General features: G+C 35.7%; 1 protein-coding gene across 1 annotated transcript; it reads right to left on the reverse strand.

The window, feature by feature from the left end:
• Nucleotides 1-8,157: 8,157 nt before the first annotated feature.
• On the reverse strand, nucleotides 8,158-60,609 carry LOC150100410 (uncharacterized). Its single transcript, XM_090402976.1, has 6 exons — nucleotides 60,163-60,609; nucleotides 49,167-49,357; nucleotides 42,194-42,336; nucleotides 28,697-29,103; nucleotides 19,194-19,263; nucleotides 8,158-8,832 (listed from the first exon to the last, which is right to left on the reverse strand). The coding sequence occupies exons 1-5, from the start codon at nucleotides 60,271-60,273 to the stop codon at nucleotides 19,210-19,212; spliced, it is 906 nt and encodes a 301-aa protein (XP_090259102.1). The 5' UTR covers nucleotides 60,274-60,609; the 3' UTR covers nucleotides 8,158-8,832; nucleotides 19,194-19,209.
• Between the last annotated feature and the right edge of the window lie 9,231 nt (nucleotides 60,610-69,840).

Genomic DNA, 69,840 nt, shown 5'->3' on the forward strand with positions numbered 1-69,840 from the left:
TGGTTTGAACACTGTCTTGTATATAGCTAATTTAGTGTTTTGACTAATTTCTTTCTTATTCCATATAAATTTATTCAGCTGACTTCTAACCATATCAGCTTTACTAATTCTATTGTCTATTTCCATATTTAATTTACCATCTTCACCAAATATTGTGCCTAAATATAGCTGAAAAGTTTTTACTCATTCTATAGGTTCACCATTCAAGAGTAATGTTTTCAATGTTTGTGCCTATTTTCATAGTATTTGTCCTTTTATTGCTGATATTCATACCAAATTTATTATAAGTTATTCAATTTAGTCAGGAAATCTTGCAGACTTATACTGGATTTATTCAGAAGTATGACATCATCTGAACAAAGTAAAGGACTAAGATTAACATCACCATTTGATATCAGATTTAATATCTTTCCTCATAATGTAGTTTGATATTTTATGGTGCAAAGACATCAAGGATCACACTGTGCCAGGAAACATGATAATTGGTTAGTAGGACAATTATAAACATCCATGCCCTTGGTGGGATTCAAACCTGCAGCCTCTTGGATGGAGAGCAGATAGGCTAATCACTCAGCCAACCAGGCCGGCCCTTCATAATGTGATCCATATAGATAATAACAGTGGAGATAATATGCTCTCTTCTCACACACCTGATTTTACCTCAGACCATCTTCCTGTTATCCCTTCAATTCTAACTGCTGACTTACAGATTAAATAGAGTCTGTATTGCTCAATAGCACCTTTTTATACAATATAACTGTAGTGTTTTGAAGAGCTTTCTCTTGGCACCTTGTCATATGCGTTTTCCAGATCAACAAAACTTAAATACAAATCCTTGTTGTATCCCCAAGATTTCTCAACCATTTGTTGTAAAGTGAAAATCTGATCCTGACAACCTCTATTTGGCCTGAATCCAGCTTGTTCTTCACCAAGCTTCCACAATTTTTCTTAGCTATTTCTCAAGTATACTTGCATAAATCTTACCAGGAACACTCAGTAGGGAAGGGAAATACCTCTGCAATTTTTATTTCTCTTTTTATAGTGAGTACTATGAGAGCTCTCTTCCAATCATCCGGTCAATCCTCAGACCAGGCCTTTTGAATTATGTCATACAGCCACTTTAAAACTTTTGTACCTCCATACTTGAGTATTTCTGGCCAAATTTCATCCACTCCAACTGCTTTTTCACATTTCAGGGTTATCATCACTTTCTCTACTTCAAGTATGGATATGTATTCCTGACTGCATTCTTGTTGGGAGTTTTCTACCATCATGCTAACACTGTTTGTTTCATTTAGCAGTCTTTCAAAGTAATTACTCCAGACTCCACAATATCATTTTCTTCAGTTTTCATGTCACCTTCTTCATCTCTGATTCCTTTTACAATACTTTTTCTTCCATTTCTAAGCTTTTTCAATAATCTCCATAATATTTTGCCACTTTCTGATATTTATTTTCTATGTTCAGCTAATTTTACACAGCGCTTCACTTTCTGACATTTTCTCTGCATTCTCTAAGAGCACAAGCTGACTTACTTGCCAGGAACTTTTGATATGCTTTCTTCTTTTCCTTCACTGCCTCTTTAACTTTCCGAGTCCACCATGGAGTTCTGATTTTTCTATCCTTATAGGCATCCTCACCACATGTCTCTCTGGATGAATCAATCAGTATTTTCTTCAGAATTTGCCATTGAATCTCCAAGGTTTGGTTCTTGTTTTCAAATTCTTTCAATGATGTTTGTGTATTTGAGTCTATAGTTCACCTCTGAAAGCTGCTCAACCTTGATTTGTTTTAAAACTTTCTATAAGATGCAGTAATAATGAAATCATTACTGTATAATTAATAATTCATTACTTTCCCCATCACTCTTTAATACTGCTCTCTCAAATCCTCTACTACAATTCACACACTTTTTTTCTTGAGTCGTTCCTCAACCAGATCTCATCAACATTCTGAGAGCTATTAGTTTTTTCCATACAAATCCTCTAAATCACAGAATCTCTACGCATAACACTCCTTGATCTCTTAATATTCTAAACTGTTATGTCTGTTTAGATTAAGAGAATAACACGAGAAGAACATGGAGAATAAATGTATGAACCAGTCATTCATTCTCCTGCTGTCCCACTTTGTTCTTAACATCTTTCCCTTTCTCTTCCATGCTCTCATCTTTCTTGCACTTCAGCTCCTCCCTTGTGCACAATAGTTATATTAAAATCAGTCAACATTCTCTATAACCATCTAGTCTCACTTTTTATCTTCCTTGACTCATTCCACAAGTGTTCTATTTCCTTTATCATCTCTTCAATTTGATTCTTCAAGCATCCTACTCTCATCTTAGACTTATCCACACAGTCCTATTCATTTATTCTGACTCTTACCTCTGCTGCATTCTCACTCTTGAACTCACTGTAAAATGCATAAATTTGAAATACATTTCATGTTCCATTTGTGGCAGATTTCCTGGTTATGAAAAATGCAACAAGTAAAACTTGATAACATCTATGTCTGTCTTAAATGTTGGAATGGGACGCACTATGAGATGTGAGTCAAACAGAAGTGGAGGAAATGAAAATTTATAAAAATATAAAAGGATATAAAATAAAAATATTATTATATGAAATTTTTCATTACATTTTCAGAAATGTAATCCACAATGGCAGTGTCCTAGTGAAAGAAGACTTTTAATAGACTACACCAATTGTACTCAAATGTTCTCCAGAGCTAATATTTGTCCTTTATCATGTCTACATCCTTCTTTATTCAGCTGGCACTTATCCCAACACACAAAAGCAAGCATGTATCCAACCTGTACCAAAAAAGGAAGATAAAGGCCTACCATCTAATTGCATCACTGAATCTTCTGAAATAATGGAGAAATCATCAACGGTCAACTTCCCTGCTATCTAGAGGCCCACCAGTATGTTCTAGACTTCAACAATCTAGAACACAGCTGACCTCATAGCCTACAACACCCATTACTAACAAAGCTTGACCACCTGGCATGGTTTAGAAAAACATATGATGTTGCTGTTGACATTTTCAGAGCTTTTAATTCAGAGCCTGCTAACTTCCTTAATTAGGTAGCTAGCTTTCTCTCTTATTGTTGACTGGAGTCATGAAAGATGGAAACCCTCTTCAAACTTCGTTACCAATGTAAGAGTGCCTCATGGATCTCTGTTCTACCAACTATCCTCTGTTTCCTATAGACCTACCCTTAATCACCACTATCTTATCCACATCTTTGCTGATGATATTACACTCCACTCATTCTATTCATTCAACAAACCATGCAGTGTTCAGACATCCTTGGTGACCTGATCACCATCAATGCCACCAAAACACAGTCTTGCCTTTTCACTTGCAAAATGGATCTCAGCTCATCATCTCATATCCTCAGTAATGCATAAATCACTAGATAGGATCAGATCTCTCTCTCTTCTTGGACTGATATTTACTTTTATCCACCCCTGCTGTTTAGCAGGATGTATTTACATCACATTAATAGTTTCCTCAGCCTCTAAAATACTAGGATTCTTTTCTACTCAAGACTGAAATTTGAAAGGTGAGAAATATGCAGTGAGAGAGGATATGAAGAAGTTATTGGAAGAAGCAAAAAATGAAGAGTAAAGATTGTGACTCTACTGCCTATGATAGGACAAAATTGAGAAGACAATCTGAGATGATACAATCTTCTCACTGGCCACAACTGTAAACTAGAGATTTGGGGGGGGGGGGGGGAAGCACTGGGACAAATGCCTGTGAACGAGAAATTATTGTGAAGACGTAGTACAGTTTTCTAGGTTTCAAATGGATGGCAAGTTACCTGAATAGACAGGTAACGACATTACATAGGGGTAACCATGGGTCCAAGGGGATGTTGAAATGCATGTACACAAATGCCGAAAGTATCAGAAATAAAGGAGAGGAATTTCTGGCATTGGTCAGCTTGACTTCACCAAAAAATATTGGCATCAGCAACACCTCGTTGTCAGAGGTTACAGTTACGAGGATAAAATGAAACAGATATTGTATTTTTGAGAAGACAGAGAAAATAAGATAGAAGGAGGGGTATTATTAATGATGCTGAAGAACTTCAACCAACAAAAATTAAAGTTACAAAAGATTGTAGTTCTAAGGGAAATGGTTCACTTGAGGCTGTCTGGTGTGATATAAAGGCCAATAAAACAAAATATATTGTTGGTTGCTGCTGTAGACCAGGGGATCCAGAAGAAGATGTGGACAACATTGTGCTAATCTACTGATTAGCATAACATTGCACAAATTAGCACAAAATCTTATCCTGGGAGCACAATCAGTAGAGCACAACGAGTGCAGGTCGAACAATTATCATGGGAGATTTCAACTACAGTGATATAGATTAGAAGGAGGAAAGGGCACATGGCAAAATGGAATTTGTACAGTTACTAAGAAATAATTACCTGAGACAGAAATTGCTGTTCTGATGCTATTACTAGATATATAACTAGACTAGTAGCCCTACCTCTGATCGGTGAAAGTGACCATGCAGTCTTGTACTGAAGTTGCTCAATGTATGCAATTTTCAGTAAAGAAAGTGGTTATGTGGAACTAGAAAGCTGGCAATTATGACCAACTTACAAGGCAACTTGGAACAGTGCCATGGCATAAGAAGATACATGGAATGAATGTCATTACTGCATGAGAAGCAGTCAGGAATTGTTTGAGAGAGGCGGCAGTATCAGACTGCATACCCAAGGTCAAGAGAATAATGGAAGGATAACTTTATTCAGTGTTGATGATAGGAAAGTGACAGAAGCAGAAGAAATAGTTCCATTACTAAGTGATCACTTCGCAAGGGTATATCATTCAGATGGTGACTTTGCAGTTACTGAAGTGAGAATCGAAGTAGATGAATGGGAAGTCTCAACATATTGAAAAATAATGTGAAGACTGCACTTGGACTGGATGGTATGTCAGCCTGTTTGTCACGAAAGTGTGCAAGAGAACTGGCAGTTCCTCTGATGAAGTTGTTTAATCAAAGTTTCAGCTCTGGCAAAGTTTCAAGGAAGTGGAAAGAGAGTAAGATAATTCCATTACATAAAGGTGTCTCCAAGACAGAAGTAGCAAGGGTGGTCCTTCCTCAGTAATTTAATCACATTTTATAATAAGGTTGATAATGGAATTGGATAAAGGAAATGGCTATGATACTACTGGATTTTGCAAAGGCATTTGACAGAATACTGCATGCAAAATTGTTACATAATTGGGAGCAAATGGGAGTGGATATGAGGTTATATAAGAAGACTACTAGCATGAATAAGAGGTGGCTGATAGATAAAACATCAGAGGGTAGTGTATGGTGGAGATGAATCAAGGTGAACAAGAGTGAATAGTGAAGTCCCTTGGGGCTCTATACTAGGACCACTACTCTTTAATTTGTACATTAATGATATAGCAGAAGACTTGAGTGGGGGGGGGGGAGGTTTCTTGGTTGCTGATGATGCAAAACCAGCGAGGGCAATCATCGATAAAGCCATACAGATATCTTGCAGGATGATATGAATAAAATGGCAGTGTGGACAAAGGTTATCAATTTAATGTTGTTATATAATGAGAATGCACTTTGAGATGAAAGGATCACATATTTCATATTGATGAGAACTGGGGATGATGGTGGATAGTGATTTGAAATTTAGAGGACATGTTGCAAGAGTTGGCAAAATAGCTCAGAGGATTACTTAGATGTTGAAGAACACATTGACAAGTAAAGACAGGGAGGTTATTATCCCTCTTTATAAGGCTATGATTCAACTACATGTTGACGACTGTGAAGAGATTTGGTCACCTGCATTTCTAGGAGACCGGAAGGTGGTGGAGAGGATTCAGATGAGTGACCAAGCTCATGACAGGTCTGTGGAATGTTCCCTATGAGAACAGATTGAACGTGTGGGTTGCAGAGTTTAACTGACAGGCAGAAGAGAGGGCATATGATAGAAACTTATAAGTTACTAAAGGGATTCTATAAGATTGACACAAAAGCAATTTTTCAATATATGGCATCAGTGTTTCATCCCAAAATCACTTTGGGATGAAAGGATTACATACTTGATATCATACTGATGAGGCCAGAGATCTGAGGATGATGAATAAGTTTAAGGAGATATTATGATAGGTAGTGTGTCCATGGACAGTGTGGGTCTCCCACAACGAGTCTTTTGATTCCATTGAGATGCTATTTTTCACCTACCCAACTACTAACTATACAGATCCCATCCATTCATCCTTAGAATATGCTTTGCATATGTTTTGGAGCACTTAAATCTTCCCTAAAAATTCTCTATGCTGTCCAGAGGAGAGCAGTTCAACTCATATGAGGGTGGTCTGAAAAGTTCTTGGCCTAATAATGAAAAAACGAATTTATAATTTCAAAATTATTTTTATTTTTCAACATAATCTCCCTTAACCCTAATACATTTATTCCAGCACCATTATCCCATCCCTGTAGTTTCTCAGTAAGATATGCAAAATACCCCTCTGCAGCTGCAATCGCCTCATGATTCGAAGAAAAATGCTGACCAGTGAGGAAGATTTTTAGTTTTGTGGAAGAGATAGAAGTTAGAGGGAGTCAAATCTTGGGAATAGGGTGGATGTTCCAACAATTCATAGTGCAGATCCCTTAATTTTCCCATTGCCCAAACACCTTTGTGGGCAGGTGCATTGTCCTGATGAAAGATGATTTTTTCTTCTGCAAACTGGGTCTTTTCTCACGAATTTTTTCGTCTAGTCTGGTTAAAAGATCGGAATAATATTCCCCGGTTATTGTTTTACCTTTTTCAAGATAATTAATAAACAAAATGCCTTTAGCATCCAAAAACACCGATGCCATGATCTTTCCTGCTGATTGAACAGACTTTGTCTTCTTTGGCACTGAACAACCGGCTTCTGTCCACTGTTTTGACTGCTGTTTGGATTCTGGTGTGTAATGGTGAATCCAAGTCTCATCCATAGTAATAAATTAACACACAAAATCAGTTTTATTCTTGTTAAAATGTTCCAAGCACAGTTTAGAGATTTTCATGCGAGTGCATTTTCGATCTGCTGTGAGCAAGTACGGCACCCATCTTGTGCAAAGCTTTTTCATTTGCAATTCTTCATGCAAAATATATCCCACACGTTCTTTTGAAATGCCTATAGTCTCAGCAATTTCACGCACTTTGACTGGTCATCCAATAACATATCGTGCACTTGATCAATGATTTCTGTTGTTACATTTTTTGGATGTCCTTCACATGGATCATCTTCAAGACTGGTACTGCAACATTTAAACTCGGCAGCCCATTTCTGAATTGTCAAAAACAAAGGAGAAGAGTGCCCATAGTGGTCCTTTCATGAACTTTGAATGAATTTCTTTTGCCGTTAAACCTTCTTTTACAAACAATTTTATAACTGCATGATATACTGAATTTTATCCATTACAAGGGATACAGACAAAACTTTTGACAGCTGTATAAAACAAACTACTTGATAGAATGACTTGCCAAATTTTACATGGATGCTTATGACAGATGTACCAGCTTTGGAAAAAAAAAAAAAAAAAATCGTGCCAACAGTGTTGCCATCTATGGTCGAGAACATTTCAGACCACCCTCGTAGATCCCCAATAAGGACCAACTTTTCCGTTTTCATTGTGGCAGTTGCTTTCTCTGAAGCCTCAAAAATTTCTCCAACTTTTACTTAGTAGAACCTTCTGTGGGACCATAGGCAGAAATGAGTCTCATTGTCCAGTTCCCCATTCTGATATTTGCCCACATCACTCTACTTGATATTGCTTGCAATATCAAGCAGAGTGATGTGGGCCTCGTATTTTGTGTTCAATACTATAGCTACTCCTTCTTTTCCCTGATTCTCATTGGCTAAAAATATAACGTTTTGTATTTATTGCTCAGAAAAATCTTGCCAGATTTTGTCTTTTTTGTTTCAGTCACCCCTATTATTTCAATCTGGTACGTATCCAATTCCTCAGCTAGCTCCGTTTCTTTACGATTCGGCCTTCTTCTGTTGACAGTATTGATCTTGGACTCTGGTGATGTTGAGTTGGGGTATGTTTCAGAATTTCATAACATCATAATTTAATAATAATTTATATTTAATAATAATAATTTCATAATATCATACTCTAAGGCAATAATCAATTTTATTGATTTTTACAACTGCCTGTTGCAAATTCATTAACTATAACCAAATAGGTAGGGTGGCATATGCTTCTTTCTTGGATGAATTTTCAATTTACCAAACATAACAAATCTAGGGACAGAAATCTGTTAAAAAAAAGTTCTATCTGTAGACAAAATGGGAAAATGCAAGATATCTTACATTTGATAACTAAGTTGTGCAAATTTATAAAAATTTGTGTCAGTAATGCAAAAATCAGAATTCTCTGTGAGATTGATTTTATATAGTTCATTTTTCTTTTATACACTAAGAAATGGTATTTAATAAATAAAAATAAGTAACACTGTACATCTGTCATTCTTATGCACACCTTCTATAGCAATATTCAAAGAATTTAACATGAAGGAATGCCAAGTGAACAGCATTTAAGATATGAAATGCTTGTGAATTACACAATATAACCACTCTCTTATTATGTGTCCTCAGTGTTAGTGTTCAGTTCAGTTCAGGCAGGCAGTTATTTCTATCTTCTCAGAGTCTAGTGAGACAGCTTGAACTCACCACCACTTGTTGAATGATAACCTGAGATGAACCATCCACACACCATGATACAGCTGTTCAAATGCTTACCATAATTTTATTCTTTATCTTCATTTTTGCACAAGAAACAGTAGAATCCTGTAAGAAAATAGACAATTTTTAAGTGTGGGGTCTCTCTTTCTCATACATACACAGACAGATATATATATATATATATATATATATATATATATATATATATTCATTTTTCTAAATTAACTGACTTAAAACCCGAGAATTATAACACACAATGACATTTATTTGAAAAAACGCAACATGTTTCGTCAAGAATGACTTCATCAGGCGATAAGAACATAGAAAGATATTAAAAGACACTTAAATTAACATTGACACACTCTAAAGCTATACAATTGTAAAGCCATAATATTCGACTGTAAATTACGGTTATTATGAGCTTGAACTACAGTCCGAGTAGTTCAAGCTCATAATAACATAATGGCAGGCAATCTCAAGTAGAGCAATGTGGGCAAATATGAGAATGGAGAACTGGAAAATGAGACTTATTTGTGCCTATGGGAGCACAGAAGGTTCTACTAAGGTAGAAGTGGAGGAATTTTTTGAGGCTTTCAAGAAAGAAACTGACACAATGAAAAAGGAAAAGGTAGTCCTTGTTGAGGATCTAAATAGCTGAGTGGGAAATGATTGTCAGACATACAAAAATATTTTGGGAAAATTTGGAGAAAAGAGCAAAGCTAATAATGATGGCAAATACTTGTTGGATTTCTGCTCAGGACATGGACTGGTTATTACTACATCCTTATATATATAAATAAATAAATAAATATAAATATATATATATATATATATATATAAATAAATAAATAAATAAATAAATATAAATATATATATATATATATATAAATAAATATATAAATATAAATATATAAATAAATAAATAAATATAAATATATATATATATATATATAAATAAATATATAAATATAAATATATAAATAAATAAATAAATATAAATATATATATATATATATATAAATAAATATATAAATATATATATATATATATAAATATATATATATATATATATATATATAAATATATAAATATATATATATATTTATATAAATATATATATATATATATATAAATATATATATATATATAAATATATATATTTATATAAATATATATATTTATATAAATATATATATTTATATATATATATATATAAATATAAATATATAAATATATATATTTATATATATATATATATATATATAAATAAATATATAAATATATATAAATAAATATATAAATATATATATATATATTTATATAAATATATATATATATATAAATATATATATATATATAAATATATATATATATATAAATATATATATTTATATATATATATATATATATAAATATATATATATATATAAATATATATATTTATATATATATATATATATATAAATATAAATATATAAATATATATATTTATATATATATATATATATATATATATATAAATATAAATATATAAGGATGGAGGAATCAATTTTAAACAACTACTGGAAAAGTCAGCTACTGGAACAAATCCTAAAATCCACCACAACTCAACATCGGCAGAGTTCGAGATCGGTACTATCAACATAAGAAGCCTAAATGGCAAAGAAATGGAGCTAGCTGAGGAATTGGATAAGTACCAAATCGACATAATAGGGGTGACTCAAACAAAAAAGGCAAAAACTGGTGAGATCTTTCTGAGCAATAAATACAAAATGTTATATTCAGGCACTGACACACAAGGAAAAGAAGCAGTAGCCATTGTATTCAACACTAAATACAAGGCTAATCTTCTTGAATGGCAGGCAATCTCAAGTAGAGCAATGTGGGCAAATATGAGAATGGAGAGCTGGACAATGAGACTTATTTGTGCCTATGGGTGCACAGAAGGTTCTACTAAGGTAGAAGTGGAGGAATTTTTTGAGGCTTTCAAGAAAGAAACTGACACAATGAAAAGGGAAAAGGTAGTCCTTGTTGAGGATCTAAATAGCTGAGTAGGAAATGATTGTCAGACATACAAAAATATTTTGGGAAAATTTGGAGAAAAGAGCAAAGCTAATAATGATGCAAATACTTCTTGGATTTCTGGTCAGGACATGGACTGGTTATTACTAACACAATGTTCCAACATAAAAATGTGCACAAATTCACATGGAGAGAAGAGGCAAGGAATAAGAAAGGGCTCATTGACTATGTTATTGTTGATAGTGATGTTTTCTCCCTGTTGTAGGATACCAGAGTGTACAGAGGATTTGAAATTGGAAGTGATCACTATTTAGTCTTGAGCAGGATAAAATTGAATTTCACATTGAAAAGAATAACATTGTAAGAAAGTTTTAAAGCGAATAAAAGTTGAGCAGCTCTCAGATGTGAACTGTAGACTAAAATACACAAACATATTTGAAGAAAAAAATGAAAGAGTTTGAGAACAGGAACCAAACCTTGGAGATTCAGTGGCAAGCCCTGAAGAAAACATTGATAGATTCAGACAGAGAGGCATGTGGTAAGGTTGTCTGCAAGAATAGAAAAATCAGAACTCCATGGTGGACACAGGAAGTTAAAGAGGCAATGAAGGAAAAGAAGAAAGCATATCAAAAGTTCCTGGCAAATAAGTCAGCGTGTACTCTTAGAGAATATAGAGACAAATGTTAGAAAGCAAAACATTGTGTAAAACTAGTTAAACAAAAGTCATGTGGAGACATTGGTAAGAACATGGAAAATAAATATCAAGAAGGTGGAAAGATATTCTGGAGGTTGTTGAAGAAGCTCAGAAATGGAGATAAGAGTGCTGTAAAAGGAATTAGAGATAAAGGTGACATGAAAATTGGAGAAAAAGATATCCTTGAAGTATAGAGTAATTACTTTGAAAAATTGCCAAATGAAACAAGTAGTGATACCACAGTGGTAAAAAACACTCAACAGGCATACAGTCAGGAATGTATATCCATACTTGAAGTAGAAAAAAGCATCAAAGGCTTGAAATGTGGAAAGGTAACAGGAGTAGATGATATTCGACCAGAAATTTGAAGTATGGTGGTATAAAAGTCTTCCAGTGGCTGCACTGCATAGTTCAGAAGGCCTAGACAGAAGGACGAATTCCCGATGATTGGAGTAGTGCTCTCATAGTACCCATATTTTAAAAGGGAAATAAAACTGAATGTGAGAATTACAGAGATATTTCCCTACTGAGTGTTCCTGATAAGATTTATGCAAGTATACTTAAGAAACGGTTGAGAAGAATTGTGGAAGAAAAGCTTGGTGAAGAAAAAGCTGGATTCAGGCCAAATAGAGGCTGTCAGGATCAGATCTTCACTTTACGACAAATAGTTGAGAAATCATGGGAATATAACAAAGATCTATATTTAAGTTTTGTCGATCTGGAAAAAGCATATGACAAGGTGCCAAGAGAGAAGCTATTCAATACGCTACATTTATATGGTGTCAATAGGGCATTATATCAAGCAATACTTAGTCTTTATTTGAGTTGTAAGTCAGCAGTTAGAATTGAAGGAAGTACAGGAAGATGGTTTAATGTTAAATCTGGTGTGAGACCCTCTGTTATTCATTATCTATATGGATCACATTATGAAGGAAAGTGGTATTAAACATGATATCAAAATTGGAGATGTTAATGTCAGCTCTTTGCTTTATGTAGACGATGTGATACGTCTAAATAAATCTGCTACAAGTCTGCAAGATTACCTGACTAAATTGAATAACTGTTGTAATAGATATGGTATGAAGGTCAGCAGTAAAAAGACAAAGCAATGAAAATAGGCAGAATCGTTGAAAATGTCAATTGCATTGTGAACGGAAAACCAGTGGAACAAGTAAAACATTTCAGCTACTTTCGCACGATTTTTAGTGAAGATGGTAAATTAAATATGGAAATAGACAACAGAATCAACAAAGCTGGTATGGTAGGAAGTCAACTGAATACATTTATATGGAATAAGAGAGAAATTAGTTGGAACACTAAATTAGCTATATACAAGACAATGTTCAAACCAGTTTAACTTATGGATCTGAGAGCTGGGTCAGAAGTAAAACACTTGACCAAAGACTAGAGACTGCAGAAAGATTAGAGGCATGAACAGATGGCATCAATGGCAGTGTCATATTAAAAACGAGGATATTATTCTACAATACAGCAGCAGAAGCAGGGATGAAGGAGGAGGAAAAGAAACTTGTTCTTTGGTTTTGGAGTTGCACTGTGACATGATGTTTGGTGCCATTTGCACATGTTTCGACAGATTTAGCAGAGAGTAGAGGAATTATTGATGCCATTTCATATGAACATTTACCATGGAAATATTTATAGACGATACATACACTGCAAAAACCCAATGCCTGTATTAAAGTGGGTGGAGTGAGTTGGTGAGAGATGGGTTATTAATCAATCTGATTGCCGTCTTCTGTATTGAAGAAAGTATTTTTTGTCAATACAGTGGCTCTTAGGGGCTCCACTCCAAATGTAAAAGAAGTATTCAATAACCAGGCAGATTTGTATAAGGTTAACAACTGTTTGGAGGTGAAGTAATGCCTTGAGCAAAAGAGAAATCCTAATTTTCTGGAAGCTGAAGAGGCATTGGTTGTGATGTGTTTATGCCAGTAGAGGTTTGATGTCAGTGATTCCAAGAAGAGAAATCTCATATCTTGGTTAGAGATTTGAGTGTTATCGAGTTAATACCGAAAGAAAATGTTTTTTGTTTTATTTTTTGGAGGGGGGGAGGATGAGGCAGAACTGTGTTTTGTTATTGCTGAAATTGACTAGGTTATCTGAAGTCCACTGGAAGATGTTTTGGAGATCAGAAATGAGAGCAATGGATGTAGATGTTCTGTAAGTTGAGGGGATTTGTGTAATGTAAAGTTTTTCTAAATGAAAGGGAAGGCAATGTGCTGTCATCTGCAATATTGTGCCCTGGGTTAGTAGTCAACTAAAGTAAGTCAATGATATAATAGAACCTTGTGGAACCCCAGTGTTAGATGAATAGTGAGAGGATAAGGAACCATCACACATAGTGTGCATCCAGTCAGAAAGCTGGCCCAATTGCAAAAGTCATGGACCAAAAGATGGGAGCTTGCTTAACAGGCTTTTTGCCATACCTGATCAAAAGTTTTGGAGAAAATCAAGTGCAACCACTTGAGATTCATCAAACTTCTAAATATTTGTCCAGAGATGAATGACATATATGAGTACATCTACTGTTTATCAGCAGCAGGTGGAATCCATACTTGCAGTCATTTATTAGCTAGGTCTTAAAGGTAGTGGAGGGGGGATCAGATATTGATGGTTTTCTCCATTACTTTAGAGAGGACTGAAGTGAGAGAAACTGGGCAATAGTTTGATGGTAGTGGAATAGGTTGAAATAGGTCAAGTTGGCATAACTCAATTTCCAGGAAATTTAGTTAGAAATATATACATGTTTACACAAGAATAATGTTTAATTTGCCAAATATTTCGGTCTGAATATTACAGACCATCTTCAGTGGCTACATAGGAATAGTTTTAAAAAACAAGGTGGAATACAAACAATTGATCATTCACAAATAGAATGAGCCGCGTGATGTCATATCACTAAGTATTAGAAGAGTAAACATTTTTAAAGTCATAATTAAAGATATTAATTCAGAAATTCATATAATAATCTTAAATAACATTAGACTAATATAGGGAATTTACAAAAATAAAAAATAATAATAATAATAAATAAAAAAATTAATGTGTTATCCTGATTAAACTTTCCCAAAATTTTGATATAGATGTACAGTCATTACAATTCAAGTTAGGACGTTGAAGTAAGGCCTCCACACTTTCTTTAAATAAACATTCAAATTTGTAGTGACATCTGTGTAGGAGGAGTGTCTTGGACCAAAGGATGTTGTGGCTTGTTTCTAATCCATGCTGAGCTAATCCAGATTTCTCGGGTTTGTTGTGTTGAATTGATGCTCTTGAATTCTTTTTTCTATAGAATGTCCAGTTTGTCCAAAGTAGGAAAGATTGCAATTACAAGGAACTTGATACACACCAGGTAGAGACAAGGTTGAGTGTTTATCTTTAGATGAAGGAAAATGGGTGGATAATTTGTTAATAGGTGTATAAGTGGCTGTTAAATCATATTTTTTTAGAATTCTTGAAATTGGTTCTGAAATCCCAGAAATGTAAGGAATTGAAACTCGATGTATTGAATCTTTGCTGTTCTGTGTTGGATTGTAAGAATCGAAAAGATGTTGTGTACTCTTTTCGGAGAAGCCATTTAGTTTCATGTGATGTTTAATAGTCGAAAGTTCTGGACAAAAGTCATGAAAAGCTTTCTTCTCCTTCTGAAAAGAAAGCTATACATTCCTTAAGAAACAACAGTCACCTCATCATTACTATAGCTGATAAAGGGAAAGCAAAAGTAATTATAGACTCTTCAAACTATAGAAGAAAACTTTCCCTTTTACTTTGAGATCGCTCAACATACCAAGAACTCAATTATGATCCAACCAACAGACAACTAAAGAAATTAAATTCCCTGCTAGATGAGGTCATAAGTTTGGATGTAGACACTATTGAAAGACAAAAAACTCATTTTGCAAGGCCTCCTAGGTTTTATGGTCTACCTAAAATACACAACACAGATATTCCTCTTTGCCCTATAGTGGATTGTATTGATTCTCCTACTTATCGCATAGCCAAATATCTATCTAAATTATTGAAATCACACATTCGCAACTCACGCTCTTTTTTGAAAAACTCTTCTGATTTCTTAAAGAAATTGAAAAAAATCACTTTACAACCTACAGATCTTATGGTTATCTTTGATATAGAATCTTTATATACGAATGTACCTCTCAAAGAGACTTTATAATTACTTGCTGACATCTTCCCACAAGATATTATAAAGTTATTTGATTACGTAATGCACTCTGGATATTTCTTATGTCAAAAGAAATTTTACAACCAAGTGGAAGGAACAGCCATGGGAAGTCCACTCTCTCCTGCTCTTGCCAACTTTTATTTAGAACATCTAGAAGTCCTGTTCTCATCTATATTCCCTCAACCATCCTTTTGGGTTAGATATACATAGACGACATCTTTGCTGTATGGCCTCACAACAGAGACTCCTTACCTTCCTTTTTAAGCAGTATCAATTCCTTACATCCTCGTATAAAGTTTACCATGGAGATTGAAAAAGACAACAAGTTATAATTTTTCGACGTCCTTCTCATCCATTCACCTTCAGATATTCTTACAACAACAGTTTACAGAAAACCAACTTTCACAGGTCGTTATATTCTCAACGAATCTGCTCATCATCCTTGTCAAAAAACAGGAATCATGAAATGTTTTATCCGACGAGCCAAAACTAACTGTTCCACTTCTCATTTATTACAGAAAGAACTTTTGACTATCAAACATCACATGAAACTAAATGGCTTCTCCGAAAAGAGTACACAACATCTTTTCAATTCTTACAATCCAACACAGAACAGCAAAGATTCAATACGTCGAGTTTCAATTCCTTACATTTCCGGGATTTCAGAACCAATTTCAAGAATTCTAAAAAAAAAATATGATTTAACAGCCACTTATACACCTATTAACAAATTATCCACCCATTTTCCTTCATCTAAAGATAAACGCTCAACCTTGTCTCTACCTGGTGTGTATCAAGTTCTTTGTAATTGTAATCTTTCCTACTTTGGACAAACTGGACGTTCTATAGAAAAAAGAATTCAAGAGCATTAATCATCAATTCAACACAACAAACCAGAGAAATCTGGATTAGCTCAGCATGGATTAGAAAAAAGCCACAACATCCTTTGATCCAAGACTCTCCTTCTAGACAGATGTCACTACAAATTTGAACATTTATTTAAAGAAAGTGTGGAGGCCTTACTTCAATGTCTTAACTTGAATCATAATGACTGTATATCTATATATCAAAATTGTGGGAAAGTTTAATCAGGATAACATATTAATTTTTTTTTTGTTGTTGTAAATTTCCTGTATTAATGTTATTTAAGATTATTATATGAATTTCTGAATTAATATCTTTAATTATGACTTTAAAAATGTTTACTCTTCTAATACTTAGCGATATGACATCACGTGGCTCATTCAATTTGTGAATGATCAATTGTTCGTATTCCACCTTGTTTTTTAAAACTATTCCTATGTAGCCACTGAAGATGGTCTGTAATATTCAGACCGAAATATTTGGCAAATGAAACATTCTTGTGTAAACATGCATATATTTCTAATCATTATGTCACAAGTATTGTTAGGAAATTTAGTTACGTTCAACCTATTCATGTTCAGGATAAGAGAGCATAAACAAGTGACATAGGAAAGGAGTTCAGTTCTAGTGCAGAAGACTTTATGGTGTCTAATATGGATAATATTTGTCTGATCTCTTTCTGTCAAAAGAATAGAGGAAGCATTGAGTATTATGTATCTGGTATGGTTTGGGAGCATTTACCATAATCAGTTACTCGTGCATAGGAGGTAAAGTGTGAAGCCAGGAGACTGGCTTTTTCTGTGGGTAACAGGAGTGGGAGTAGTGTTGGACAAAAATTACAACAAATTGTTTTGGCAAGAGATCAAAAGGCTTAATTGCCATTTGGACAAGATGCAAGTTTCCTGTTTTTTTGCTCTGTCAAACTCTGTTTTGGAAGCACTGATAATTTCCTTGCAGCTGTTTTAGACTTGAGCATAAGTGTTACAGGAAGGTGGAGTTCTGGATGAAAGCCAGTTGTGGTATGCTTGGTTTTTTGCTTGTACATCATTGGCATGCTTTTCTGGAAACCCAAGGCTTAGTTAGGGGATGGCAATTTAAAGTAGCGTTGGGAATGTGTGTTTTCATACAAGGATTACTTTCAGTGGCATGTTCAGTGCATATGTTTGGATTGGAAAGATGAAAAGAATAGTTCAACCATGGGAATAGATCACAGGGGTCATCCCCCTTAGCACTGTTATAATGCTAGACTACTCTTGTGTGAAAGTGGCTGCGTGAGCATTGTTCCATGGGAGAGGATATGAGCACCAGAGTGTTTATGAGTGGTTAGGGTTATCTGGTGAACAATTTGTGTAAGGTCATTAGTGATGGCAAATGTCTCAGCATCTCTACCCGCTTGGTCTACGCAACTGGAGGAGGAGGAGAAATCAGTTGGCATTAAGAACATTAAAATCTCCTAAAAGGATGATTTCGTTGTTAGGGAGGGAGGACTGGAGAAGATCACTGTTTAAGGAGAGGAAGGTAAAGCGCTTAGAGTGGTTGGTGGCATTAAAAGATTGATAGAGAAGCAAATGGATTTGACTGAACAGAGCATGATTTTTAACCAAAAAAAAAAAAAAAAAAGTCAAAGAAAGCAATTCTAGGTTGGATGCTCTGGCATGGTATGTCAGAGCAGATATATATGCACAGACATCACCTTTGGAAGGAGTCAAAAAGTGTGTAGTTAGGAAAGCTTAGATGAGTAGCACTTGGGGGGGGGGGGGATTGGGGTTTCTGCCACGAAGAGTAGATGGAGTTGGTAGAATGGAGATGTAGTGTAGATGGAGTTGAGGGTGCATATGTTGGTAAAATAAATACAAAAGGCTCTGTGGAGCATATATTTGACCACATAGGTAATGTACATTTCTCATTTCCCATGCAATGCCTGCATACTGGTTTCCACAGCATTACATTTAAACAGCATTACTTGATTTCTGCACCAAATTTTTTTGTTTGTAGTTGATGATCCAACTGTCATCACCATTTTGGCATTTTTCTTCTAGTTGATGTCATTGTTCTCTCCAAGCAAGCATTATGCTGGGCCGAGCTCGTATGCACAATTGGGAGGAGGATAATTCCATTGCATAAAGAAAAAAATCCAAGACAGAAAATTATACAGAAAAGTAGCTCTGAAATGGTGGTTAAGGTATTGGAAAATTTAGTCAAGGCTCAAATTCAACAATGGTGAATAAGATACAAGGAAGATCACAGCTTTGTGAAAGGTAGGTCTTGCCTTCGTTTCTCAGTCTCACTTTCTATAATAAATGACAGGCATGTCAGATAACAGAAATGGCTACACTACTTTACTGCACAGAAGACTATTACATAAACTGAAACAAGTAGTGATTGATAAGAAGTTGGATGATAGATATCAGAGAGAGCAGTATTTGGTGGAGAAGATTCTAAGAGGATTCCCAGCATACAAAGTATGGTTTGCCACAGGGCTCCATACTTTGTATGCTGGGAATGATTTGAAGTGGGATTATCCAAATTGTTGATAACATGGAAAAGGATAATGGTTGCCAGATCAACCTTTCAATGTTCACTTTGGAGTGAAGCTCATAGCATGAAACTAATCAAATCAATTTCTTTCTGCTCCTTTTTAATTAAGAAATTTATTCAAGATAGCAAAATTTCTCAAATTACCTTGGTTTAGTTCATTTCATATTCTTTTCTTTCTTCGTTTCAAGCGCACCTTAACACTGGGGACCGTTATCTAATTATAAATTTAAACAGTTTATAGTTATAAAAATTTTAGAGAGTTATATTTTTCCATCAAGTAAACATATTTTAAGAGTTTAAACATATCATATTGACATGATAATTTCAACAACAAAAAAAAGCTTACCAAAAAAATGCAGAATATTTTGCATTATAATTATACAATATATGGAAAAATAATTACAAATGTCAAGTATGCTAGAGAAGCAACACAAATCAATTTGTGCATTTAATATATCAGTTAATATCAAATTACATTATATGCTACATTTATGCTAATGTTGTTATTATTCATTAAACTTACTTATCAAATGAAGTGTAATTTTTCTCAAATAAGCAGCATACTGTTTAAAAGTGATATTCATTATATAATCAATTTACTTGTTAACTAAGAATAACATAATGAGACTGTCGTAGATACTTTTTCTTTACCATGAGATACAAATTTGGGGTGGGAAGGGAAGAGATATTTCAAAATCATTTGAAATATATGCACACATTCTAAATAGATTCAAAATTGTGAGTTTCTAGGAAATATGCAAAAATTCAACTTCTGTAAAAAGTATCAATGTATCCCAATTAATCCCAAGCATTGCATTACAGTCAGTGCACCTTTGTTGTCAACACCTAGGTGTAAATCTAATCCATAAGACAGCATGAAAATTCATAAAGACCTTTTTAACTAAAAGTGCATTAGGTGGTATCAGTTTTTGGCAGAAAAACTATGGAGATATATTTCTAAAGAAACTATGGTTACAATACATACCAGCTGCATTCCAGAATGTCCATATTGAAATTTTTATAATCATTTTAATATTTTAATAGAAAATTTAGAAAAAGTTCAGGTTTCATGTACTCATCAATATGTAGATTTTCTAGATAATAAAGCAACTTTTTTACAATCAAAAAATTTTAAATGCAACTTTAATAGCAGAAACCAACTGAGCTATGGGTATATCATTTTATGAATCAAAATTAAAAGTTTATTTTCCACTTGGTTAGAGTATAATAAATTTAGTTTAATCCTTTATCCAAGTGTGAGCAAACAAAGCAATTCCTATAGGTAGAGATGACCTGCTAATGCTTCTGCCTGATATCTCCACTTGGGCCTGGCTCCCACTGAAGAGACCTCAATAAAGGTCGAAACTAGTCTGGGTAGTGGCCCTTCCCTTAATGCATAACATTAGACATATCCGCAAGGAGATGTGTTTTGCATTATAGGAGATACTGAGATAGGAGTGTTGGTAGCTTGCTCCACCTTTGCAACGAGTTGCCCTGGTGTGTACCACCTTAACCCAGTCCTGAAGATACTTTCAGGCGCAAACTTTGTTTGCTCACACTTGGATAAAGGATTAAACTAAATTTATTATAATCAAAATTAAGTTTACAAGAAGCTACTTGGCTATAACAAGTCATTGGACCTAATATTAAAACAGAGGATGTTATAGATCCATCCATATTAAATCCCTTTGGCTTTACATTTCAGGAGAGAATATTAATATTGTGAGTAATAACATTGAGTAATCACTGCAGAGTATGTGTCCAACCTGGAGGTTGGAAGTAGTCCAGTTTAGTCTGTGAGAATGGTACTCAAAAACATCAAACCATCAAAGACATTAGCAAAGATGCACAGATTCAAAAATCCATAGCCATGAATTCTAATTAACACCCACACCTTAGTGTTAAACTAGCGACTAGAGAATATTCACATCTTATATGGGATACAAACTGGGGTCTTTTTCACATTGTTACTGAAAGTCAAATGTCACATTGTCTGACACTACTACAGGGAAACAATCCAGATAATTCAAAAGATTATACTCACTGTAGCTATAAAATTTAGGAATTTGCCTATCAGTGCCTATGGTAAGATTTGCACAAGCAGTTTTAAAAGAGGTTAAGCAAGATGAAGAAAAAGATGACATAATACAAATAACATTTGGCTCTCACTATAGCAATAATATTGCTATAGTGAGAGCCAATTTATCAAACAATTCAAGAGTGAAGCTTCACAGATACAGTGTATGTACAAGACAGTGAACAACAATAACTAACTATGGAAAAGATCTGGCCTTGTTCTCATAGAATCAATGCTATTATAGCTTACTATTCCAAACAATAAAAACCAAAACCAGAATAGCAAACTGAATTTCCTCACAAATGAAGATGCCATCACACCATAAAATAAAACTGACTGCAGTAATCCTGTGGGAAGTACTGCATAAAAATTGCGTTTTGTGTTAAAATTAGAAAATAAAATAAAGGAGAAAATATTGGGAAACAGAGCAAAGGAAAAGAATAAATCTTAATTGACAGATTCAAAGGATTGGCAGGAACATACATAAAGTACACAAAATGACAATCTGAAAAAGTAAAAATGAAAACAGTAATGGGTGACATAAAAAAGAAAAGAAAAAAAAATAGAAGAGTATTATATTATAAAAATGAAAATCTAGGAATTAACATTTAAATTTAAAATGTCACATTAGTTTAAATTAATTTATTTACCTGAAGTCTTCATAAGGAAGTAAATATGTATGGTCTGTACTATTAATATCAAAAATGACTTAAAAATTTTGTATAAATTCTGTGCAATTACAAAGTCTGTCAACTTGATAAGTGGTTACCTCCACTTACAAAGAGGGAAGGGAAATGACACAAATTATAAACAGCTGGCCTTCAGCCATGGGAGAGGGGGGGGGGGTATGATCCAATTATTCCACTCTTCTTGCATGTGATCTTTAAATGGTTTGTTCAAGCAATGTCCAGTAGTTGCAATACAGAAGTTAAACCACCTGGTATAACAGCAATTTTTGTGCTATTTTTTCCTAGAAAACTTTTAGTATTCTCAGTTAAATGACTATGAAACATATCCCATACTAATAAACTGCATTTCTTCATTATACCGCCTGGTCGCATGTTCCATACATTATTTAGCCATAATTTCACACCATTTTCATCCACCCATTCCTTTTTGTGAAAATGTACAAAAACACCTAAAGAAAGAACATTTTTTCTTTGGCAATTTTTTAAAATATCTTCTTTCTTTCTTTCTTGGTTATGTTAAACTTTCTTGCAGCAGCACAGTTATTAGTTTGCTTTGCCATTTCAATTACCCTTATTTTAAATCGAGCTTCATACTTTCTCCGTTTTGTTGCTGGTTCCATGATTTTAAATGATAACAATTTTAATAATCCTAAAAAATTTTTAAAAAATGCAAAATTAATAATTAATTCAAACTGGAGCTAATCACTTTTAATTAGGGTAATTCAAAAAAAATAACAGATATGTATAGATATAAAAAGAATGGATATAACAACAATACCTAACGTTGCATTAATACAAGAAAGAAGAAACTGGGTCTTATACAACCGACATAAGCTTAAAACCTAAAAATAGCCTAAAATTACCTCATGGTCACTTTCGCCAAATGGTGGATGATTTGACACCTCATTGATAATTACATCCTCCGATGAGATGACCAAATCCAAGACCCTTAATCCTCGTGTGCCCTCTGTTACATACTCTCTGAGGTAGTTATCCCTCAAAAACTCAAGAAACTCATTTTCTTTACTTCCAGTTGCTATCTCTTCATTCCAGTCTATATTGCCATAATTAAAATCACCCATAATGATCACCCTTTTCTTATTTGCTTGGCTTATTTGACTATACATTTCACTATCACCACCATCCACATTACCAGGTCTATAACAACATCCCACCAAGTATTTGATTCTATTCACCTCTATCTCACACCATACTGCCTCAAAACCACTGGCCCTATTTCCCTCTTGCATCTCTACTTTGTATAGACATAACTCTTTCTCTATCATCAATAGCACTCCCCCTCCCTTTTTACACCTCCTATCCTCACGAAACACATCATACCTTTCCATCTCTATTCCTGTCAGGATGTCGTCCTCATCTAACCATGTCTCACTTATTCCGACAATCTCTGGGTACACAGACGCAATTAGTGCAACCATTTCATCCGCCCTGTTTCTTATACTTCTGGCATTAGTATGCACACACACAACAACTCATTTCTGGATCTACAGCTAGTTCCACTGATACCACTCACTTGATGTGATCTCTCCATGCTGGACTGGGGCCATTTCCCTTTCTGCTTCTTCATTTTAGAACCCTTTGCAATTCCATCTGTTTCCTCTTGATCCCTGGTCATCCCATTACTTTCCTGCCTACACATGCTCTCACCTCCTCTTGGAGCATCCACCTTTCTCACACTGTGTACCCCTGTCCACCCTGAGTCTCTCCGTTTCTCTGCTCCTCTTGCACACCCATTCTCTCATTTTCTATACTCATACCACTCACTTCCCCATTCATTTCTACTTCTTCAATCTCTCCTGCTCTATACTATACATTTCACTATCACCATCATCCACATTACCAGGTCTATAACAACATCCCACCAAGTATTTGATTCTATTCACCTCTATCTCACACCATACTGCCTCAAAACCACTGGCCCTATTTCCCTCTTGCATCTCTACTTTGTATAGACATAACTCTTTCTCTATCATCAATAGCACTCCCCCTCCCTTTTTACACCTCCTATCCTCACGAAACACATCATACCTTTCCATCTCTATTCCTGTCAGGATGTCGTCCTCATCTAACCATGTCTCACTTATTCCGACAATCTCTGGGTACACAGACGACGCAATTAGTGCAACCATTTCATCCGCCTTGTTTCTTATACTTCTAGCATTAGTATGCACACACACAACAACTCATTTCTGGATCTACAGCTAGTTCCACTGATACCACTCACTTGATGTGATCTCTCCATGCTGGACTGGGGCCATTTCCCTTTCTGCTTCTTCATTTTAGAACCCTTTGCAATTCCATCTGTTTCCTCTTGATCCCTGGTCATCCCATTACTTTCCTGCCTACACATGCTCTCACCTCCTCTTGGAGCATCCACCTTTCTCACACTGTGTACCCCTGTCCACCCTGAGTCTCTCCGTTTCCCTGCTCCTCTTGCACACCCATTCTCTCATTTTCTATACTCATACCACTCACTTCCCCATTCATTTCTACTTCTTCAATCTCTCCTGCTCTTCCACATCACTCCCCTCTCGATCTGATTCATTCTCTCTATTCACTTCTTTACTTTCCAGCAGCAGTCTCTCCAAGCGACTCACACCATAACCACTCAAATGCAGTTCCGCTCCCATACAGCTCACTTCGTCCCTCAAACTCATTCCACACATTAACAAATTGTACTCCCATCTCCTCACACATTTCAGCCAGAATATCATTCATAATCCTTGCTCTCTGCCTCATTTCACCACAATCATACCTAGGCAACACACTGACTACCCTTCCTGTCACACTATTCTCTTTTATCTTTCCAAGCAGTCTCCTGACATTCATTTTGACATTATTTGTACCATCATTTGTACCAATTAATACAATTAACTCTTTTGCTCGCTCCCACCTCATATTCAATGCCTCAATCACTCTACTCATTTTACCGCCTGGAAAACATACCTTGTGCATTTTATCCTCTAGCATACCTTTAATAATGGAGTCGCCATACAATGCCACTCGCTCATCATTCGTTAACTCTTTCATGCCATTTATTTTAATAGTTTTGACCTGAATTCTCTTAATTTCATTCCGCATCCATTTCATTTCTTGCTTCATCCAATCCAATTCACCTTCCGAACCTCGCGACACATTCTCTCTATCATTAAATCTTTCTAACTTTCTAACTCTCGACCCCCTCTTCTCACTTTCCCTCCCATTCATCCTTCTTTGTTTCCGTACTTTCGGTCCAACATACGTCCAACTTTCACTATCATTCTTCTCACTTTCACTCTCATTTATCTTTCTTTGTTTCCGTACTTTCGGACTAACATGCGTCCAACTTTCGCCATCATTCATTCTTTTTTGGCTATCATTTATTCTTTCGATTTTTTTTACTTGCGATTTCTGCATCACGCCATTTCTACTTTCATTCGTTCTCTCAATTTCGTTTCTTTCCGCCTCACTTTTGTCCCTTTTAACATCCGTTACGGTTGTCAAATCGCTCTTTTTCTTTTTTCCTGATTTTTTAACATTTTTTCGCCTCTCTTTCTCACCATCCTTCTCTTTCAAACGTGCACTCGCAACACAATCGGTACTAGCACTTTCTGTCATCAATTTCATATTGGCATTCATCAGTTTCTCGTTCAGGTCACATTTCGCACACACCCTTCTTCCATCCGCACTAAACATCCACAAATCATTTATGTAATCGAAGGAATACATATAACAGACCTCACACTTAACGAAACAACTGAAATCTAAATTAAAATCATGGAATGACAATGCCACCGCCATTTTTTTTTCTCTGCAGGTTACTAGGGCTAATAATAATGATTTCGTAATTTAGTTTAGGCAAGAAAGTTGTGAGTGATTGGAATACCTTGCCTGAGAGTGTGGTGTCTGCAAGGAGTTTGAATGTGTTTAAGACATGGTATGATGAGATGTGTGGGAGATAAAAGGACCTCCTAGATGAGTCTTTGACTCCATGAGGTCTTGTTTAATAATACTACTACTAATAATAATAATAATTAGGCCTCATCTTAAATGCCGGTCGTCCTATACGCAAACATATACAGTAGTTATTAGGTTGACTGAGTTCTGTATGTTATTTTTGATTTTTAATGATACAGACTGCATATTTTGTTAATTATGAAGATTTCAGGTAAGTGTAATTAAATTTAGGCTAATGTAAAATTTCAAAATTTAAATATTAATTCTGGATTTTCATTTTTATAATTTCATACTCTTCTAGTTGTTGTTTTTTTCTTATATGTCTCTCATTATTATTTGCATTTAAATTTTGTCATGTTGTGATTTTAAGAGCTTTATGATATGGTTCTGCTAAATTACAATTTCCTGTTACTCCTTTGCTCAATTAACATTGTTTTTGTGTTCTTTCTCTTCATTTTCTTTGTTTTCTGGGAGTGGAGTGGGGAGGTCTCCCCTCCCCACACCACCACCACCTAAATTCATTATAGCAAACCTTGCTATAATTGCTATAAGGGTGTAGTATACTACACTTTTTTTTACAGTGGATAGCTTGGTATAGCAAGCTATCCACTGTAACAAACTATTCCTGTAATCCCAGGATTTGTCTCTCAACTACTAGGAAAATCCCAAAAATATATTTCTGTTATACTTATCTTGAAGATGCACATGATAAAATGCTGGAGGAGAGGGGACTCTTCAGAACATAAAATTATATTGTATGATGGAACATAGAGAAAAATATATAACTTAAGTATCAGCTATATATTTTTCTCTATATATATATTACAGAGAAAAATATATAGCTGATACTTAAGTCATCAAAACCAACAACAACAGTTGTTCTAACTACATGTAAAAGATATAAGCAAAAGTGTAATTAAGCTGAATATATGACAAAGTTCTACACCATCTCTACTATCATGTGCTTATAAAGAGATGGATCACTTTTTTTTTAAATGAAGATGTTATACTCTCCTACAAGTTGTAGGAATTTAATCACTATAATAAACTGCATATGAAAATCAGTTATAAAGAAAACAAATTCAGCTTACACTATAGCTCAAAAAAAAAAAAATCAGCAAATGTACAGCAGACTGCTTGAGAGCCAAAAGCACCAAGCCTGACTCCTACTCAAATAGCAGTCAAGCCTTCTGGTCCATTACCAAGGCTGCTGGTCAAACCTTCCCCTTATCTTCAGGAGACAATATTACCATTGTTCCACCAGGATGAGAGGTAGATACTTAGTAAGTAAAATATCATCCAATAAAGATAAGAGTAGGGTTTGAAAAGGTGCTTAAATGAGACAGTATCTAAATGTGTCCCCTAGCGTTCAAAGAAAAAACAGAGTGGTAGCGAAATGGATGTGGAATCTTATTAAGCAAGAGATTCATAGTGATGATGATGTGGAAGGAGTATCGTGAGAATGAGAGTAAGAGGAGTTATGAAATATATAAAAAGCACAGGCCTGACAAGTTATGAGTATTTTGCAGAAAGATAAATCAGAGAATGAAAAAAAAAAAAAAAAAACTGGCTGTGCAGGCTAAAGGCAACTCAAAAGAATTTTATCATTTTTTATTATATGGAAGGTGGGGACATGCACCTATGTACCACTGTGGAAGTGGCACTTGCATCCATAGTGCTAGGTTGCCAGAAGAAAGCTGTTTTCAGTTCAAATCTAGCTGCTGCTAGAGAAACTTTTTCTAACCCTTTCTTAGACTAGTTTTCAAATTAGTCAATCTCAGGCACAGTCAAGCAAATTTTTTTCTCCCAGAAACTTAAGGAAATTGATTTCAGAATCTACATTATTTCAGCCAAATAATGTGTGTTAGGATTAGGGATAATGAGATGGCAGCACCTGTCCATATATTTTAATCTGACACTATTTATAATTAGTGATAGTCTTGGTCTCTAATTGGATACTGGTGGAGAATAAACCAAACTGCTCCCCCAGTTTTCAAAAGTTAGACCGGGCTAAATCACAGCATTAGCAGATTTTATTTTAACAGGTGGGGAGAGAAGACAAGGGTCATATTGCAGAAGTTAAGCTTGCATGCAGTTAGGAAAGGAGAGGGTGCTAGAGTTTTCTCTCACAGAGCAGTGAGTGGAAACAGTTTGCCTGTCCTGTTGAGTGCATCCAGTGTGAATGAGTTTTGGAAAAAAAGTATGATAACTGGTTTGTGTGGGTGACCTATGGCCTCCTTTGATGAGTCCTTGACTCCATGGAGATCTCAGATAATAATAATAATTAGCTATTTTCCATTGCACAGATCAACAGTTATTGAAAAAAAAAACTTAACCAGCCTGTTGAGAAGACTACCAGCAGGATGTTCTGCAGATGCAGAACAAATATGCACCTGTTTTGCAGGAATAACTAAAAAAAACGCAGGTTTTCAGTGGGGGTCCTGTTCTCTATTAATGTTTTCAGGAATAACCAACTCTGCATGAAAAAGGATTAATAAAGTTCCTTTATAGGATTTGAATCTAGATTTTTTCACAGAATGTCTGGCAAAACTACTCTGTCATAGAGATGTCTACCTAATACAAATTACAATTAATTCTCACTATAGCAGACAGTTTGCCTGCTATAATGAGAATTAAAGTCACTTAACATGATTTAAACAAAGGTAAATAAAAAATTAGCAATCTCAGTTCTATGCAAGAGATACATTATTATATGTATCTCTTGCATACCTAGTTAAGAAAATAGAACTTTTTAAGTTCTTTTTAAATCTATTACAAAACAGTTAATATTACATGTATATTAGGGAGGAAAAAATTAAGATGAACAAAAGGTCTAGGAGAAAGTATGATAGGAAATTTATAAAATTTTGACATACGAACTTGTTTAAAGCAAATCACAACGCTTAACATCAAATGCAACTTACGCCTTTCAATTTTTTCTTGATAGTATCTTCAGAATGACTATATGATAATGCAGGAGATACAAGATCAACAGAAGAGCCAGATGCATTCAAATACTGTTGATCACTTTCCTCCAGTGCAGATGAACCATACTTGCTATCAACATGGGTCCTCTTCTTACCCACATCCTGCAACTGTCTAGGTACAAATGGCACCTCAGATGGGTACACAGTCCTACTTTCTTCAACTTCTTTGTTGCATAGGTTCAAGCTAGATGTAGTACTTGCATCAATGGTATACTCTTTCCCAGCCCATATGTAAGTCATAGGCTGAGACGAAGTTCTTGAAATGGAATGTGAAGGATTTATTGGACGTGCTGTATTTCTTTGAAGACTTGGTTTGGTGAAGGAATTACTATTAATATTTGTACCTAAAGAGATTAAGAAATGCTAAAGGTTTGGTCATGCAATTAAAGAAAGCAAGATTATCACTTAACATGATTTAAACAAAGGTAAATAAAAAATTAGCAATCTCAGTTCAACTACTAAAAGCAAATTCAATTTTTAATAGTTTATTGATTTTTTTTTAATATATCAATCCCACACACACAAAAGGCAGCAAAACCTATCTATCATTATGAACAACTATAGTGCTTTAGAGGAACATGAGGTGAGGAAGCCTGAATCATAAAAGGTAATGATTATGCAGATCCTTCAGGATGAACTGACAGTATGTGTAAGGGATAAATGGATGCCAGTTTAATGTAGCATAGCGTAAGTTTATGCAGTATAGACTGAAAAGATTATAAGCCATGTATTCAACTGATAGTACTGGACCTCAGAAAATTGACGAGATAAGGATTTAGGCATGATGTTGGACAGAAAGATGAAACTCAGAGTGACATATGCTATATACAAGTGGCAAAAATAGCTCAAAGAATCACTTATAAGTTGAACACAGATAAAGTTATTATTCCTCTTTATAACTCTGATACAGTGTGCACAGATCTGGTCATCTGGGTTTTATGTTGATAAGGAAGTGGTAAAAAGAATCCGAAAGCAAGTGACCAAAGTAACAGGGCTTCTCTATAAAGTATGCTCTCTATGAAGACAGTCTGAAGATCTGTGGTTTACAAAAATTGTATGACAGACAGAACAGAGGAGATATGCTGGCCTGGCCTAAAAATCAAGCATATCTGGTTTGCAACCAATAGGTTGTAGATTTAAATTCCACTGCAGATATGGATATATATTAATGTGTTTGGATGGAAGATGAATTTCAGTGACCACTGTGAGATTGCTGCCCTGCTTATAATGAAACCTGAAGTGGCAGGAAAATCTTCATGTTTGGTTTCTAGAGCAAGGTTTCCAGATTATTTAACCCTCACTCAACATACAATGTATTTACAACCTTTTATGGAAGGATTCACAAAATAAACTACAACAGCAACATTTAAATTATTAAAAGGGTTTTACATGACTGATACAAAAAAATATTTCAACACATAACGAGAAGTGAGAGAACAAGTGCCCTTGAAAATTGTCTAAGAAATGGTTAGAGAGTGTGGCCTTTTTTTTTTGCACTTGGAGAGTGGCAAATGACTACAATGTACTATCAGAGGTACTGTGTGCATAATTGTTACCGTGAGCCTCTCACAAGGAGTCAAACACTATGGTGCCTGTAATAATAAAAAAATATTATCATCAGTGAACCTGTGCATGCTGGACTGATGTACTTATATAAGCTGGATGTGAAAACAATAAGCAGAATTTAGCAATTGTATTTTTGAAGCAATCCCTAAGTTTAATTACATGCAATTCTTAATGAGATATCATCATCATCATCAAATTCCTGACATGTATTCTCAAAGGAGTGTACAGGTGTACTGTATCAATCCATCTATATCTTGGTCTTCCTCTGGGTTTTTTTCCTGCCAACCTGACAGACAACACTTGTTTTGCTAATTTTTCCTCTCCCATTCTGTTTAAGTGACCATACCACCTGAGATTAACTCTGCTAACGCATTCCTGGATGCTGACAATATCAAGTTCTTTCCTAATATCCTCATTTTTAATATGATATTGACATTGATGCCATCTGTTCATACCCCTAATCTTTCTCAGGACTATCATATCTGCAGTCTCTAGTCTTTGGTCAAGTGTTATTTCTAAACCAGCTTTTAGATCCATAAGTTAAAATTGGTTTGAATACTGTCTTGTATACAGCTAATTTAGTGTTTTGATTAATTTCTCTCTTATTCCACATAAATTTATTCAATTGACTTCCTGCCATACCAGATTTGTTGATTCTGTTGTCTACTTCCAAATTTAATTTAACATCTTCATTAAAAATCGTGCCTAATGAAATTTTACTTGTTCTATAGGGGTTCTCAATTCACAATGCAATTGATATTTTCAATGCTTCTGCTTATTTTCATTGTCTTGTCATTGCTGACCTTCATACTATATCTATTACAACAGTTATTCAATTTAGTCAGGGAATCTTGCAGACTTGTAGCAGATTTCTTTAGATACATTTAGAACAGCTCTCTGTTCTATGAAGAGCTCAGATTAACATCTCCAATTTTAATACCACTTTCCTTCATAATGTGATGCATATAGATAATGAATAACAGAGGAGATTATGTACATCCTTGTCTGACACCAGATTTAACATTAAACCATCTTCCTGTACTTCCTTCAATTCTAACTGCTGACTTACAACTCAAATAAAGACTAAGTATTGCTTGATATAATGCCCCATTGACACCATATAAATGTAGCATATTGAATAGCTTCTCTCTTGGCACCTTGTCATATGCCTTTTCCAGATCGACAAAACTTAAATACAGATCTTTGTTATATTCCCATGATTTCTCAACTATTTGTCGTAAAGTGAAAATCTGATCCTGACAGCCTCTATTTGGCCTGAATCCAGATTGTTCTTCACCAAGCTTTTCTTCCACAATTCTTCTCAACTGTTTCTCAAATATACTTGCATAGATCTTACCAGGAACACTTAGTAGCGAGATACTTCTGTAATTCTCACATTCAGTTTTATTTCCCTTTTTATATATGGGTACTATGAGAGCTCTACTCCAATCATCTGGAATTCGGCTCTCTGTCCAGGCCTTCTGAACTATGCAGTGCAACCACTGTAAGACTTTTATACCACCATACTTCAGCATTTCTGGTCAAATATCATCTACTCCTGCTGCCTTTCCACATTTCAGACTTTAGATGGCTTTTTCTACTTCAAGTATGGATATGTATTCCTGACTGCATGCCTGGTCAATGTTTTTTACCACTCTGCTGTCATTCCTGCTTGTTTCATTTAGAAATTTGTCGAAATTACTCCATACTTCAAGGATATCTTTTTCTCAAAATTTCATGTCACCTTTATCATCTCTAATTCCTTTTACAGCACTCTTTCCTCGATTTCTGAGCATCTTCAACAACCTGCAGAATATCTTGCCACCTTCTTGATATTTATTTTCTATGTTCCTACCAAAGTCTTCCCAAGATTTTCTTTTAGCTAGTTTTATGCTGTGCTTAGCTTTCTTACATTGGTCTCTGTATTCTCTAAGAGCACAAGCTGACTTATTTGCCAGGAACTTTTGATATGCTTACTTCTTTTCCTTCACTGCCTCTTTAACTTCCTGTGTCCACCATGAAGTTCTGAATTTTCTATCCTTGCAAAAAACCTCACCACATGCCTCTCTGTCTGAATCTATCAATGTTTTCTTCAGGGCTTGCCAATGAATCTCCAAGGTTTGGTTCCGGTTCTCAAACTCTTTCATTTTTCCTTCAATACTGTTTGTGTATTTTAGTCTACAGTTCACATCTGAGAGCTTTTATTCTCATTAAAACTTTCTTAAATGTTCTTCTTTTCAATATGAAATTCAATTTTATCCTACTCAAGACTAAATGGTGATCACTTCCAATTTCAAATCCTCTGTACACTCTAGCGTCCTGTGCCAGGGAGAAAACATCACTATCAACAGTAACATAATCATTATAATAAATTTAGTTTAATCCTTTATCCCAGTGAGAGCAAACAAAGTTTGCGCCTGAAAATATCTTCAGGACTGAATATAGTGTTGTACTATCTTACCTGGGTAAGCAGTACAACACCAAGGCAACTTGGAGCAAAAGTGGGACAAGCTACCAACACTCCTATCCCAGTATCTCCCATAATGCAAAATACATCTCCTTGTGGATATGTATACTGTTATGCATTAAGGGATTGGCCACTACCCAGACTAGTTTCGACCTTTATTGAGGTCTCTTCAGTGGGAGCCAGGCCCAGAGTTGGAGATACCAGGCAGAAGCAGTAGCAAGGTCATCTTTACCTATAGGAGTTGCCAAAAGGTTTGTCACCTTTTTTTTATTAAATTAACCTAGTGAAAAAGTCTAACCTAGTGAAAAATAAACTTTCAACATCTTTCTCTAAATCCAGAGTAATTTAATAAAAAAAGGTGGCAAACCTTTTGGCAACTCCTATAGGTAAAGATGACCTTGCTACTCTCCAACTCTGGGCCTGGCTCCCACTGAAGAGACCTCAATAAAGGTCGAAACTAGTCTGGGTAGTGGCTAATCCCTTAATGCATAACAGTATACATATCCACAAGGAGATGTGTTTTGCATTATGGGAGATACTGGGATAGGAGAGTTGGTAGCTTGCCCCACCTTTGCTCCGAGTTGCCTTGGTGTTGTACTACTTACCCAAGTAAGATAGTACAACACTATATTCAGTCCTGAAGATATTTTCAGGTGCAAACTTTGTTTGCTCTCACTGGGATAAAGGATTAAACTAAATTTATTATAGTCTAACCTAGTGAAAAATAAACTTTCATCAGTAACATAGTCAATGAGACTTTTCTTATTCCTTGCCTTTTCTCTCCATGTGAATTTGTGCACATTTTTATGTTGGAACATTGTGTTGGTAATAACCAGCCCATGTCCTGGGCAGAAATCGAACAAGTATTTGCCATTATCATTAGCTTTGCTGTTTTCTCCAAATTTTCCAAAAGATTTTTGTATGTCTGACAATCATTTCCTGCTTGGCTATTTAGATCCCAACAAGGACCAACTTTTCATTTTTCATTGTGCAGCTGCTTTCTCTAAAGCCTCAAAAAATTCTTCCACTTCTACCTTAGTAGAACCTTCTATGGGACCATAGGTACAAATAAGTCTCATAGTCCAGTTCTCCATTCTGATATTTGCCCACATCACTCTACTTGATATTGCCTGTCATTCAAGAAGATTAGCCTCATATTTAGTGTTGAATACTAGAGCTAGTCCTTTTCCTTGATTGTCATCGGCTGGCTGAATATAACATTTTGTATTTATTGCTCAGAAAGATCTCACCAGTTTTTGTCTTTTTTTGTTTCAGTCACCCCCATTATGTCGATCTGGTGCTGATCCAATTCCTCAGTCAGCTCCATTTCTTTGCCATTCAAGGCTTCTTATGTTAATAGTACCGATCTTTAACTTTGGTGATGTTGAGTTGGGGTGTGTTTTAGGATTTATTCCAGCAGCTGACTTTTCGCTGTTCGCACTGGTTCCCTGGCGACAACAATGGGGGCCTTGTTTAACCGGGTGATGCCTCAACCATCATGAAATTTTGTCATGTTGTACCATCATTTTGTATTTTGGTTTAAGCCAATAAGAATACAATTTGGTCAGCTAAATCCCAAATTGCCACCCCATACTCGTTCATTCAGTATCCAGACAGATACTTAACAGGGGGCACCATGTTGTGATACTTGTTGGACATTAGGTCAGAAGCCCTGGTCGGTTCTCCGCATTCCTTTAAAGGGTATGCGGAGGTCTCCTCTCAGTTATGCAGCCTCGCTATAACAAATATGACTACAATGAATTCTCTTATATTAAAGTACAGTACCAGAATTCCTGGCGAAAAACTTCACAACATCAATACTATGAAAACTGAACTTTACCATTGAAAACTATCTGTTGTACCATGTAAACGTTCACTATATTGAGAGTCAACAGTATTCAGAATGAAAGTTAAACCATTTTATAGCACCACATATGAGCTATTTACCATAACAGTGCATACTGAAACTATAAGGATTATGTATATTCCTCAGCATGCACAAAGAAAGAAAAGAATTACATCAGATATTAATATATTCATACATTGAAATCATTTTCAAGTATTCAATGTTGCTGAAACTGTGCACTATGTTTAAGTAAAAAGTCAGTGAGAATGCAGGAAAGTTACAGTTTATTATATTGCCTAAGAATACCTAAGATTGTCCACATAGGTATTTTTCTTTTAAAGGTTACTCAAAAATAACAAGTTATTCAGGGAGACCAACTTTAATGTTTGTTTGTATAGAACAGACCTCAGTGTTATGTAGTTCTGAATTACATTTAATGATCTTTAGCTGCCTAATTTTGTGCAGTATTCCTGAAGAAATTTTAGTAATAGGAACTTAATTATACAGAAAAGTTGAATACATTCCTTTAGTTTTGTGTATATTAATAAATTTTCACAGTGTTTAAACATAATTTGAAGAATGATTTGATTAATACACTGATTCATAAATTAGCTGTATGTACACTACCGAGAGTAGAAGCTCTAGTGATGTAATTCTAAGTCGAAGAACTGTTTCAAGTTTAACCAAATCATGATTTTTAAGTATATTTGTCAGTTACAGTGGAGATTTTCTTTCACTGAAAACAAAAGTCAGTCAGTCAAAGTTATGCTACCTCTTGGAGATTATTTTTACTTCTAAGTTATTCAAAACTATTCTGTTGGACATTCTTTGACTTTTACAAGAATAAGTCAGCTTGTGCTCATAGAGAATACAGAGACAAATGTAAGAAAGCTAAACAATGTGTAAAATTAGATAAACAAAAGTCATGGGAAGACTTTGGTAAGAACATAGAAAATAAATATCAGGAAGGTGGTAAAATATTCTGGAGGCTGTTGAAAAAGCTCAGAAATGGAGGAAAGAGTGTTGTAAAAGGAATTAGAGATGATAAAGGTGACATGAAAACTGGAGAAAAAAGATATCCTTGATGTATGGAGTAATTACTTCGAAAAATTGCTAAATGAAAGCAGTGACAACACAGTGGTAAAAAACACTTGAGGCATGCAATCAGGAATATATATCTATACTTGAAGTAGAAAAAGCCATCACCAAGTTTCTCTTCCACAATTTTCCTTACTCTTCTCAAGTACGCTTATATAAATCTTATCTGGAACATTCAGTAGGGAGATGTCTCTGTAAATTTCACATTCCATTTCCCTTTTTCAGTTAGGCACTAAAAGAGTTCCACTCCAATCATATGGAATTTGACTCCCTGACCAGGCTAGCCAAATTATGCACTGCAGCAGCTGTAAATTTTTTATTCTTTCACATTTCAGCATTTCTGGTTGAATATTATTTATTCCAGCTGCCTTTCCACATTGCAGATTTTTTTTTATTGCTTTTTCTGCCTCAAGTAAAGGTAAATACTCTTCAGTGCATTCCATTTGAATATGCTCTGCCACTGTTGTGTAACAAGTTTCATTCAACATCTTTCAAAATAATTACTCCAGATATTCAGAATATATTTATCTTCAATTTTTAAATCATCTAATTCCTTTGCAGTACTCTTTTCTCCATTTCTTTGATTTTTTTTTCAATAGGCTCCAGAAAATTTTGTCATCTTCCTAACATTTATTATTATTATTACTATTATTATTAAGAGAGATCTCCAGGGAGTCAGGAATTCATCAAAGGAGACTACATACTACACGCGCACGCACACACACACACACATCAGCTATCATACTTGTTCATGAATTCATTCACACTGTCTGCACACACAACATCCAATGGAAATTCATTCCAATCATGCACCACTCTATGAGAGAAAAATTTAGATCTTGCCCCCTTAGTGGTATTCATTCTCAGCTTCCAAGGATGCCCTCCTGTCCTTTTCCCTACCCTCCAAAAAATGAAAAATTCCAAAATTCCATCAACTGAAATACTGCATGAGCCTTTCAGAAGTTCGTAAGTCTTTCTACTGTTTGCTAGTCTGCAATCTACAAATTCTCAATATGTCTTCATAATCAATATTCCACAATCCTGATATCATTTTAACACTCTCCTCTGCACTTTCTCCACTGTATCAAAATCACAATGGAAACCTAGAGACCAGACCTGCACAAATAGTTCAAGTGAGGTCTTATGAAGGCCTTGTAAAGAGACAAAATGACATCCTTATCTTTACATGTCAAAGTTCATTTCAGTATTGCAATTATCTTTTGAGTTGTATTTGCAATCTTTGCTACATGGCTCCTGAACTTCAACTTCCTATCTACTTATGCTCCAAGATCCCTATCCTGGTCAATTTCTTGTAGCATAAGCTCACCGATATAATATGACATTGAATATCGCACTAAATCGTGCTTGATATAATCAAGCTAAAGTGCATGACTTTACATTTATTGAATTTGAACTGACATCCATTTTCCCATGCCCACAATTCCAGCCTATTCAAATCATTTTGCAATTACTGCATATCAGTAGCATTCCTGATTACCTTACATATCTTTGCATCAACAGCAAATAGCTGTATTTTGCCTGTCAAATCTTCCCCAATGTCATTAATGTACGGACTGAATAACAGTGGACCAAGATCTGATCCTTGTGATACACCACTGGTTACCTTAAAATTTGCAGACTCACATCTCCCATATACCACCTTTTCATATAAGTCAATCAGCCATCCTCTTATCTATGCTATTATTTTATAATCCAAGCCCATATTCTCCAATTTATACAACAGTCTTCCATACTGCATTCTATCAAAAGCCTTAGCCAAAAGTATCATGGTATATCAATTCCCCTTGTCTAGCTTAATAGTAACATTATTATAGAACTCGAGCAAGTTGCTAAAACATGAAGTAAATCTATGCTGTTCATTGCAAAGTAGATTCTCAATCAACCCATTTTTGAATACAAGCCCTAAACAACTTTTCCAAAATTTTCACAACTCAGGAGTTGATAGTCACAAATATCCACCATATTTGTCAATAGTTGGATATCAACCTTTGCGCCACCCTTATGCAATGGGATTACCATACACAAATTCCACTCCTGCAGAATCTTCCCTGTTCTGAGACTCAAATTATATAGCCTGGTTAAAGGAATAGTCAGTTCAGCTGAAATCCCATCAGCCCCTATTGCTGAATTCTTATTCAATTAGCAACAGCTCTAATAGCTCTTCCTCATCCTAAGTTTCTTCATCCATTGAAGAGGTAGCAGTAAGTTCAATGTTGCATAGGCCGTGTTGATAGTTTTAGCAAAATGGGCACGCATTAGTTGAGCAACCTCTTTTGCATTTGTCACCCTTACACCATCTGCATTCTTTCTTTTACTTGCAGCATATCGATAGAATTCTTTGGGGTTATCTTTAGCTTGCAGAACCAATTTCTTCTCAAAACTGAAACCATTCCACTGAACTCAGTATACTCCCTTCTTCTTCTTTGGCACTACAACCCCCCATCTCCCATATTTGGGTTTTGGGTTCCATAACTCACTACGAGGTGGGTCGTTACCCCCATGCTCAACCATGTGTAATTGTCTGTGAAGCGTTGTGTTCTTAAGGCTGGTATGCCTGCTTTGCGGGAAGAAAAACCCCAGATAAACTGGTGAGAAAAACCCTGCAGTCCATCCCCAAGACTGCCTAACTTGGCTAAGTCTGAGAAAGATCCTTAGCTTCTCATGTCAGTAACGAGAATCAAATGCAGGACACTCCTTTCCCAGGCATATGGTTGCGAAGCACGTAACCACTCGGCTAACCAAGTGGACCAGTATAATCCCTAGCTGGTCCTAATTTCCTGCTTTGTAGTTCAGCACATGACCTTTCCTGAATGAAACATTCATAAACTTAGCATTTCCCAAGTGAGTACATGATCACTGTCACCAACTGGAGGCAGAATAGTTAGACACACTCTTTGACCTCGAGTTCCTTCTGTCATGCTACTTGAGGAAGTTATCCCATATCAGTTCAATAATTTCAGTTTTATTATTCTCATGCGATTTCACAGCTACCCAATCAATATTTGCATAATTAGTCTTCCATTATGATTACTCTTTTTGCACTCATCATCTTTATTTGGTGATACATTTCTTCATCACTAGCAACCAATCCACCAGGTCTGTAACAACACCCCACTATGTATTTGATCTTGTTAGGTTCCACCTCACACCAAATGGCTTCAAACTCAGTGCCACATGAAAATCTGTTACTATTATTATTATCATAGATATTAACACTAACTGGATTCAAGTCAATTGATATCATTAGCAGCACACAGCCCTCCTCTCCTATCCTGTCTATACTTACTAAAAATACTGTACCCTTTACATTCAATACCAGTTTGTATGTCTGATTCTGATAGCCAGGTCTCACTAATGCCCACAATCTGAGGTCCCAACATACTGACCAAGGGAACAAACTCTACCCCTTTGTTTCTGATACTCCTAGCATTCGTATACAGACATAATAAGCTACCTGCATGTTCTTTTGTATATGCTTGTCTGTAGTCTGCTTTCAAATGTGTTTAAAGATGTCTGCATATATAAGACACTGAAGAAGAACAGAGATCTGCAAGTTGTCCAAATTTGATGAGCCCAAACTGGACAAACACAAAGCCGAAATCATTCTCTCCTCGTAATCATTTCCATGATAATGTCCATTTCTGTCATTAGCACAGTCACATAACACTGTTGCTCTTATACACACACATTATCACCATTCCTCTCATTATAATTTAGTTTCCTAGACTCTGTATTAGATCTCACATCAGTTATCAGTTTTGAGACTTGATACCAAACAAACACATTCAAGTATAAGCCATCCCTCTTATACAAATCCAATCTTCCCTCAAACTCGCTCCACACATCCAAAACTTGCATCCATTCCTTCTATACAGCTTATGCATTGAATCATTTGCCATCATAGCTCTTCTTCTTAATTTATTTTTGTCATATCGAGATAATATATTTACGATTTTTCACTTTCTCACTCTTCACTCTCTCTTCTTCTTCTTCCAACAACTCTTTCATATCCTCTCTCATACTTTTTATATGCTGAATTCATCGCTAGTAGGTACTCATTAGTACCTACTACGATTACGATCTCATTTACTTTTATTTTCTGTTTTTCAATTGCATGTTTTTATTTTTTAATTTTTGCTCCAGGAAAACTTGAAGTTATAACCCACTCAACAACAGCAGGTTTTATTATAGAGTCACCATACCAAACAATATCCTTCTTTTTACAATGAACATTACTTACCTAATTTTTGTTACTTACTAACTTACCTGATTCCGTGCTTTTGTTGTTTCTTATTCTGCTGCTTAATTTTCTTTTCCTCCCTATGTTCATTTAAATGCTGCTCGACTTTCTGTAATTCCCATGTCATCTCTCTAATAACCTGCTTTAACTTTGCTATTTTGGAGGTTAATTCATTTTCAATAACCTCCTCAATATCTTCAATATCCTCCTTAGTGAGACAAGACCTCTTAGCATTATGTTTCCTATGCATTTCTGGCACCATTTGAAACTATTTAATACTTCAATATCTTAACAAAAATATATTATAAAACATTATAATACTATAAAACACTAATTTTCTAAGATAAAAACACAATAAAAAAGATAAAAATCATAAGAGTACTAAATTCATGATTCAAACACAATGTAGCCTCGAACCAGCATCCCAATTTATCTTCTATATTCTTAGAGAAGTCATTCTATGAGTTTTTTTGTTTAGATGCTTTTTATATGCTGTTTGGCATTATTACATTTTCTCTCTATCTGCTCAGAGCACAGGTTGACTTACTAGGAATTTTCTATGATTTCTTTTCTGTGAGTGCCTCTTTAACTTCTGAACCCACCATGAAGTCTGCTTTTTTGTTTTATTTTCTCCTATGTTTTCCTAGCTAAATTAATCAATGTTTTCTTTAGAGTTTGTCACCAAGAGATCTGGTTCTTGAAACTCTTTCATTTTTTCTTGAAAATATTTGTGTATTTGAGTCTACACAGTTCACCTATGAAAGCTATTCAACTTTGATTATTTTGTTTTTGTATTTTTTTTTTTCAATATTATTATTATCTGAGACCTCCAGGGAGTCTATATATCACCCAAACCAACTGTCATAGCTTCTCTCAAACTCATTCACATTGGATGCACTTCAAGAGTCAAATTCTACTCACTCACTGTGCTATGAGAGAAAATATATATAGTGCTTAACCCTTTCTTAACCATGAACTTAACTTCCATGGATGCCCCTATGTTCTTTTCCCACCTTCCATATAATTAAAAATTTCATGATATGATATCCTATAACACTCATTAACACCCTTTTTTTTTTCACTTAAGCCAGTCTGTAGTTCACTCACTCACTCACTCACACACACACACACACACATTTCAATGTCGCAATTATCCTCCTCAGGAGGATAACTGCGATGTTGAAAACAAGAATGCACATTATCTTTACTGCTATTCATTATCTATATGGATTACACTATAAAGGAAAGTGACATTAAACCTTATATCAAAACTGGAGATGTTAACTTCAACTCTTTATGCAGATGATGTTATACTCCTAGATAAATTCAGCACAAGTCTGCAGGATACCCTAAGTAAATTGAATAATTGTTGTAATAAATTTGGTAAAAAAATCAGCAGTAAAAAGAGAAAGACTATGAAAATAGATAGAAACACTGAAAACATCAAGTGCATCCTGAAAGGAGAACCTACAGAATAAATAAAGTATTTTAGCCATTTGGGTATACAACCACAGACAAGAGAGCTATTCTGAGAAAAGATGGGGGGGGGGGGTTGCAAACAGACAGCATCATACTAAAAATATGGATATTAGGAAAGAACACTTGATATTGTTAGAATTTTGGAATGTGTGAACAGAGCTAACCTTAGGTGGTATGGTCACTTAAGCAGAATGGGAGAAGAAAGGTTTATGAAGGTTTCTTTACTTTTAGAGTGATGAATGAGTGGAATGAGCTGCCAGAGTCTGTTGTGGGTGCTGTGACAGTGAGTGAGTTCAAGGCAAGGCATGATAGATACTGTGAGAATGTCAAATAGTTGTGTGGACATGATGTTTAGGGCCTCCCTTGATGAGTCTAAAGACTCCCTGTAGTCACCCCTAATAATAATAATAATGAAAGCAACTGTTTTTCTTCTAGGATGGGAAGAAAAAGACCCAAAGGAAAACCAAGATCTAGGTGGATTGATACAATAAGAAGCCTCAGAAGGCTTAAATATAAGATCTGACAATGTTGGAGTCCTGCTAGATAACAGATTAATTTGGAGGAAAATGATCAATGAGAAATTAGTAATGATGTAAATTTTTCATGTATTATAATCACAATATCGTTTACGTTATCTGAGGGTACATATAAGATATTCGATGATAACTGTAAACTGAAAAATTTAACCATCTGTTGAATAATATAAAAAAGACTTACTCTGCTTTGTCCGTGATGCAATAAATTTACGCCTATCTTGCAATTTTCTGCTTGTTTCTTCTATGCTTTCAAACTCAGGAGCATAGCACGTATGAAGATTACCACCAAAAAATGATTTCTCATCTAGCAATTTTTTTGCTGTTCTGAAAGTACATTAGTTATAAACACAAATGCCAAATAGTAAATTATATGTGAAAATAAATGAAACTTTTTCATATATAATTTGCTATTTGGTATTTGTTCATTAAAAGTAATTTAATTGTGTATTATTTGGAATTATAATTCATATATAATTAAAACATGGATTCAAAATATACCACTGAAATCCTAAAAAAGTAAATTATATGCAAAAAAATAGAAATGAAATTTCTTTCATGATTTTTTTTTATTGTATGTGAAAAATATCCACAAATAAAGGCCATCAACTTTCCATCTACTAAAACTCCAAGATCCTTAGCCTGATCAATTTCTTCTAGCATAACTCCAACAATATAAAATGACACTGGATACCTCATTACTTCACATTAATGCATTACTTCGCATTTACTAACATTGAACTGAACTAGCAGTCATTTTTGCATGCCCATAATTCCAGTTTATTCAAATCATTCTGTAAGTAATGTATATCAGCCACATTCCTGATTATCCTGCCTATCATCAAATATCTGTATGTCACCTGTCAAATTCTTCCCAATTTCATTAATGTAAAGAATGAATAACTAGAAAAAAGGACTGATCTCTAGGATACACCACTGGTCACTTTAAATCTTGCAGACTCACAGCTCCCATGTAGTTGCCACTTTGATATGTCAGTCAGCCATTTTCTTAACAATGCTAATATTTTATAATCCAATCACATATTCTCCATTTATATAAGTCTTCCATGCTGTCAAAAGCCTTAGAAAAGTCTAGAAGTATCAGGGTGCATTCATTCCCATTGTCTAACTCAACAGTAATATTATTATAAAATACAAGTTGCTCAAACATGACATTCCCTCGGTAATATGCCATTCATTGCAAAGTATATATTCTCTGTCAATTCATTTCTGTATGGAAACTTATCGACTTTTCCAAAATCTTCACCACCACTCCAGAGATACTGATAGGAAGGCAGTTCAACTTATCAGTCTTTGTGGGATTACCATGCATTCTTTCCACTCCTGTGGAAGCCTTCCTCTTCTGAGACTCAAATTATATACCCTGATCAAACGAATATCCTTTTAGCATCCATTCTTATATTTCCCATCATCTCCCATTACAGAATTCTTATTCAGTTTATGCAACAGTTTCTAATACCACCTCCTCATACAATGAGTTTCTCCATCCAGTGAAGAAGTAACAGTGAACTCAATGTCACATACAGCTGGTTAATAGTTTTTTGCAAAATGGGCACTCATTAGTTGAACATCACACTCACATGCACTTGTCTGCTCAAGTGAGAATATTTAGATAAGTTAAAAAAAAAAAAAAAAAAAAAAAAAACTTGAGGAGAGGGAATTATTGGTTTTCATGCCATGAATTGCTATGCCATGTCAAGCCAATTCATGGCATTTTTTTTTTTAACTTCATGTATCATACTTACTGGGACATACTGGTCATTACAAACTGTTTGTAATGGCCTGCATGCCTAATTTTGTCGTAATGGAATACAATCAATAAGAAAGAACAGGATGTGCAGGCAGCATAAAAATATTTTAAAGAGCATTATTCAGGCATAACACAAAGTAAGCGGCTATACTTGAAAAGATAACGTGTTTTATTTGAATTATTTATTTTATTTTATAGTAACATAAATTAGAAATAAATAAATTACACATGGCAGTAAGCTTATTTTATACCCAATGATGGAACATTCAAAATCTGCTTAACAGTGAATATTAAAAGATCAAGAAAGTAGTATTACAGATTTTTTTCCCCTCCCAGGATATATATATTGATTCTGAAAACATAACCTAGAAATGTTTTCACAGTTGCCACCACATCTGACATCACCAGCCTGTCCATCCACCAATATTTCCAAGCCAATCAGAATCCAGAAAACTCACTAAAGTATTTAGTAATGTGTGCAGACCAAAATATTTATATTTCATTGAGTTTATTTTTATATTTTTATTGCCAACAATTGTTTATAATGACAGAATAAATTTTGATTTTCTTTTTTCTACAGAAGTCATTCAAGGCGTACTATAAATGTGCGAAAATTATCATGTATAAGTGTATCATTAATAAATAATTTGTCAATGACCATATCAGTTTTGGAACTGCCAGTTTTTATGTGATCAATGAAGTTAAACAAACTTGAACTCAGTTGATAACTAGAAGAATGCCCGCATATGAAAAAAAGATTCACTTTATTCACCCTCTGCAGTGATACTGGAGAACAATGGGATAATGCTCCCTGCCTTTCAATTGGAAAAGACCTGAGTTTGATTCTTGTCATCACAAGAAGAGAAATCTTTATGTGGAATTTTTCAACAGAAAGTGAGTTAGTCAATCTTATGCAGAAGTAGCAAGGTTTTTTTCTTCTTGGAAAGTCAAGTCTTCATCCTGAATATTGGCAAGAGCACACGCACACATAATTTACAAACAAAAAATACCATTAATGGGTGGCAGATGACATTTTAAATAGATGATGACCAGTGGACTCGAGTCAGTAGACTGTAGACTCAAATAACCAAACATCACTGAAATAAAAATGAAAGAGTTTAAAATGAAGAATGGCATGGAGATTCAAAGGCAAAACAAACCTTGAACAAAACATTGACTGATCCAGCCAGAGACATGTGGTAAGATTATCTGTAAGGATAGAAAAATCAGAACTCCATGGTGGACTCAGGAAGTTAAAGAAGCAGTCAAGGAAAAGAAAAAAAGCATATGGAAATTTCCTGGCAAGTAACATAGCTTGTGCTCTTAGAGAATACAGAGAAACCCCCAAATGTAAGATGGCAAAGCACTGTGTAAAACTAGCTAAATAAAAGTCATAGGAAGACTTTGGTAAGAACATAGAAAATAAATATCAGGAAGGTGACAAAATATTCTGGAGGCTATTGAAAAAGCGTAGAAATGGAAGAAAAAGTACTATAAAAGGAATGAGAAATGATAAAGGTGACTGAAAACTGGAGATAAAAATATTCTAGATGTCTGGAGTAATTACTGTACACCCACAGATGCGAGACCCTTTGACATTTCTGCGCATGTCATAAGAAGGAGAATCCATTCCGATAATAGGGTAATCAATTCATATTGTGGGATGGGTTGTTTATTATTACACATCGGAAAATTAACATTTCTTTTATGAACATTGTAGATTTTAAAGTAGTAACTAGTTTGCTTGTATAACAGTTGGAAAATTTTACATATAAAGCACGTGATTTCGTGTGTTGGTGACAAATTTATACATCCTTTATTTCTTTCTCCCCTTCAGCATGAACTAACTATTCTTGGTGATATGCCAGTCCCGGTTCTATGAACTGTGGGCATACTCTACTCTGAAAGACTGCTAAATGAAACAAGCAGTGCCAGCATAGTGGTAGAAAATTCCCAACAGGAATGCAGTCAGGAATACATATCGATACTTTTAGTAGAAAAAGTCAACAAAAACCTGAAATGCGGAAATGCAGCTGGAGTAGAAAAAAATTAGACTGGAAATGCTCATATACAGAGGTACAAAAGTTTTACAGTATAAAAGTTTTTCTGAATTATGCTGTATTGCATAATTCAGAAAGCCTGGTCAGAAGGTCATATATAATCTACAAAAAGAGAAATACAACTGAATGTGAGAATTACAATGATATTTCCCTACTGAACGTTCCTGGTAAATTTACGCAAGTAAATTTGAGAAACAGGTAAGAAAAATTGTGGAAGGGAAGCTTGGTGAAGAACAAGCTGGATTCAGACCAAATAAAGGTCCGCACGGTTAGCCTAGTGGCTGTGCGCTTGTAACCATATGCCTGGGGAAGGAGTGTCCTAGGTTCGATTCCCATCAGAGGTGAGGAGCTGAAGGATCTTCCTCAGCCATAGTCAAGTTAGCCGGTCTTGGGCGTGGACAGTAGGGTTTTTTCCCCAGTTTATCCTGGAGATTTTCATCCCACAAAGCCGGCAAACCAGCCTTGAGAACTCAACACCACAGGATATAGGCTACACTGGGGTGTAGGGCTGACCACCTTATCCTGTGAACAGTTTGAGGTCTGATGATTAATAAACCCTCAACACCGCAAGGTAAAAGAGGGTAAAAAGAAGATGAGATGAAATGAGAGGATCAGATTTTCACTTCAAGACAAACAGTTGAGAAATCTTGGGAACATAACAAAGAGTTGTATTTAACCTTTGTTGATCTGGAAAAGGCATATGACAAGGTGCCAAGAGAAAAGCTCTTCAATGTGGTAAGTAATAGACATATTACTTACAACTATATTAACTGAATTAACTCACATAAAATATTCTTTTATTAGTAGAATTTTCACCTGCGTATCACAGGCATCATCAGTACAAGTATAAAGGCTAATTAAACAATAACTGACATATTCACAAGGCAACACCTAAGTAGCTAAAGTAACATAACTAAAAATGGTCCTTAATTTCCTAAACTTATTTAAAAAAAAAAAAAAAAAAAAAAAAAACTATATATATGTATACAATTACAAAAGTTAGGAAAGTTAGGAAAGATTAGCTGATTTATAGAGTACACAAAGGTGATAGATGTAGACCATCGGATCTGTTTAAGTTAGGGGAATGAAGTAACGTTTCACGTTTCTTTGTAAAGCTGTTCCATGAGGAATCGACTTTTGTGAATGACTTTTGTCTTGTTCCAATGAACTCTATGTCTAGTGTTGATGGCATGCTCTGCAAATCTAGACTGTTCAGGTTCAAGGTACTGAATATATGACTTGTATTCTTCTAACCAGATAAGAGCAGATCTTCCTGTTTGTCTGAAATATGATAACCCACAAGAGCAGGGAATCTGGGAGCCACCTGAATAGCTGAGATGTGGGAGCTTGTCCTTTGGAGACGTGAGGAATGCGGAGATTTTTCTGATGGGTTGAAAGGCAACACAAATATTTAGTGGTTTAACACTTTAGCTATGCATTCGCTAACGCCTTGCACATGGGGATAGGTATGCGCATTATTTCTTCTGTATTTGAAGAGGATGCTGAAATACGACTACTTAATGCTTTTTTTATGAAGGAATTCTTATATCCATTGGATAAGAAGGAGGAATTGATATATTGCAATTCATTCTGTAATAGTTCTTCTGAAGAACAAGAGGAGTGGGCTCGATGAACCAGTGTTTTTATAGTACCTGTCTTTTGACTGGGATGGTGATGTGATTCAGCATGGATGTAATGACCTGTGTGAGTCTCCTTCCTATAGACTGTGAATTGAAAGTTACCATCTGGTTGGAGAAGAATTAAGAGATCTAGAAAGGCTAACTGCTTATTTGCTTCTAGGATGAACTGGATCCTTGAATGAAGTGTGTTTATTTTTGAGAGAAACTGTTGTAATTCTTCAGACGTGCCCTTCAGTATGAAAAAAATGTCATCCACATATCTGAACCAATGGTTAGGTCTAGGTGAAATGTTGTCAAAAATACGTTGTTCGAAGTGCTCCATGCAGAAGTTGGCAATAGCAGGAGATATAGGATTATCCACTGCTGTTCCTTCGATTTGTTGGATTAGTACAAATCGAATAATTTGACTATGTCTGGAGGAAATTCTTGGTGCAATAATTTGATGCTGTCTGCTAACGGAACATTCATAAATAGAGTTGCAATATATTAATTCCTCCTTCTTATCCAATGGATATAAGAATTCCTTCATAAAAAGAGCATTAAGTAGTCAGCATCTTCAGGAATTAATACACTGGTATAAAACACGTGCATACAGGCACACTTCAGTGACAAAGATGGAACAGGAGAGATACAGGAAGTCCTAAAATCCTATAATTACACCACCTACTGGCTTTGGTTGGGTGTTGACTGTATGCCAATGAGGATTTCCCATATGGGAGGCAGTTTGATACAACCATATTTGTTGAGGTTGGGACAGTTGGTAAGAGCTGTGGCAGATTTGAGGAAAAGCCACTTGAATTGAAATTTGCTTCTGTGGAGAAAAGTGGCTTATGTCACACACGCAGACTGATAAACATACTAATATCACTATTATCCTGTACATCATCAAATTCCTGATTACATATCAGGAATTTGATGATGATGACAAGTGGTGTTATCTACAGATGACTGAGTAATGTCAAATGGTACCTGCCAATGACTCCTTGAAGGTGTCACATAATAATAATAAATAGTTGTGCATCACTGACAAAATATGAGTTTTTTTCCCTTCATGTTACACAGACTGATAAACATACTAATATATGTGTATTTGACACATTGGCTACAACACTGGTAATTAAACATGGTAAAAATTAGCCATGACATTAATAAAAAAAGCTTTTAAATTGCAAGGTCCACAACTGAACATGTGACATACAGATGAATGTGATATATCAGGCAACCCAGGTTGGCAAAATTTTTCAAGCTAAGTGTATATATATATATATTACTTTAACAGTTTATGTAAATTTTCTTACATTTTTAAGTTTCTGTAACCCAGTAACAAAAAATTAAGACAAATTATATTTGTCATAAAATCTAAGAGAATACTGACAATATAAAAGGAAAAATATTTTATTTGTACAGCTATAAATTTCAAGATGCCAACTTTACAATGATATTTTTATGAAAACTAAGTTATTATACTTAAATTATATTATTGTTTTCATCTTATTTTATCCAAGTGTAAAGAGAGTTTGCACATGAAATGCCATCTCATGAAGATGATTTCACTTATAAACTTTTGTTTGTTCAAGTTCAGGTAAAAGACACAATTTCTTGTCAAGTATAATATACTTTCCAACTAAGTAAAAATAGCTGGATACAATTATGTAAGTAGAAAAGTGAAGAACGAAACTGAATTACCTTGCAGCTGGAAACCAACTGTACTTAACAAGATAAGTTTCAGTAAATTCCTCGGCTGGATATTCATCTAATGGGTGAAACTCTTCAACATGTCCATACTGTTCACAAAGACTCTGAAGCTCTTGTCCTGCTCCAACAGCAGGAACTCCTTGAATGAGCAGATACCGTGATTCTTGATTTATAGTATATACCTTAAAAAAAGTTTCACATAAAAAAAAAGTTTATCAGAACTCAATGACAACTTATTGAACAGATCTATAAATGTAATGAGTATGGTGAAACCTCAGTAACTCATCCCAGGAGAAACACTTTTTTTATATTGATTTAGCTTACACATTTCCTCTGGGTAGGAGAGAATTATATGATAAAATGCCACTAAATTAGAACTTAAACATATGTAACAGATAGCTAGCATTAAATGCACAAAATAATGGCATACAACTAAAAGGGTGTGCGCTGTGCATTATAGAATACTAGGATAATTTGATGTGAAATCAAATATGGTAGCCTATTCTGAATAGACAGGAAATACCTGCTTCACAATACATATGAAATACAATGTGACCATCTTTGGGTGTTTTTTGTTGATTTATTGGTGTTTTGGATTCAATTTAATGGACTTAAGTGTTTAATTTTGGTATATTATTGGAGCTTTATTAGCGTGGTTAGTGTACTAAAGTGTTTTATAACATAATCTATGTCGGGAAGTCGCCGCTAGATGAATTCGTAATGTGTAGTGTTCGTGCAACCTCCAGATAAGATAAGTGTTATTTTAAGTTTTTATTGATAAATTTACTTGAATTTTATGTAGTTTTGTTTGCCTTGTGTATCTTAGTGTGGCTGTTTGTGTGTTTTTGGTGTTTCATTTTATAATTTGATAAAATACGTTAAAAGTGAGTATGGCTCCTGTACAAAGGAAAATGGCGGCCAGTAATGATGGTTTGTCATCTTTATTCAATAATGGTAATATAAAGGAGATGATTCAGTGTACTATCTGCGAAATGTATGCTTTGCAGAGTGCGGTCGGAGTATGGTTAGATTATAATAAAGGAGTGAATGTGTGTAGAAAATGTAAGGAGAATGAGGAATTAAAGTGTATTTCAGGTCGTGAGTGTGATATTTTTGTCAAACTTCAGAATGAAGAAAATAGTGACAAGACAAGAAATGGCGAGGTTGTACCAGAGGACTGTGAGGGTGTGAATGTAGAAAGTGTGAATGATGGTATTAATTCAGAGCAAATTAATGGTATTACAAAGAATAAAAAAGATGAGATAGATGCAATGAGTGAGATCGCGTTATTGAGCGGAGCGATACAAAGGGCAAAAAGACAGCTAGAACGTATGAACAAAAGTCGACTGAGTGTACCAGCCAATAATAAAAAGTATGATAGGAAAAATAAGCGTATGAGTGTGAACATAAACAAAATGAAGGAGAGAGTGCTGTATGGAGACTCGTTAGTACGAGGTGTGTTAGTAGAGGATTTGACAAAATCGTACCAACCTGGTGCGACCATAAAGGATGTAACTGAGTCTATTAGAGATCAAAAGGAAAGGGTGAAAGAAATGATTGTTGTGGCAGGTACGAATGATTTGAAAGGAGATAAAATGGAAATGATAGAGAACCTGAATGAATTGTTTGAGGTAGCAAAAGAAAAGAGTGAGAGAGTTAGGATGATTAGTCTTTTCCGTGGTATGACAGCGAAGTGTTTAAAAGGAGGGCCATAATTGCAAATGACTTTATGCATGGGTTATGTATGACGAGTGGTGTGGAATATGTGGACGTTTGGAGTGAGTTCAATGGGCGAAAGGATCTATATAAGATGGATGGCTTGCATTTAAATGGATACGGTGTAAGGAGACTTGAAAAAATGTTGCTGAATGTAGTAGATGTGCAAAATCAGGGAAACTAGATTTATTAAGGGGGAGGTAGATATACAGACCTTAGGGAGGCAGTCGAATGTATGAATGAGTATAATATGCATGAGCGAATAAGGACAACAAATCAGAATGGGATAGTTAATATAAGGCATCAAGGTAGGGATGGGGCTAATGGGGTCTTAAATTCATGTACACTATTGCTAGGAGTATTAGGAACAAGAAGGAAGAGTTTTTGGCCATGGTTGGCACTTACAGAATACAGGTTATTGGAATTAGTGAATCATGGCTGACTGTAGATGATATAGCTAGTGGGATTGAATGTGATGGGTATAGTGTGTTGAGAGGGAGAATAAAATGGGGGGAGGAGTATTGTTGATGATAGCTGATGAGCTCCAGCCAAGGAAAATAGAAGATGAATTGCAGGATAGAGAAAAGAGCACATTTGAGGCCATTTGGTGTGAGATTGTGGCTAGCAGAACTAAATATACAATTGGGTGCTGCTATAGACCAGGTGATGGAAGAGATAGTGGTGACAGTATGCACAAGCAAATAGAAGAAATGGGTGGAAGGAGGGTGATTATTATGGGAGATTTCAACTATGGTCGCATTGATTGGAGTGAGGAGAGGACACACGGAAGGAAGGAACTGGATTTTATGCGGTTATTAAGGGATAACTATCTGCGACAGCATGTAATGGAAAATACTAGGGGTCAGAGAGTGCTTGACCTAGTAATTACATCTGAGGATTTGGCTGTAACGAATATGACCACATTGCCACCAATCGGTGAGAGTGATCATAGGGTCTTAACTTGGGAGGTGGCTAAAGGTGTAGAATTTTCAATTAAGACAGGGTACATGTGGAATTATCAGGCTGGAAAGTATGACAAGCTTAGGAGTTTGATTGGTTCAGTGCCATGGCATGTACAACTGCAAGGACTAGAAGTTGATAGTGCATGGGAGGTAGTTAAGAAGTGTTTGCATGAAGCAATGGCTGACTGTATATCTAGAGTCCGAATAATAAATCAAGTAGGGGTTAAATGGATGAATAACACCATTAAGCTTGAGCTGCAAAAAAAGAGACAACTATGGAGGTAATTTAAGGAGAAAGGTGACCGGCAGGAACATGAACGGTATAAAGCGCATGCCAGCACATAATGAGTGTGGTAAGAAAAGGATTATGAAAGAACATTGGCCATGCAGGCTAAAGAGAATCCTAAACAGTTTTTTCGATATGTTGCAAGTAAAAGGAAAAATGTATATGGCAGAATGATTTTAATGAATGTCGATGGTAGGGAGGTAACTGAATCAGTTGATATAGTTGAGTTACTGAGTGAGCACTTTGCAAGAATATATCATCCAGGTGGTGACATTGCAGAAATGAATGAACCAATAGATTATACGGGAATTGTGGTGAATGAAGTGGAGGTGAGTAGTCTATTGCATAACCTCAATGTCAATACATCTGTGGGATTGGATGGTATACCAGCTCGTGTCGTACGAGAAGTAGCTAAAGAATTGTCAGTACCCTTGACCATTTTGTTGAATTTGAGTCTCGGGTCTGGGTTAGTCCCGAGGGGGTGGAAAGAGGGGAAAATAGTTCCACTGCATAAAGGTGGTTCGAAGACTGCTGTTGTAAATTACCGACTGATTAGCATATCAGGAATCGTTGTCAAGGTCTTAGAGAAATTAATCAAGAAAAGAATACAGGATTGGATAGATGAAAATGGGATATTGTATGGGGGACAACATGGTTTTGTGAAGGGTAGATCATGCCTCAGGGTTTCTATAAGATTAATCCATAAGATATTTTTGAAAATAGGACTGGTGGTGGGAGGACTAGGGCCCATGCATGGAAGCTGGGTAAGAATGTGGTTAACAAGGGTGTTAGAGCTAGGTTTTTTACTTGGAGAGTGGTGAATGAGTGGAATAAGCTGCCAGAGTCCATTGTGGTTGCTACGACCGTGAATGAGTCCAAGGCAAGGTATGATAGATACTGTGTGAATGTCGAATAGTTGTTCTTGACATGATGTTAGGGCCTCCCTCGATGAGTCTGTCGACTTCTTGGAGTTGCCCGGAATAATAATAATAATAATAATAATACATAGAGGGATTCCAATATAAGCATGCACACTAATGTTTTTTTTTAATGTAATTCCTATTATTGTTTAATAACTGCACTGATTATGTCTTATGATATATAAGATGAAATATTTACATATAAAAGTGTCAATTACTGTGGCATACATGTAAATTTTTAGATAAGTGACCATCATTGTGGCAAGTTTGGAGGACTAGGATTGAGTCCTCCAAACTTCTTCATGCAGAGTCAGGTAGAGTAAAACAACAATAATATTGCAAAAGACCATAAAATATAGGAAAGGCTTGGTGTTTAGGCTTATACACCCTCTGTCCAAAAAGATACCGAACTTTTCGTAAATAGAAGTAATTAGTGGTGCCACCTGTCGTATCTTTTTTTTTTTTGTTGTCTTAACCATTTATGACATTTGTTTCATTAGAAGCTGAGTTATAGTTCCAAGAGTGACAGTGTGTTCTGATGAATGGTTGGAAAATGAGTTTCAAACAGAGAGCTGCGATTGGCTTTTGTGTTAAACTTGGTAAACGTTTTAGTGAAACACATCAAATGCTTCAAAAATCATACGCTGATGAATGCTTATCCTGTACTCAAGTTTACGAGTGGTTTAACTGGTTTTAAAGTGGTCGTGAGACGCTTAAGGACGACGAAAAGCCGGGCAGTCAAAAAACTGGACTGAGCAAAGTTAACATCCAAAAAGTGGGTGATTTCATCAAACAAAACCCGAAATCGTTCGTGAGATTGACTGAAGATGAATTGGGGATTCCAAAATCAACTATGCACAACATTTTGACCGAGAATTTGGACCTTCGTAAATTGAATTCGTGATTTGTTCCCCACAAGTTGACCGACAACCAAAAAATGTATCGAATTGAACACTGCAAGACCTCATTAAAATCGCTCATAAGGACTCAATCTTCCTTGAAATGATCGTTATTGGTGACGAAACGTGGTGTTTTGAGTATCAGCCTGAAACAAAGCGCAGAATGCTGAGTGCAGACCACCAGAAGAGGGGGCATCTGAAAAAAAGTTGCTTGGAGAAGTCAAAAGTATAGACAATGCTGATTTGTTTCTACAATTCCAAGGGCATTATCTGCAAAGAATTCGTTCCGCCTGGCCAAATGGTCAATGGTGCGAAGTGATTGATAGCAAGAATTCATTGCATACGGCATGAATATCGTGATACAGGCAACTGGTCACTTTTACACGATAATGCACCATCTCATCATTCGAACATTGTCAGACAGTTTTTGAGCAAAAACCATGCAGTATCATAGTTTTTGGTCCTTGGCAAGTGATCCACGTTTGTCACTCGCCATATTCACCTGATTTAGCACCCTGTGACTTCCTTTCTCTTCCCCTGACTTCATTTGCCAATGAAAGGACAGCGATACGACACCATTGAAAACGTTCAAGCAGTAACCACGACCCTGAACAGTATCCCAAAAACCAATATAAAAAACTCATTTAACGAATTAACTGACCGTGCCAAACGCTGTATCGAAGCTGAGGGAGAGTATATTGATTGAAATAAATGATTTGAATAATTATAATTGGCCTGTGTTTTATTTTCTATTAAAAGTTCGGTTTCTTTTTGGACAGAGGGTGTACGTTGATTCTCCAGCATCGTATATTTTAAGGAAATTAACAACATAGATTTGATAATTAAAATATTAAATATAGGAATGAATAATTAAATATTTTCAATTATCAAATTATGTTGTTAATTTCCTTAACCAATATATGATAGGAAAGGCTATTTTTGGAGATGCCAGTAGCACTCTCCTAATCTCGTAAGAATATGAATTAATTTACCCAAAATTTGAGCCACTGCAATTCTAAAACTGCAAGATCAATAAAACTGATTAACAACAAAAATCTGAATTATGTACCTAAATTATCTACAGAATCAGTTATAACTCTACAGGTATGTTGTGAGATGTTAACTAGTAAGATGCAGTAGCCATCTACAAGACTACTGCATCTTATCAGTTAATCAGCAACCACCAGTATGGATTCTGCCAACCTAGATTCATGGATGACTTCAGACTACAACACCCACAACTGAATATGTGCCAAGGAAAGGTTTGGCATTGATGCCTGCTAAACAAACTGTCATTCTCTATCTACTTACTCTCTGAGCTTCACCACCAATGCAGAAGTGCCTAAGGGCTCTGATCTATCACTTATCCTCTTTCTCTTATATATAAATGATCTACTTCAGTCAATACTAATTCTATCCATGCTTTGCTGATGACAATACAAAGCTTCAAGATCTGTAATCAGGTGCTTTAAATGCTATCTCAATATGATCTTTCAAAGAGGCAAAAATAGCCTAGTAAACTTCAATGTCACCAAAACAAAGCCATGCTTTGTCTCTCATAAAATGGATCTAAGCTCACCTTCCCTTATCCCCAGCAATACTCAAATCACTAGACGGGAGATCAGATCTCTCTCTCCTTGAAATAGCATTTACCTGCAGCCTCTCCTAGCAAAAACACATCGCATCAACAGCTTCCTCAACTTCTAAAAAGCTATGCATTATTTTCTGTTCAAGATGCTATTTTTCATCCACCCAGCCACTAACTACACAAATCTGTCTAACCTTAGAATACTGTTACATATTTGAGTTGGTGCACCTAAAACTTCCCTAAAAATTCTCAGTGCTATATGGAGGGGAGTTATTTGGCTCATAGTTGATCCCTTTCTCACAGACTTATTTCCATCTCTATCTCACAGACACCATTTTGGCTGTCTTTTCTACAGGCACTTCCATGATCACAGCACTGGCAATCATTCCTCAGCTTTCTGCTGGATCTGTTAAAATGAACAGCAGTACCCAAATCTCTATTTAGCATAACTGCAAATAAACTGAACTTCTCTCTCCTATTCCTCTATCCTCTACAAGAGCTTTCCTCATGACATATTCCAAAACAACTATAACCAACTCTTCAAGATAAATGTCAATTCAATAAATCCTTTTCTAACCCTTGCCTGTTGTACCCCCACACATGACACTGATGTGTCGTAGCTTGATCTATCTCTCATATATAGGATCAATATAAAAAAAGTTCACTCCATCTAGTGCAATGGTTTAATGTCCATTGCACTAAATAGATAAGGTTTAATCCTAAAAACTGCAATCATGCAATTGACATTAGCTATCTTGAGGAAATGTCTTTAGTCTCCTTCCCTGTTATAACTTTTACTTTTTTCCAATAAACTTATTGGAAGCCTGAAATAGGTGATGCTATGCTTGGTTGCCCAGAACATGACTCAGGCTTCTATTACCCCACTCAGCCTTTCTACATAGTCTGGCAATGCATGTTATAATAAGATTATGCTTCAGCTGACTGAAAAATAATCTTACAAAGTCCACAGCTGAACAATGTGTTGAAGATGATGCCCACGGGTGGACCAAAGTACAACCAAGAAATCTAAAATGCTGCCTGATGATCAACCTTCTAAAGGAGAATCACTATGTCACTGCTGGGGACCTGCAAACAAGAGTAACTAGCAGATTATGTTTAGATTTTAAAGGATGAATGAAACAAGCAATTTTTGTGAGTGATATAAAAATCCATTTTAAATTATGTCTGCCAGAGCATACATTAATTAATATGCTTCAGCTAATGCAAACTAATAGTTTGAATCAAAATTTTGATTCAAACCATTATGTCCATTGGTTGAATCAAATTGGATAATAATGTACTGCAATTATAACAACTAACATGAATGGTAACCTCTGCATTGCAGAAGTTACCATTCTGCAGAAGTTTTCAAACAATGAAAACTTCTGCAGAGACCACATCAAAATCTTATGAACACCACAAGGACCAAAACAAATAAACAAAAAGAGAAATTTACTGAAGGATGAGTGTAAATTGTTAGTTAACTTATGCAAACCCTACCCACAAAAGTCTGTTAACCTATGCAATTAGTACTGAGGATGGGCTAGGGTTTAGATAAACCAGAAAACCTGCTTGAGACCAAACATAACACTTTTTAAATCCACTTCAAGTCTCCAATAAGCAGGGTGATTGTTACATACCAGCTTATGAAATTCATCTAGTACCAAGACATTTCATGAAAAATCTATGCCCAAAGTAGAAGCAGAACCCACAGCTTACTGTTTGCAGAGAGGATATGTTTACTATTTCACCAATTAGGGTGGCAACTGTAAAACAATTTGAATTACAGTTGATGCTAACTAATATCGTGAATCAAAATTTTTGTTGCTATTAATTATCCATCTGATCTGCTTATTTTGCTGAATGAAAAAAAACCCAAGTTTCTGGAAAAGAAACAATACGACTTCCATATAAGATGTTAATTTACCTTTCATTAAAAACTCTTAAAAAGGTTTCTCAAGTCACTGATGAATTTTGAATTATAGCCTTTTCAACAAAAACATATGCTGCAATAGTCTTGTGAATGCACTACAAGGGTGATAAGAAGTAATTCGTGACTCATTTCAATGGACTAAATTAATTAATAGATGACAATACCATTTATGTGTAAATTAGTGTAGTGTAGGTTGGCCTCATGAGGTAAACAAGTGAGGTATGAGCTGGCCTCCTATAATGAGTTCTCAGACTCTAAGGAGGTTTTTTTTATGTTTAGGTCCAATAATAACGATGATGACATTTTTACATTAATGTTTTTCAACCTTTAATTTATTTAGGTCTATAAGTATACATTCCACATAATTTCTATTAAGATTCTGCAGTCTTCTCATTTGATTTATTTATATTTCTAAATACTTGTTCTCTCTTTCTTTCCGTGTTCATGGTAAGCATTCAGTGAAGCAATCAATAGGGGCACTGCACCCTGCACAATTCAGTGCATTGAAGTAACAGTCTAAACTGAATCCCAACAATTCATGTGCCCTATTTTAATGAATTTCAAGAAATTCCTACACATCAGATTTTTCAAGAAATGAATGAATGAAAAACATCAACCTGGTTTAGCCATAAATACTGTTACAACCTGAACAGCACAAACCTTCAATCTATCAGGTCATTTAGAGCTTTCATCTGATCTGCTTATTTTGCACATACAAACCACATATATAATGTGCATATAATATAATGTGCATATAACTCAATATAATATAATAGTACTCAATGAAATGTTCCCCCTTTGCCTTCGTGCATGCTTTAAGTCTGTGAAGCTACATATTGATGGAAGCACACACAACATCCAACATAAACACTGCCACTGCTCACTCCAAATCCACCTTCAGGCTGGCAATGCTGGGGTGTCATTTCTTGCAAGCTACTCTCTGAAGCTCCGACCATAATATGAAGTTGAATAGATTCAGATCAGGACTTCCAGACAGCCAATCAGATGATGATATGTGGTCAGACACATTTGTCTCCAACCACTGTGTGCAGGGACTGAGTCCTGTTGAAAGGTCCACTGAATACCATGAAACAAGATGTTCAAGGGACCCTTTCTTGAAGAAATGCAAACTGGATACTCACCCCAATACATCAGCCCCCATCAAACCATCACTGACACAGAGTGATGACGTCTCTGAATCAAGGGTGCTATGGCATATACCCAGTGGTGACCTATAAAAGGCTCACATGAGCCCTTTGTTAATTTTTTCTCAATTTTGCGAGCCCCTTGTTCTTCTTGTTTACTTTTTTTTATTTTTCAAAAAAAAATTTTTTTTAAAAATATATTAAGTGACAAACTCATATGGTAACCTAACAAAAATTAGTCTATTCGGCAGTGTATAGATTATTTGGAATTATTGTTTCAACTCCTCTATAAAGAATGCACCAAAGTTTGAAAATAAAATAAGCCAGCATGTGCTATCTTTACCCTTCTACCTTCTAGTAGCCAATTGCATGATAAAACCAGTAGCCAATCAAATGTTTTATAAAAGATTATAAAATATTTTATTTTTATTATATTTTGAGAGCAAAAAAAATTCTTATGTTTTTCTTATGTAAGATAAATTAACACAGTTGATTGTGTGCAAATATTTCATGTTTAGATCATGAAATATTTGTTTAAAAATGATAGCCTTTAGAGACTGACTGTCCTCTCATAATTTTTTATTGGAATTTGTACACAAGCTGTATTAATAAAAGTTTTTGTGTGAAATACCGCTTTTTTTTTTTTTTTTTTTGTTGCTCGACAATGCGAGCCCTTTGTTAAAATTTCCATAGCTCACGAGTGCATATACCCAATCATTTTGGTGGTTAAATAACTCTTCAGTGGTGAAAATCTTCTACTCTGTGAAGAGGATATTTCTGCGTGTTGTTTGCATACTCCCGAAGAAGTGCTTTTGATTTTATTACCCTCAGCCTCATAAGTTGTGGTGTTGTGGAAGTGTCCAGTAGAACGACAATAGGCTGCCACCCCAGGTCATCAGTTAGTATACGTGACACTGTGAAATGTTCATCACTCACAACATCCCTTTCTGTGTTCTCAGAGGATTAAAGAAAAAGTGTGCCTTCACAAGCTGTCATCCTAACACAGCAGGTCAACCTACTCTTTTGGTCAGATACTTTTCTGCATCGTTATAACGGGTAACAATCCAATACATAAACAGCCTACTGATCGCGAGTGTTTTTAGCGTGCTGAAAATAACAGGTTAATAATGATATCGTTTCACTCCGTTTAGCTGGGTAAATCAGTAAAAATTGATTTGCAGGCAAACTAGTAAGCAGTTCTTCAATAATTCTTAATACAAATGGAAGCTTTTAAATTTAAGAGATCTGTTTTTCTAAGATGTTCATTTAACATAATGCCCGTCACGTGATACATTTCTGGCATATAACTTCTCATTCGGCAATGGAAAGTAGTTGGTATGCTATAGCCTTTTGATTTATTTTTGTGATGTAAACTTTCTCGAAAAATATTGCATGGCTAAACAACTCAGCTTTAATATGACATGTTTTGAAGGTTTCTCAAAACAGCCAAAATGGGAAAAACAGCCTTGGCTGTTTTTCCCAGATGAGTCTTTGACTCCATGAGGTCTTGGGTAATAATAATAATAATAAAGGTTTACCTTTACAGCAGTGTCACGACGCCCTTCTCTATACTTTGCTCGCGATGCACATATATTTCTTTTCTCGTGATGAGGTAACTTTGGCGTCGACTTCAAGAAAACAGATGCCATTTATGAAAGCTCAATTTACTATGTATTTACAAAGGAAAATATGAGGGGGGGGGAGAAGACTTAACGATAGATATACTATACTATATAAGAGTCGCTCGCTCCGTTACGGTTCAAAACAAAACCACATGGCAGCCATAACATATTCCAAACACTAATATCCTCGACACCGATGATATACACGAAGAAGAAATATCTAAAACTTTTCGTTCACATGCCAAACTTCTGATTATACAAATACATGTATTTAGTAAATAGTTTTACAAGTGTCACTCATTCTCAACCTAGTTCTTCCAAGTAGGGTATATACACTCACTAATCACAAATAATAACAAAAAGAAAGCCTTAGTAAATTTTACAATAGACTGATGGCCAAATTGGATAGAGGAAATGGCTAGGATGATGCTGCAGAATCAGGGGCGCGCGGGCCATATGTGCAATGTGTGCGACGCACACAGGAGCCAAAGAGGAGGAAATACTTTAAAAAAAAAACGTTTTTTTTAAGTGATTTTTTTATTGGAGGGGGGATTGGGGCGCCAACTAAAGTTTGCACACAGGCACCAGACACTACTGGCGCGCCCCTGTGCAGAATATTGCAAAAGCATTCCAGATGGTTTCAGATTTCATGCGTAGTGGATGAAAACAATCGAATGCAGAGGTGCTTAAGGAAGTAAATGAACACAGGTAAAGGCATTGATAACAAGAAGAGACAGATGGACTGGACATGAAAGTCTGACGAGAAGAATAATAGAAGGCAAAATCAAAGGAGAAAGAGGAATACTAAGGAAAAGATACTTTGATCAAATAAAACAAAGCACTGGAATAAAAACATACTATGAAATAAAGAGGAAAGCGAAGAGAAGAATGGAAGGAAATGCTGCTGAGCTACCAGTCCAGTGGCGCACCCAGGGAGGGGGGGGGCCAAGGGGTTCTAGTCTCCCCCAAAGAAAATGGAAATAAACACTAGAAAATTTTCCAAAAATCTTTTCCTAATTAAAATGTATTTATTTTTATTTATGTTGTGTCTTCTATTTCTATACTACTTGTTTGTCATGTATTGGCGATCACTGCAGATGCTCAGTCATAGGTCGTATGCAATGCGTAGTGTGTATTCGTAAATCGTCTACTCAACTCCTCCCCCGCCAAAATCTTGAGTGCTCGGGCCCCCTCCAAGATTAAATCCTGAGTGCGCCACTGTACCAGTCATAAGACTGATGCAATAGAAGAAGGATAATTTTTAACAGACTGAAAATATGAGTGTCAATTGAATGTGGAAAAGTGTAAAGTTATGCATTTTGGTATAAAAATATTACACTGCTGTATAACATATTATGGGAACTCTACTCCAGAAAATTAATGAAGACAGGGATTTGGGAATAGTAGTAGTTACAGAATTAAGGTTAAGGGAGAATACTACGAGGGTAGCGAGGATTACTTTGTTATTGAAGAACACATTAAGCAAAGATAAGGTAGTTGTCATGACTTAGGTTTGTGAGATGAAAAAGTTAGTTCATAGGTGAAAAATAGGGGATATGATACAAACGTTTAAGTGAATTAAAAGATTTCATAGGATTGATTCAGAATCAATTCAGCATTTGAGCATTGAGGGTGAATCTCTCTCCACCTGTAGCCAATCAGTGATAGCTGGGAAAATTATCAATATTATTAAACAGCATCTGGTGAAGAGAGTACAGCAGACACCTGTCGCCATGTTATGTCCCCTTAACATATGTTATAATTATATTATTGACTTTAATAGTGTTACTTCTACAGTCGAATTTCTTGTGTTACAGGATGAAAACTCCAAGTTTAAGGGAGAAAACATCCACTTGGTCTTGCCAGAGATCGATCGACTTTGAAATCAATCGATCTTAGAACAGATTTTCTTCTGGTGTCTTAGCGCTATGGATGCAAAAGCTACTTCTATAGGGCTACACAGGCCGTGTGGTTTATTCAGACTCCTCTGGGATCATGTCATGTTAATACATACCAGTTTTAAGCAAGGTATTATCGTTTTCGCATGCCTTTATATATGCAGGACATTTCAATTGATCGGAACGAACATCAAACTTTAGCATATTATCAGGATTTTTGTTATTATATGACACTTCCATGAAATCCGTAGGTCGTTCGACAGATACATTTATTATTATTATTATTATTATTATTATGAATATTCCTTGGGTGAATTCTTTGGATGATTTGCCTGCGTCGTTGGTTGACATACCCAAGTTTTCAGGGGAAAAAAAATTCTACTGCTGTAATGAGATCGGTTTACTCACCTTAAATCATGAAACCCATATAATGATTCTAGTCATGAAAAGAATTTTCCTATTGAAAACTGCATTTCTCGTCATTTTGCAAACTGAGCTGTACAGAGACTCTGGTAGTTTTAAAAACTAAACATTGAATGTGAAAAATTCCCATATCTTAAAATCCCTTATTTTATTCACATCTGTTCTGTTATATTCGAATTTTGGCTTATATTTTATATCAATTTCCGTAGTGTAATAATACGCTTTTACCGTATACTTCATGCAGCTTAGCTTTTCACTACATTTTCCCTTATAAATCTTCCTGATATCTCATTTACCAGAGGTGTATATAAACTTTGTATGTATACCTTGGGTAAAGGATTAACCAGAATATAATTTCTTGGCAGGTATAATTTACTGAGTTCATTTACTGATTTCTGCTTTAAAAATGCATATTTCTAAAACGTGTATTTAGGTACACGTTCTAGAAATATTTGCACGACCTTGGTTTCCTTGCGATTCTTCTAAAGTGTTCCAATGGTTTCAAGCAATATAGTGTATATCTCAATACAATGACTGTGAGATACACTAATTTCTATTTTTTAGTGGATCTTACAGTTGCTGTAAAAGAAGGATGAAACACTACATCCTTTGTGAAAGGCTTTTACAAAGCATTGAAGGATATAGTAAGATTTCAGTGTTCGTGACACCACAAACAGAAGTTCGAGAACAAACTAGGAAAAACAGGACCATAAAATTACACCTCCCAAAGGACGCTGCATGTGCATATTGCCGTCTCACCATGGACACCCATGTTGTGAACCTTGTTCTGCAAAGCCGTGCTTACACAGGCGCACGAGGCTCTAACTAGAAGTCCCGAAAAATGAAGGGCATTTGTGGACCCCCGAAACAATGAGGGATGGGCCCATGAGAACTCTAGCGCCTCGTACCCTGCCGTCTCTGGAAAAGTGAAAGTACGGCCCTGCATGTCGGCAGACTAATAGCGGTTTTTACATATTATCCTTCGTACCACAGCTACGGTCATGTTTGGTGAGTGTGATGGGTCGCACAATGCTGGTAGCACTTGCAGTTGACTCCCTGCGTATCTCAGTACTCCCTGCGTATCATCTCAGTATGGAATCACTGATTGTTGACCTGGGATGGCCCAATTTGTTAACAATTTGCCAAACAGATAGGACTGCAACATGACATCCTGTCACAGCGTCTCTTTCAAACTACATCAGTTACCTTGCTATGTTTTGTTCAGGATTACCTTATTCTCGATTCGATTTTTCACTGCTCTCTTCTTGTTTTGTTCCTGTTGCCTTTATATTTCCTGTATTTGTCACGTAAGTGTTCTTTTCCCGCTTTGTCTTTGGGTGGACTTACCTTAACTGGCAAAATGCTTGGCCAGGGTGATCAGTCACTTCCGGACCGATCACTTCGAGCAGTCCTAGGTTCGTTACCCAATCATCCCCGGAGAGCTAAATCCTGCCGATCTTAGGATTTTTTAGAACATGAGTAAGCAGAATTTTGTTTCACCTCTTCTTATTGTACAAAGCGTCGCGGGGGGGGGGGGGGATACACCATGTTTTCTCAAACTTCTCATCTTCTAATATCAGTGGTTAAATTCAGCCGGGGCCTGGCACCGGAACTTTTTTATGCACTGGGCCCCGACCCGGAACATTTTTCTGTTTTTTGACTTTTCTCACTTTACGGTAATTATGCCTACATTATTGTATTATTATTCAGTTGTTTACAGTTTTGGATATGTATATAAAGTCAATAACCACAGTCTTCTGATTACAAACACGTGATGAAAGGGACGGGGAGGTTTGGAGTTACCTGTAATGCGTTAGATTGACGCAACAAACATTATTGCAGCATAGCAGTAGCGCACCCAGGATTTAATCTTGGAAGGACCTAGCACTCAAGATTTAATATTGGGAGGGGGGGAGGCGATTTGAGAATGCACACTACATTGCATACGACCTAACTGAGCACTGCAGTGATTGCCAATACATGATACTCGTGATCTCCTCTGACCCAGCTCTGGCAAACGAAGTAGCGCTCGGTCCGCAAGAGTACTACTTCGTTCGCCTTGCATTCACAGCGGACGAGATTCCCGAGAGCTATAGGGTATTCCCACCTTATGTGGACGCTAATTCATAAGTAATATAGAAACAGAAGGCACAACATAAATTTAAAAAATTAATTTTAATTCGGAAAAGGTTTTTGGAAACTTTTCTAGTTTTTTTTCCTTTTTCTTTTTTTTGGGGAGGTGCAGGTTCCCTTCCCCCCATCCCTGGGTGCGCCACTGTAGCATAGTGTAGCGAATTTTTGACAGACTCGAAATGATATTGGTCTTTTCTGGTTGGAAACACTGTCTGTCAACAGTCAATAACCAACAAGATAGAACAGCAGATTAGCAGTTGTTTATCAGAGCTAATAGTTTTGTGTTTATGAAGGCCTGCTATTTCAACTATAGATAAATACATTGGTACCTTCTTTAAACGGAAAAATAGCTCATATGACAGTGATAATACAAAACGAGTTTGTAATAACAGTTTGTGTGTGGTTTCTGAAGAGAAAGAAGTCTCTAACCGCATCCAAAGAAACGCAGGATTCCCATCAGTTGCAATGCGATAATATTAATACGTTGTATTTGTATTTAATGTTTCTGGTGGTGTGGAAGAGAAGGCATGATGGCTTTAACTCCACCAGAATAAAAAATAAATAAAATTTTAAAAAATGTTGCACATTTTTTAATAGCCTCACATTTATGATCCTTACTTTAAGAGCCCCGGAGCTTATTTGTTTAGAATTTAACCACTGCTTAATATGCTTCTGTTTACTTACTTCCTGTTAGAATTTCCTAACTTAACTGGATAACATTCCCAATACAATGGTGATAGTTCGTCCAACGTTGGCATCTTTATAAAATATAAAAGATGAGACATTTTTAACGGATTTTCCAGATGTGAAATTTCAACTCATTGATCACGAACATTCTATTCTTGTCTGCTTATTTGAGTAGCCAGGGGAATAGAATCCATTGTAAGGATCATAAATGTGAGGCTATTAAAAAATGTCGCAACATTTTTTAAAATTTTATTTATTTTACAGTTTTACTCTGCGAAAGAAGAGTCTTTCCCAGATCCTCGTGACCAAGGGGCATTGAAAGAAGGCATGTTCCACTGTGTCTAGTAGCGGATATGCCTCACAGTATGGGTCTCCGTAGCCCATATACAGCCATCTGTTTTTATTGATATTTCCTACTTGGGTAACCCTTGACTTCTACTAGACTGGAGAATAGGATGGCATTGTTTGTCCCTTACCGTGGTTCTTCTGTTCTTAGAAAATCGAACATACTTTCATAGCAGCATTTGCTTGAGGTCTCACCTAGAATGTTTACGCCCGCTTGCCGAACATTCTATTCTTTTCTCGAACGTTCATAGAATCACGAACATTCTATTCCTGTCTAGGGGAATTGCAGCCGTATGATTCAACAGGTGTCATTATAATAAATACGCAAGATCTCAGCTTTAGGTCCTGCTTGCTCTGTGATGTTAAAGAGCCCTCTTTCTGCCGGTAGTTGTAGAAACTCTGTGTCTGCTTCTTTATAACTATGGTTTCAGAAAAATTGTAGGGGCTGATTGTATAGCTGCCGTTCTTCTGTTTCTGAGATGCCTGCTATATTACATATTGAAGAACTGGAAAAGTATTGTTTTTAAGCCAATAGCTCGCGCTCTTAGATTTAAGGGGAAATACTCCAGTCTTCGATAATGTTTGCGATTTCCTCTTTTAATTTACATATGGATAGCATAGGAACGTCTAGAAAAGGCCACTCCTAGGTACTGAATTGGTTCAGTAGCTAGTGATATTCTGAGGGGGGGGGGATCTCCAGTGCCTTCCATTTACCATAGATTTGCAACCTCGTCTTATCTGAATTGATGCAGAGTCCACTGACGTTTGAAAATTTCTCTAAAATAACTAGGAATATCTGTATGGAGTCATTGTCTTTTAGAGTTCCTATTACGTCATCAGCGTAAGCTATTACTTTGCTCTTTTTTACTTTCGGAGGGGATAACGTGGCCTCGCACTACATATGCGTTGTCTACTTTTTTCTTTTCTTTTTTTTTTTTTTTTCAAAAATGGTTCTAGTGACAACACAAATTGTAACGGATTCAGTGGACAGCCTTGCTTTACTTCTTTCCTGATTGGGATAGACTGACATGCACCCGTTGATAAACAGGAGCGTCAAGGTGTTTTGGTAAGCGCTTTTTATGATGTCACCTAATTTCCCTCTCATTCCACCTGTTCTGAAATGTAAAATAGGTAGGAGTGGTGCACGCTGTCAAAAGCTTTGGCTAAGTCCACGGAGAGGATGGCCAGAGACTGTTTTTTGATGAAGACTAGTTTGACTAGATCTCGAAGCAGAAATAGATTGAATTCTGCAGCTCGAACTGGGATACCTTAGGTCTGTACTTTGAATAACGCATTGTATGCTCATCTTTAATCAACTATCGACTCCAAGTTAGTGAGCAAGATTGGTCTCCAGGAAATGATATCTTTTCTGTTTTTGTTGGGCTTGGAAATGAACGTGATGTTGCTAGAGACAAACTCAGGAGGAATTGTTCCTGTGTGAAGGAAGGCGTTATATACTACAACCAGGATTGTCAAGATGAACTTCCAGATCTCACTGTAGAATTCTTTCCCGAGATCGTCTGCTCTTTGGGATTTCTTGTTACGACATTTGTTGAAGGCACAGGTTATTTCTTTTGCTGTAATGGGTTTGTCAAAGTCTGTTTGCAAGTGTAGGGGGCGGGATGCCCTATTTCCCAGTCTTTGTTGCTAGCTGCTGTATTTTCAGTTTTAGCGTCTACAAAGTTTCCCATGATTTTTGACTACTACTAATACTTTTTCTGTTATCAAGTGGACTTCTCCCTTGCATGTATTTCGATGATAGTTCTCTCTTCTTTACTTTTGAATTTTACTTTACTGTTGTCACGTGGACTTCTTCCTTGCATATATTTGGGTGATAGTTCTCTCTTCTTTACTTTATCCCTGCTGAATAAAGCTACTGTTAGGGGAATCAGCCAGTCTCCAATAAATTCTGATCTTGTGTCTTTTATCTTCAATATTTTTGATTCTCTCCCTTTCAATATCCTCGTTAATGCTCTTTATGATTTTAGCACATCAAGATATCCATTGGCCATTGTGGATATCTTGATGTATCTTTTTAGGGGGTTATCTCCGACCTTGTCAACTCTTGGTTTTTTTATGCAATTCCAGTTACCTCCAACAACTTCATGGCGAGCACCGTGCAAATAGAGCTATAGGGTTGGGGAAAACCCTGATCTTCCAGTCCTGTCCACCAGTGTATAGACATTCATGTCTGATGGTGGTAGTGCCTTGGTTTTCCCAATCAATGCTTAACCATCTCCCTGCCGTGTCCTTCTGGAAGTTATGGAAAGTTGCTGGAATGGGAAGGGGGGGAGGAGAAGAATTAAGATCCCTACTCCAGCGTCATCACGGCTTCCGAATCTTCAAAAGGAAATGAGCGGATGTTCGCTCTCTCTAATCTCCGGATGTTCTGAAAACCACAGAAATCCGTTTCTTGCAAGACGAGGAATGGATATTGTGTTTCAGCATTCCTATAGAGCCTGCTGTTTTTGGAAGTTGCGAAATCCCCTCTTTTATATAAAACAGATCTTTTATATCCCCTCTTTTATATAAATCACTATTGAACTGATCTGTATATTTCCCTCTATTTTAACAGTGATCGAGTCTGCCGACGTTTCCGCCTACACGGACACCTCTTCAATTCCCATTCCCTCTTCTGAATCAGATGAGTCCTTGTCGGAAGATGAGTGTTCTTCCGCCGTCTTGGGTTTCTTACTAGCTCGTTTTTTTTCTTTGATTTCAGCTTCTTTTGTTTGTACTGGAGTTTTTTATTTAATTCTTTTCTCTCTGTTTGCTTAGTAGGAATTATAGGAGCTTCTTCTCTGATTTTCCCTTCTTCGAGACTGTTCTCATCTTAAGGAGTGGGGGGGGGGACGTCTTTTCTCGTGTCTTTCCGTGACTGCTCGCATGCTGTTTTAGCGGGCATAGCGGACTCTAGTTATATGTCACTATGCACTTTGATAATGTGGGGGGGGGGGGATGACTTCTCTCCAAGCAGTGCATCTGCCAATGCATTGAATGGGAAGGAGGATAAACATATGTCTTTGTTCAAGATGCAATTTAGGACACAGAAATGATTAATAATGCTGACAGAAGAAAATTAATACCAATTTAAAGTTTCCATGTAAGAATGAGGAAATGAAGGCTGTGTATTATACAGGTGAGTGAACTGTAAGGACTAGGTAAGCTTGAGATCTTAGTGCAACATAAATGATGGAATTGTACTTTAGGCATTACAAAAATGACAATAATTGTGATATTTGTGAAGGCGTTGACAATTAGAATAACTTTCTTACCTGATGACCAGATAATCCAAACAAAGGAAATGTTTGGATAGTAATCCAAAAAGGTAAATGGTTAGTGAACATAGATCTGGTCTTCAGGTTTCAGAGATGAGAAAATGGTGGAAAAGTAGGTAAGTAAGATTATATTAATTTGCAAAGCTAAATGTAGATAAATTAAGTAATTGCGAATTGCCGATTGGAATTATATTCTAGTCAACTAGAGCTATGAGGCCTATTTATTATGTCTGTAAATTGAAATTCTTCTTCTTGTGGTTTGGAATTATATCCGAAACAACTAAAACTATAAAGCCTATGTATTATGTCCATAAATTACCAGTGTTCTTCTGGAAGTCCTGTATTGAGAAATTAAAATCTAGACTTTTTTCAAGTATTGAAAAAATCCTGCAATCTTCCTTATGACACTCCCCTTAAGATGATATATAATAATAATAATAATAATAATAACTGGTATTCTATTCGCGTCTCGGAAAGGCTTCGAACCTAGGTCTTTGCAACCACAGGGTAACGCCACTACTGAACATGCTATGAACAGTTCGTGAGTTGTATTGGACGCCAAATACTAGAAGGGAAATGAGTTATTATGGTAAAGGTGTTTTTATGTGATAAACAGAGGGAACAATTTGCGGTATGGATATCAAGTTAGGAAAATAATGCAAGGTGACTCACGAACTGTTCATAGCGCATACGGACACTTTTATATATAATAGTTAAGTTGAATATATCTTAACAGAGCAAGCATTACAAATGATATTTTAAAAGTATGTTTTTTTTTGTTTTTTTTTTAATTGCAGTTCATTTTGTTCAGTTTCTCGTATTTTTAATCC

Source organism: Typopeltis vanoorti, chromosome 13, assembly GCF_054136105.1.
Source record: "Typopeltis vanoorti isolate ZY-2024b chromosome 13, IOZ_Tvanoo_1.0, whole genome shotgun sequence".
Classification (NCBI taxonomy): domain Eukaryota; kingdom Metazoa; phylum Arthropoda; class Arachnida; order Uropygi; family Thelyphonidae; genus Typopeltis; species Typopeltis vanoorti.

What these genes read in the sequence shown, in the direction of transcription:
- LOC150100410 (XM_090402976.1), bottom strand. Translation starts at nt 60,273, where the DNA reads ATGGCATCTGTTTTCTTGAAGTCGACGCCAAAGTTACCTCATCACGAG. An exon ending in GTCGTGACACTGCTGTAAAG is followed by an intron (nt 49,358 to 60,162) that starts GTAAACCTTTAT and finishes ACTTTTTTTAAG; the next exon opens with GTATATACTATAAATCAAGA. An exon ending in TCAAGAAAAAATTGAAAGGC is followed by an intron (nt 19,264 to 28,696) that starts GTAAGTTGCATT and finishes ATTTATAATTAG; the next exon opens with ATAACGGTCCCCAGTGTTAA.